Source organism: Neltuma alba, unplaced genomic scaffold, assembly GCF_004799145.2.
Source record: "Neltuma alba isolate B1F8T4 unplaced genomic scaffold, ASM479914v2 tig00010382_pilon, whole genome shotgun sequence".
Lineage (NCBI taxonomy): Eukaryota > Viridiplantae > Streptophyta > Magnoliopsida > Fabales > Fabaceae > Neltuma > Neltuma alba.
Window position 1 is genome coordinate 62,490 of NW_021635286.1, and position 72,089 is coordinate 134,578.

A 72,089-nucleotide genomic window follows, 5' to 3' on the forward strand; every position below is an offset into this window, starting at 1 on the left:
TGGAGTTCTCTTCCTGACAATACCAAATGCCTATCAACCATTTAGTGAGGCATTCTCAATCGCAATCCAAATCAACACAGCCATGCCCAATCCTCTTTAACTTCACATTAACTTCTAGCTTTTGAGCTTTGGTTTCTGATCTTTAAATTTAATTCCACATACTATTTCCACATAATTTTGCGTGTAGAATCTATTTACAAGCTCAAAATAATTAGAATCAAAATCCTCCCTACTCAGATTGGTTTGGTTGAAACATAGGGTCTTAGGGTTCAAAATTTCTATTTTCAATTCCAATGCTTCCAAACATGTTTTCTCATCTTTATCCCACACAAAATTTCATTTCTCAACACATCGAAAGCAACAAAATCATCAAAATCCAATCCTAAGGCAGAAACTGTAGCTTGGCTAAATATTATAAGAATTGGAAGGAGTTGATTTCAATCAATTTCCACCATAAAATCACTTAATTATTTCTCTATTCTAGCCTTTAATCCTTATTCTAGCATCAAATTCATCTTGTTCTTATCTAATCAATTTTGCGCAGCATCATACCTTATGGTTTCAAACTTTCAAAATTTATCAAAACGCATTACCAAGCTCAACAATAACAAAGGCAATGGAAACTACATCAAAAACCATGAACATACCTTGTTTTGGAGCTTGATCTTACATATCTTTCCTTCCTCTTTCTCTTTTCCCTTTTTCTTTCTCCAATTAGGCCTCTCCCCTCTTTTTTCATTATTGGCTGAAGGTGTTAATCTAATGGGAGGGGAAGAGTATTTATAAACATTTGCTTAAATCGTAACCCTTGATCTTGTATGTGTGGCTTGATCTTGGCCATTTATTTAATCTCTTTGGCCATGTCTCCCTTACCTTCTTGGTTCCTGCCACCTAACCCTCTTAGATGTCTCTTTCATTCAATATAAGTGCCACCTCATGGGATATATCACATGCCACCTATCACACATGTGAAGAAAGCATGATATTTTATTACATAATTTCATTCTTCCAAACTTAACCCTTAACAAAATATATTATTCTATTTATGTCTTGTCACTAAATTTACATTAAAATAGGGAGAAATTCGTGCTCCCTCATATCCTTGACTATTCATCCATCTATTTTATGATTTTACGCCATATCAGATACTTTCTCGGGTCTTGACTTACCCGATAATCTTGAGACATATTCTAGCACCCTTTTTCCATCACAATTAACCTCATATGGCATTATATAACATGCTTAAAGAGGAAGTGATGCTCTTCCCTTATTCTTCCATTAAAACATTTAATAATATTTATTTCAGAGTAAACTCGACCAAATTCTTTCTCCTGGTCCATGACTGAGAATCTGTCTCTAGATACCAATACTACTTTCTCATCATGGGGAATTTCTCTAATTTTTTTCAAGTCAAAAGTTAACCCATAAACAATTTATTTTGACTTTTCCCAGATAGTGTATAAATAGCTTTAAATTCTATTAAACCCAACCTCTTCGCTTTCTTGGAATGAAATTATTTTTAAAACCTATGATAATTCCTCAAGTATTATTCTCCCTTTTTTTCCAATTATCTAAGTCCTCCTCATATTTTAAATAATTTAATTTTTGCTAATATTCATAATTAGCCAAAACCCTGGGAATTTCATCAATTTGCTCTAGGGGTATTTTCATCATTGTTAACCCCTTATAGGCCTCAAAATCTCATTTTTCATTGTTTTTGAAATTTTCTAGAAATGTTTTGGAATTTCCGGGCGTACTTTCCATCATTGCCCTTTTCGGCCTGAAACTTTTTGAATTTACGATTAGGTTCCTACTCGGGTTTACCCTCAAGAAAATTCTCACTAAGGCCCCGAGCATAATCTTTGACCCTTAATCATCTCAAATTCCCATACTTAAGTCCTGAAGACTTCATCAAGGTCTCTAACTTGTCTGTCTCATGATTCTAGAAAATTCTTACTTTGCAATTTGGTCCCTATGAATCTTCTCATCCTTTTAGGGAACTTTTGGAACTCATGCCAAAAGAAATCAAATGGCCTTCCAGTCTTAAACTACTTCTTATACTTTAGACCTCAAAAATTCAGGATGTTACAACCCTTTCTGCCCAAAGAGATATCTGATACAGCCCTATCATTAGGCTCTCAAAACAATAACTAAGCTAACTGCATTATAGGTAAACTAACCTAGGTGTCGATCTCTTTAAGGAGCAGGTTGCCAACTACTAACTAACTAGGTGTTAATTACAAATTAACCAAGGAGAATGACAGAATTGAATTGACTATTCTAAACTAAGAAAGATAACTATTATTTCTGATTTTTGGTTTTATTATGGAATGGATTATGGATGTAGTGAATCTCCTTGATGGTTGACTTTGCTACAGCTTCATTGTTTCAATTGTGTTAACTTCAATTGCATCTCACTAAGCCAACACTCTTAGTACCTTATTAAATTTGAGGAGTCACATGCATCTGCCTCATAATACCCTTCCATTACGTTTGACCAGTTTCGCTCTCCTAAAAATAAGGTTTACTCCATGCTGTAGCTCGGCAGTTTCCCACTATTCTCATTTGAGGATTGATCCTCGTGGGCAATGTATTGCTCAAAGCAATTGGCAGCCTACTATTTTTGTACCACCGATGGAGGCTATATCCCTGTCAACTCCATTCGGCTATTTATCGTAATTTCTGCCGAGGATGGCTCGCTCTCACGAATGTAATATAACCTTTGCAATGGAGGATCACATCCACTTTCAGAGAGGTACTTCATGGTCAAGCTTTTCCTCATATTCAATCCCTGTTAGGGTACACTCCTTACTTCCATATCCCTATTAAAAAGGAGCCTCTCCACTTAAGGTTATACAGTTGATCTCTTGTCGTTCAAAGGTCAAATTTAATACTCTAGATTAGGTAGGAGATGAGTCAACTAGAGGTCAGTCTCAAGGAGCCTTAATGTCTTCTGGAATTAAACTAGCTAGAAGTTACAAATTAAATTAACAGAGAAGGAGGTAGCTTCTGGAATTGGTTTCTGTCATGAATTGTTGTTTATGAAAACTGATTTTCAAAAGGAATGAGAGAAGAATAAGATACAGAAAAGAGTTTGAAAGAGATATCAATGAAGTGAATTCCCTTGGATCTGTGATTTCACCTTCCTTGCAACCTAAAATCAGATTTCTATTTCTCTTAGGCAATTCATCAAACAGTAGGTCTGCAATCAACTCTAATGATGTAATTAGATAATTTCCAGGATGAAGATTAACCGATTCACCTCAGATTTATCACAACAATTAAGTTCCAGACTTAAAACCAAATCAGAAACTGAATTGAAGCTACTCAGAAAAAGGAAATTATAACCTCTAAACACATCACAACTCAGAAGTAGCAGAACCTAATGAAATCCAATATGAGTTATATATCTGAATTTCAAACAAAGATTTATAACAAGATCCAAATCTGAAACACAAATACAAACTCAAGAAAAACGGAATCTCCTCCTTGACAATCAGTGCTCTGGATCCATCACAGCTCCTCAAGAATCAATGGCTTAGTTGCTCATGTTGATGGAGGAAATCTGGCCAAATCTCCTCTGAATCTCCATGGCAAAACGCAAGAGAAGAGAAGAAGATGAAGAAGATGAATCTGGAAGTTGAGAGAATCTGGAGAAGTGAAGAAAAGAAGAGAATGAATGAGAATGCTGGAATTCAGTATCAGATCCGTTTTTTCTGAAGCTTCTGGACGTCCAGTTCTGTTTTTAAATTTTCCCCCGCCTTCTCACCTCATTCTCCACCATTTGAAGGCTTGTAATGTTGTATTTTGACATGTGAAACTTCCCTGCCTTCAGCTGTGCATTTTACTAAAGCCCAGGACACGTGTCACTCTCTTGAAACTTACTAGCCATGGAGCTATGCGTTTTACTTAGAGTTTTTCCTCACAAAATGCTACACTAGACCACACATGATTCCAGCTCTTAACCAAATTCAAAACACTGCGTTTTAACTCCTAATTCAAGATTTTTGGCTATATCTTTCCAGATTTTGTCCATTCTTCACCAATACTTCCAGAATTAGAGAAAATCCCTTTCAATCCTGCAATGATACATCAAATTCTCACAGCATCATTTCTTATCAAATATTAGAAATCTAAAGTTAATTCCACATGAAAGCATTTAAATTCAATGGGAAATCACATTATTTAGTTGATCAAAATGTGGTTCATCAACAGTTCTATAGGTACTGGCATTCCTTATTGGGAATTTTGTTTCTCAGATTTCATATTGGCCTAGATGCCTAGGTTATATACTGATAATTGCCTTAGGGACATCAAGGAGTACTACTTGGCCCTTAACCTTATCAAATACATAAGCATCCTTAGGCTTTAGGCACCATCAAGAACTTATTCATCCCTCATAACATATCCGTTCCTAATACACCTATTAACTATCACATGCTTATCTATTTCCATTCAGTTGTATCCTCAAGAGGGATCCTGCCTGACTTTACCCTTTTTGATTTGCCTTACTTTTTGACTAATTATTCCTGTGGTCAAATATCGATCACTATACCTTGATCACATCACACACCGGATATTAATCATCATGTTGTGTTGTGTTTAAGTCAAGCACCTAACTCAACATTAGTTCTTCATTCAATATCATCTAGTCTCTATCCCTCTTGGTATACTATGCCTTGGAAATTTTTCTACCACTATTTAAGGATTTAATAAACCTCAAACATTTTGTCCTAATACCTTGCCTCTTTCGAGGTTACATCGATTACTTGAGGGTTTAGTTGTCATCTTGCTTCCCTACTAGGGTATAGGCTCCTACCCTTATTGGGCCTACTACATTCTCAGCTGTTTCACTGGGGCTTATACGATAGGGAGCCTGTAATTCAAACCCATCTTGGCATCATTCAATTGCCGTTCTATTTCCTTTTTACACTTTTGCTTTCATAGAGAGGAATACCATATGTCCTTGGCAACCCTGTCTTAGATATTTACCCGCCTGTGCTTCCATAATCAAGTTTAGTTTCATTCCATGCGAGGGCTTGATTTTTAGGCAGGAAGGATCAATGTTTTATTTTTATCGTCAAGGAGTATACCATGTGATGATAGCCAATTCATGCATATAAGGTCCAACGTAGTGCAACAGTGGGTATACTGAAGAATGCAATTTAAGCAAACATAATAAGCTAAAACTTTAGCACCAGTGGGAGTATAAACATAGAAATCATATAGCACATGTCAATAGTGAGGCCTATGCGCCTAGCGCAATCATACAATATAGACAAGTAGCTGGCACTCGGGTCAATCATTGCATGCACAGAAAAATCATTTATCATAACTGTACCTTGGATCATTTCAGGCGACTTACTGGCCTCATCCTTGCTAAGGGTGAACACCCTGCCTTAAGCTTGTGGCCTCAAACCATCCGTATTTTGTGGGCACTCCCTGGTAAAATGTCCTGGCTTTCCATATTTAAAGCATATGTTCTGACCCAGTAAGCATGGCTTATCTCCATGGTTCTTACCACATATCTCGCATTCCCTTCCTCGGCCAGTATTGTTAGTCCCTCCTCGCCTTGCTCCTCCTCCTCGTCTAGATCTTCCAGAGAAGTCAGGCCTCTTTCTTTTCCTATTGTTAATGTAGGATGTTCCTTCCTGACCCGACCTCACCGCGGGTCTCTCAGCCTTTTGGGTTACCTTAGCCAAATCTTGATGGTTTTGGCTGCTTTCTATGATGCGGCAAACCTCCACCGCCTTATTAAACACTTCAAGCTGTCGCGGTGCTACCTTCTCTCTCAACTCAGGTCTTAGCTCCCTTACCATCTTTTCTATAAACCATCTTTCATCATTTAAGTGCTGGAGGTATGTTGAGTATCGAGACTGTAACATCCTTGTTTTTATCTAGTATTTAATTAAATTTATAAATAAATATATTTTAGTATTAAGTTAAAAAAAAAAAAGAAGTTAGATATAGGCAAATTATTATTATTATTATTTTAATAATGTTTTTGTATGTGATTGTGTGTATGTGTGGATGATATTCTAGAAAATTAAACCATGGTATAGAAGTCCCACATCGACTAATTTTTAGAGTGAAGGAGTTTGAGGAGCCTATATATAGGAGCTAGTGAGTGGAGCTTGGAGTAAGTAAATAATTTTCACACATATCTGAGGTAGTATCAGAAAAGTGCTAGTTTTGATTTTATTAACCGTTGGATCAGACTGAAATTTGGTCAGTCCATTTGGGACATCCAAATCGTTAATTTCAATGGTTGGATCACCCTTTTGATCTCCGAGTTACCAGTTATTAGGTACGTTTTTAACTTATATCTTTTGGATTTAGCAGATAGAGTCCTGAATAGTAAATTAGCATTTTAAAGTTTATTCACCGTTAGATTGAGCTATAATTTGGAGGACAGTATCATGATGGATAGGAAATTAAATTCAACGGTTAGATTATAGGTTTAACTTCTGTAGTGAGAATAACTTGGTTCGTACTAAGTCTATTTGTCTAAGTCTTTCGAAGATGGAATATAAGTTATAAATTTATAGTTTGTCTATTTCCATTATGAATTTGATGATTCTAATAAAATAATCTAATAATTAAAGGATATTTAAGTAAGGAAATTTAGGAATCGAGTCTAAATCACATATATATATATATGTTCTCATTCCAAACCTTAGAGAAATGTCTTTTAGGCTAGAGTTCTGAGTAAAATTAAAGCTTTTAGAGAAGGAGTTAGAGGCTAAAATTTTGTGAGTAGCCTACTCTAATACTATAGAGATAATATTTTAATTTTGTTTGTAGATATAAACTCTATTGTGGCATTTTTGAGGTTGGACTCTGGTTGTAATTGACTGATAGCTAGGAGACCAGGTAACTAAATTTCTATCTGTTGCATGTTCTAGTATGAAGTTGGTGAGCGGCTTTACAACTAATTCTATAAAAGTATATTACGTTTTGTATGAACTTTCTTGTAGGATGCTATTTTAAAAAGGATTGACATAGTTTGTATTGCAAGAAATTGGTGATCATGATTATGATGTGTTATTATGAAATTTTGTTGATTATGCATATAAATGTGTCATTTTGAACCCTGTGCATCTATTTTGGGTGGGGAAAGGAGATAATTGGAGTTGTTGAGATTCATATACTTGCCACGTGGTATTAGCCTCCATACGGAGCTCTATGGTTGGCTGCTATTATTGTCCCACTAGTTCTTCGAGGGACTGCGACACCCCACTAGTCCTTCGAGGGGGGACCCATGGTCCACCGAGTGCTCTGTGGTCTTTGGCCGGTCCAGATCATTCGTGTGGTGAGCTTGTCAGAGTTGCCAGTCAAATGGAAAGAACTTAGCCCATGGGTCCAGTCGGCGGAAATAAGGAGGATATAAGGATGGATTTGGGTTCAGGAATTGCATATGACATGAGATATTCATTGATATTTATATCTTTTAAATAAATGACAAGTATGTTATCTCTTTTGAAATGTATCCATTGCATGAGACTGGTGGAAATATTTGTCTTGTATGATTATTGTGAGTTTAAATGCTAAATAAATGTTTATCAACTATTATTAACTCTGTGTACCCCACCTGACACCTCGCTAGCCCATGCTAGGGTGTGGGGTAGGTAGGGATTTAGTTACTGAGACATTGTCTCACTCCTGTTGCTTTACCATTTTCAGGAAACAATACGTTAGCGGGACCTTCGGGGAAGACTCCTGAGGCTCAATAACTGTAGCTGACAGTGTAGAGTTTCTAGACCTTATTTTATGTAATCTTTTCGTATATTGCCACGCATCAGGACTGCATTCATTTGGAACTTATTTTACCTCCTTATATTTTCATGTCGTTTGACTTAGTGGATGTATTATACTTTCTATCTTTGGTTTATTTTGTCTGGACATTGGACTAGAGTGCTGGTAGTAGGCCTAAGGCCCTTAGATTGCATGTGATTGAATTACTGTGGATCCACGATGTGATAATGGCAATTTTGGCAAGTTTAGTTGTTGCTAGTGTTGACTAAGATAGTCAAGTCTAAACTGCTATTATAATTTATCATTCAAAGGCGTATTGTTTTATAACCATGTTTGCCATAATTACAAATATAGGTTATTCTTTTTCTAACCATGATAAGACAATTAAGGTCAAATGTTTTTCTATCATGGTTAGCCCTTTAATGATGTGATTGCTCTTAAATAACCATGATAGGGTATGTTTACTAGTTTTAATCTTTTCTATCATGGTTAGTTTTGGTTAGTAAGTGGTGATGTTACATCGAGACAACTTGATATATCTGGCTAAGTACTCATCAAAGGATTCATTGGCCTCCAGCTTAATGGTGAGGAACTCAGCCTCTTTTTCGTCCCTCAATGATCGGGGGAAATATTTTTGAAAGAATTGCTCCTTAAATACTTCCTAGTTAACATGGGTTTCGTTGGCCTGGAGGACCAGCTTTGTATTCTTCCACCATCTATCTACCTCTCCCTCCAGTTTATATATAGCCATCTGGGCCTTCCTTTCTGAAGAGCACTCAAGAATCATGAAAAATTTCTCAAGTCGGGTTATCCAATCCTTGGATACTTATACGTCAGGGGTTCCCTCAAAAGATGGGGGGTTATGCTTACTAAAACATACTATCCATTACTGCAGGCTATTAGGCTCCGCAACAGCTTGTGCTTGTTCAACAATCCCCGCTTGAGGTTGTTGGAATTGCTAGACTGGTTGAGGTTGGACTTGTTGGGTTACTCCAGCAGTTCCTTGGCCGGGTTGTTGTAGTTGTGTTATTGCCACTGCCGCTGCCCTAGCTATAGTAGCATCCTGATCCTGTTCTTGGCAGGTTTGTGCAGCTTGCAGTTCCTGCATAGTCCGCTGCTGTTCCTCCAGTCTATCCATTATAGTTTGGATAGGATCAATTGGGGGTCTAGGGGAGGTTTCTCTTGCCCGACGTCTTCCACGTCTAATTCTTACCATTTTTCTTTATCTTCTTTAACTACAGGAGAAGCGGGGACATTATGGATATGCCAAAGTACTTTACCTATTACTTGATAGTTTGGCATAGTAAGTTTCACAGTCAACTGGTCACAACCATAAGCGTATATATATAGTCATCCAATCAAGATATATATAAGGAAAAGAGAGAGTAAAAGCAATACCAATATCTAGGTTGTATCTTAGACCACCACACCTGAGTCCTGGGTGGTGAATTTATCCATATACCTGCCCAACTTTATAAGCTCTTGAAAGACGTCATCGTAGTTTTTGAACTCTTCTTTTGTTAATAGGGGTCTTTTCTTGTCTGGTAAGTTTTTAATTCTAACCTTACCCGAACCCACAACAGTTATTGGTACAGCCCTGATTCCACTACGACTTACCTTATCAAAGTTGGGTTTCACTGAACCCTATGCATCATCGTGTAGCTCTCCTTATCTGATCCAATTGGAAGCTACACTGGACAATACCCCATCCTTGAGTATGTCATGATATCCTAGGGGAATTACGGGATCTTCCTTCGCTATCCTTTAGTTAATGACAATCCTGAAATCACTATTCTCACAACAGGCTATTTTCTTTTCCTGCACTTAACTCAATCTATAACATTCAACTCAATTAGGGCAGTCCAGTTTGCAAACCATGAATAACAATCAATCATAATTCACAACAACAATCAACAACCAATATGAACATTTTATCACATTTCATAACATATAACAGCCAATACAGTGCAACTACATAGGGCCAGAACCTTTGCTCTGATACCAAAAAGTGTCACACCTTATTTATTATCATATTACACATCAATTGGAACCATTATAATACATTTCCCATAGCTCAAGAATGAAAATTTTCAAGTTCAAAATTTTCCATTTTTGTACTGTCCGTACACTGTTCACAGAATTTTAGGCCAACTTTGAAAATTCATAACTAAATGTAAAAAAATCAAAACTGAGTGGTTCTAATTTCTATTTGAAGCTTGTTATGCCTCCTATAAGGAAAAAATACTCATTGGCTTTGTATCCATCTGAAACAGAGCCAGAAAAATTCGACAAGTTGCACTGTTCATTTGGTAAAATTTCAAATTTTCAGTATTTTAGCCCAATTTTGGAAGGGCATATCTCATAGCACAAAACTCCAAATTTAGTGATCTACCACTTCTTTTAAAGCTAAAAATGTATAAGACTTTCAAATTTCAGATCCAAATTCATCCATTTGCTCATTATTTTATGTGACACAAGTTTGCCCCTAATTTAGGCATTTTTATCCCCTAACCATACCTTTCTTGAATTTTATTTTCTTTTTCTATGTGCCATTCCATTTGAGCATTCCATGAACCATATTCTCAGCATTAAAGCACATTATATAAACATAGATATAACATAATATCATCCATAATCCTTTACAATCTCATCACATAGTTTGTCAAAATATTACATAACATTATAAAACATTACATAATACACATTACTTCTTCAACTCAATACCAACTCCTTGCCTTTGTCCATGGATGAGCCACTCCCTATTTGAGACGTAATTTAACATAGGAGTAATGAGATTTCATAGAAATCTCAGTAGCAATGAATTATAATTCTCATGTTCATCAAGCAAGGAATAATGTGCCATGCAATAGCACTTCAAGACATCCTCAAATTATGTAATTTCATATTATGAATTTAATCAAGAAAGGAATCAAACACACTTTCACATTAACATGTAATCATGCATTTGGCCAAAGCACATTAAGTATCACTAAATCAATCATTCCATCACATAGATTCCTTAATGCAAGGCAATTAACATAGCACATTAAACAAGCAAGATAAATAATCAAATTAATAATTCAATGCTACCTTTCACACTCGATAGGTTTCGGCCTCCTTGAGATAATTAGTTTCCCCTTGTATTCTCTTCACAAAACCTATCAATTCAAGTATAATTGCAACCCATATTAACAATTATACAACTTACATAATTCTCTCTTTTTCTTTGATTTTTAACAATATTATTGCTCCTTTACATTCCATAATCTCTTGGCTCAATCCTACACAATCTTTCATGAGGAGTTCAAGTATCCAATCAGATTTTTAAGAATCAAACTCCTTCCCTTTCAATTTGCCATGGCCAAATAGGGGTCTATAACTTTTAAAAATTTTATTTTTAATTCCAATGATTTTAGACACTTCCCTTTAATATATTCCTACACAAAAACACATTTTAAACCCATTGAAATCATCAAATCATAGCAAAACAAGCTACTGCATCAAGTTCCCCCTTTGGCCGAATTGAAGCACATAAACCCTAGGTTGGTTTTCTTCCAAAAATCAATCCATACACCACTTAAACATGCTTATTCCACTTGATATTTAAGGTTTCCATCCTTCCCTAATGGTTACACATTCAGACCGAAATGGACAGTATCTCCCTTTAATTTTTAATGCAAAAAATCTAATCAAACTAGCTTGAATCTTAATTATAACAAGGTTTGAACATACCTTGATGTTTTCTTGACCAAAGCTAGATGATTTCTTGTCCAAAATCCTCAAGAATTTTGGTTGTTCAGGTCTAGAATCAAAGTGACAGAACCTTCCCTCTATTTTCCAATTTTCTACTTTTTTTGTATTTTAGGGGGTATTTATAGGCAAAATAAATTACCATTTTTCTCTGAATTTTGGATGACCAAATGCCACCTAAGGGGGGTGATTTGGCAGCCATCAAGTGTAAGAAGCCTTCAGATCTATCCATGTGTACATTTACTAGAATTTTCCAATATTATCACATGAAAAATAGGATTTATCTCCATTAAATTGAAGGATCCAGAATAGTCACAAAATTGGGCTTCATTCCAGGCCCAATATGGGTCCCACACATGGTTTAGGATGGCCCAAAAAGATGGCCCACAAACCAAGTCACAATCCCAAACCATTTTGAAACTTTATCGGTTACTATTCACTAGTAACATTCTATAATTTTTTTAGACCTCCAAAAATTCATTTATGTCCATAAAAAACCCTTTTTCATATAAGGATATGATATGAAAATTTTCAAAATTTTTCTCCACCTCTAACATTTATTTTGAATTTTTCCTGATTAGGCCTTTAGCGGTGTAACTACGGGAAAATAAATCCCCTAGAATTAATTCCTAAGCTTCCAAGGCCTAAATTTTTTTTTATAAATTCAAATAAATATTTAGATAATTTTTTCATATTTTTTCCAGAATTATTGAGGCCTCTGACTAATTAAAATAATTATTTTTCTCTGATTTTCTAATATTTTCCCAAAAACCTTTTTTTACGGGAAATTCCATAATAATTTATTTTCGTAATAATTCTACCTCTCGGGCCTCAACTGAGATTCCAAAATCTCTAATTTATATTTTTTCCATTTTTCAGAAATTTTCTAGAATTTTTCTCAATTTTTTCCGTTTTGCCCTTCCTAGACCGATAATTACGGAAATGCCAGCCCGGACCTTATCGGGGTTTCATATAGAAAGTTGCTTCGTCTCCCCATCTAGTATCTACATTGGCCCTCATCCTAATTTTTAACTTCCTATGTCTAAATGAAATTTTCTCGGGATGTGACAGAAAGTTTGTCGCGGCGAATTTTATAGTTAGTCACGACGAAGTGAGGCAGAATGGTCCTTGAATATTGATAAAGCTACCTGCAATGCACGCCAACCAAGGGATCAAAAGCGCACACATACAAAATCATACAAAACATACAAAAACACGTATAAAAACCTCACAATTCCATTCATAAACTCTTATGCATAATGAAGACCAATTATACCCAAAATATGCAATTATGAATGACAAAAGCATAAGTTTAGGACCACTAAGGCCCCTAGCACAACCTTTTCCCTTAATCATCTCAAATTCCCATACTTAAGTCCTAAAGACTTCATCAAGATCTCTAACTTGTCTGTCTCATGATTCTAGAAAATTCTTACTTTGCAATTTGGTTCCTATGAATCTTCTCATCCTTCTAGAGAACTTTTGGAACTCATGCCAAAAGAAGTCAAATGGCCTTCTAGTCTTAAACTACTTCTTATACTTCAGACATCAAAAATTCAGGATGTTACAACCCTCTCTCCCCAAAGAGATATCTCAATGGCTCAGTAATTTCCTAAGGCTTGATTTACCATGACTTTAGGAGCCATTATGCTCTACTGCAAGTCTTATTGGGAGCTACTACACTCTACCGCAAGCCTTCTCAAGATCTACTATGACCCTAGAATTTTCCTCTGCTTAAGTCATATTCCAATCCCTAGGAGACTCTAGACCATCAGATTGAGTCAAAGAATAAACCGCCTCACTTATCTATCAACTGCATTGATAATTTCCCCAAGACTAACTATAAATCCCCTTTTACTGTCTTATGGACCTTCCTCAATCTATCTGTCAACTACAGAATCATTCACCTTCCTGCATTTTCTTTGCTCTTAGCTCTCAGCTTTCTCAGGCTCTTTTTCTTTTTATTATGCCTCTTTAATTCTCTAGGCCACTGGTTAATCTCTATGGCCTTTTAGCTTGCCATCATATCTATGCCAATCTGTCATACTTTAGGAATTCTCTTATTATCTTACTACTGCCGCTATCTCTTATTGAATCCGAACGGTACAAGGAAAGGACTTATAAAATCTCCTTTGTTATCTTCTATGATATTTCACCCATACAAAATCTCTTAGGTAGTTTCACTCTCGTTGGGGTAAGATCGACTCCATGTGCCTTGTCTCAACTGCTATTACTCTTTCTTATGGGAGGACGTACTACTCGTATCATAGCAATATCAACTCAACCACTTCCCTACTTAATGGAAGACATATCGTTTTTGCTAGTACGGCGTCAACTCCACTATTCTTGGAGGACGTGCTATTTTCTTTGTAGCATTGCCAACTCCATCATGGTCGTTTCTCTTTCTTCCCTTTAGAGGACAACTTGCTCTTAGTAGAGCAATGTCAACTCTACGTTAGAGGACTACCTCCCAATTTTTCAAAAGATACTCTATAGCCAAGATCTTTCACTTACTTGATCTCTATCCGAGCATGTTTTTTACATATCGCATTCCTATTAAGAGGAGCCTCTCAACCTAACTCATTCAATTAATGGGCAATGACATTCATCTATAGAGATCCCATCTCTTAAATTTCTTACTGGCCTGAGTGTAATAGTCACACTCCTTATGGATACCTTAGGGACATAAAGGGATACTCACCGGTCTCAAACATTACTGTACATCGAGGCATCATTGGGAACATACTCATCTGTATATATTAGTTCCCGGTGCAATCATCATTCATAACATCATCATCTATTTCTCCCTATCTTTGTTCTTAGGGGATACTATCTGACTCTTACTCTTTCTGACTTTTCTTATCTATTGACCATTTATTCCTATGGTCATACACTAGTCATCATAAACTGAACATATTACATAGTAAGTACAGATCATTTAAATACCTCTGCTGTGTGGTATTGTAGTCAACCACCTAACATCAATCACTTGAGGCTCAGGTTGTTACCTTACTTCCTTATTAGGGTATAGACTCATACCCCTACTTGACTAAAGACCCAATAATATGCTTCGAGTGCAAGAAGCCAGGACACATAAAGGCGGATTGTCCTCAACTATCTAAGTCGAAGGACAAAGATAAAAGGAAAGAAAAATCCAAAAAGAAGAAGGCTTTTGTCACTTCAATCTGGGGAGATAGCTCATCTGAAGAGGATGATAGTGACAAAGAAGAGACAGCCAACATCTGTCTCGTGGCATAAGAAGACGAAGATTCAGAGACTGATGAGGTAATCATTTGCGAACCCTCCTATGATGAATTAAAATCTGAATACAATGCTTTATACTTCGAATTAGTTAGAATAGCTAAGGAGTTGGTAAGCTCCAAAAAGTAAATCAAAAGTTTGGAAGAACAAGTCAAGCAGAAAGAAATTAGTCCACCAACTTGTATAGAGTGTGAGCAGAACAAGAATAAAACTGAGGAGCTTACAAAAACTCTAGAGAAGTTAACAAAGGGCAGTGAAATGCTCAAGTGATACTAGGAGCTCAACAGTGTATAATGGACAAATCTGAAATAGGATATGATCCTACTTAGGATAAAAGAAAAGGAAAGAAGAAAAGTGGTGAACGATCATATCTAACCTTCTTTAGAAATTCAGTTCATTCTTCTAATCCATTTGCACTTTGTTCTTACTGTAACAGTAAAGGTTATACAACCTCTTCTTGTCATCACAAGAAGAAAGGAACCTACGGAACATTAAAATGGGTGCCCAAAGGTATATATATACCACAGACATACCAAACTAACCTGAAAGGACCCAAGAAGGTATGGGTACCTAAAACATGATTTCTCTAATGTAGGTATGTCTTAAAGCATCCAGAATAAAGAAATGGTACATCGACAGTGGATGCTCCAGACACATAACGGGTGATACTGACAAATTCTCAACACTCAAACCTAAAGAAGGTGGAAAAGTGAGCTTTGGAGGAAATCAATTTGGAAGAATAGTCAAAATCGGAGAAGTAGGAAGTGACAAAGGAATGAAAGTTGAAGACGTGTACTATGTTGAAGGTTCATGTCACAACCTGCTTAGTGTCGGTCAGAGTACTGACAAGAATAATTGAGTAATCTTCGATTCAGAAGAATGTTTGATCATTAATGTAACATCCTGACTTTTGGGCCTAGATGTGCCAAAATTAGCCTAAATTGGATAGGTTACCAGACCTAAAAAAATGAGAAAGGAAGTCAAAGCAGTTCAGGAACTAAACTGCATAGTAAAAAAGTTGTTAGGGGCAAACGTGTAAGTAACATTAAGATTTCAGGAGAGTCTCAGGGGCCTAGAAAGAGAAAAGAGGGTAGACACATACTAAATGTTAAGTTAGAAGCCTCAAAGAGATGTTTTATGAGATAAAGTCCAAGTAAGGACTAAATCGTAATTTCAGAAAGTTACGACCAGTAGGGGTAAAAGTCGAAAGTGTACAAAAAATTCAGAAAAATCCCAGAAAATGGGAAATAATATTCTAAGACACTTTTGTGAAGAGAAATGATGAAAATATCCCTGAGGTAACTTAAATGGAATTTATAAGGTTATGGCTGGTAAAAAGTACATCGCTTGAGGTAATTATTTGAAATAGCAAGAGACCTCAAAAATGTATGCAAAAATGAAGTTAAATAATTAAAAGGTTCTACTGATTTATAAGATAGTCCCACTCCCAGAAGGCCAGTGGAATGGCTTTAATAAAATATAAAGTCGATTATGCTGATAAAAAGGGCATTTTAAAGAATGATTTTTAAGTGGGGCCTATAGGATGAGTCATGGCTTGAGAAAATTCATAGATTTTCTCTAAAGATAAAAGAAATTTTTGGAATAGAAAGAATAATTTTCAGAGCTCCAAAAAGTCAGGAAGAAATTCCGATAAACTAGAGCCAAGTAAATAGAGGAAAATATCTAAAGGAAAGACAAAAGTAATGATGGCTCATTAATGCACCATGTGAAGTAATTATGAATGGAAGGGATTGAGATGCCACTTGTCAAACTCCCTATGAAGAGGATTTTGACTTTTGATCTTCTTGTATTTTAATTGAGTTTAGATTAATTTTAAGTTTGGATATTAGCCAAGATTGCACAAGTTGACACCTCACACTTCTATTTATTAGGGTTGTTGGGATATTTTGGCTATAAATAGAACCCTCCCCCTTCACATTTTTAGCCAAGATGAGAACAAGAGGGGAAACTCTTGCCATTTTATTTCTTGAAGCTTAATCAAGAGGAAACCACCTACCTTGATCAACCAAGCTTGGATCCAAAGTTAGTAGGTTGTTCTACTTTGTATTATGCTTTGTTTTCTTGAGATTGGTGGTTGAAAAAGGTTGATTCCCCTAAGGAGAGATGCTGGCTGAAATTTATAAGAGATAGGGGAGGATGATTTTGATTTTTAACTTAGTTAAAACATAATGATTAGAGGTTGTTTCAAGTAGATTTGTGTTGATGTGTGAAAGATTTCATGATTTGATGACCATTTCAGTTTGGCTAAGCTAAGATCTATACCCTAGGATTTTTTTTCATAGTTTTGATGCTTTCATTGTGTTTAAAATGGAAAATGGTCTAGAGTAAACCTAAAGAACAAGCATTAGAAGCATTGAAATTAAAGTTGGAATTTTTGGATTTCATAAACCCCTATTCGGCCAACACTGATTCTTGGGGAAGGATTTTCTTTTCATAAATCCAAGCTCATATTTGGATTCTTTAGACAAAATTGTATAGGATTGGCCTAAGAGAACAATTTTTACAAAACTAGAACTTTAATCCAAAAATTAAGAGAGAAGGTTAAGTTCAAGAAAGCTAGTCTTAAACTTTATATAATCTCTTGGTCCTAATGAATTGTATGATCATTATGGTTATGTTTAGGACCTTGGAACATCCAAGAGGATATTTGATGATGTTGACTGAAAGCTCTCATTGTTGGGAAGTCAAGGGAGTCAAAGGAAAAGCAAGAGGAAAGCTTGAAGTACAAGGTAATGAACTTACCTATTGTCATTGGTTGATGTTGTATGCTTGTGTATTGCTATGTACATGATGTTTGATTGTTGTTGTGACATGTTTTGGCTACTGTAATTTCTATTTATGATGAGTAGATTATGTCTCCATGGTCATGCATCAAGAAGGTAGCTTTAAGCATGCAAATATGTCACTAATTAACAAGAGAATAAGCAAGTTGCATGTAATGCATTAGCATCCATCTAGCATGATTAATGTGGTATTGTTTGCTACTGAGATTCTCCCGAATCTTACCCCTCCCTAACCAACCATTTAGGTCAATCAATGATGGGCACTAATGGCATGAGAAGCAAGGAGAAGGAAGAGGAGAATTATTTATGTTAATAAATGAGACTAGTATTCAATGTATAATTCTCTATTATATAAATTATGTTTATGGATGCCAATGATGCAATGTAATTGATTAGAATGTCTATGTCATGAATGAAAATGTATGGGAAAGAGTAAGCCCAAGTTATGCATGCCAAAGTAATAAAAAGAATTAAAGCAAGAATTGTTTAAGGGATAAAACGTAGGTCCGGGAGTAGTCAACTTCTAGCTCCAGTTTGACCTATCAAATGAATGAATTAAGCCACAAAATTTGGCAGGCATATAGTTCACATCCCAAGCTTTAAACCAAGAGGTAGATCACCTCAATTAGATGTGTATACAAAGAGATACGAATTTTCAAAGTTGAGGTAAGAAATCTAGAAGTTCCAGAATTTACCAAATAAACAGTAAAGTTTAATGAATAAACTGTACGAATTGGCAAGAGATAAGTCCAATTTGATATCTTTTCCTTAAAGAGAATTGAAAGAGCTTCGAGTAGAATTTTGGAACACCTCCATAAGATTTTTTTTAAAATTAGTTATGATTTTTCAAAATTGGACCTGTAATCTAGAAATTGCACAGTGAATAGTGTTTCCGTAAATTAACATCCTAGTCATGTTTTTATGAGCTTAAGGCCATCCAAAGTAGTCTAAAATAGTTATAAATGGACTCTAAGGTACTATATAAGTAAGGTGTAACAATTAGCAAAGATGACCTACCACTCAAAAAGGAAGAATTGAATGTGAAGCTGGGAGCACCAAGGGACGGTAACTGTTATGCGATTCAAATTGACTCTAAACTTTCTGAAAACTGCTTTGTTAGTAAAAATGAAGAAAGTTGGCTTTGGCATAAACGTTTTGCTCATGTAAACATGAATCAACTTTCAAAATTAACTAAAAAAGATTTGGTTATTGGTTTACCTAAAATTCAATTTAAACATGATATTTTCTGTGATGCTTGTCAAAAGGGTAAACAAAGTCCTCCTTTAAATCAAAGAAGACAGTCCCAATTGAGAGACCACTCCAAATGCTTCATATAGATTTGGTTGGTCTATATAGAGTCAAAAGTTTTAGAGGAAACTTGTATACTTTTGTGATAGTTGATGACTATTCAAGATTTACCTGAACTTTGTTTCTTTCCTCTAAAGATGAGACTTTTAGTACATTCATTGTTTTTGCTAAAAAGGTCCAAAATTGGAAAGGTATATCTATTGTGTTAATGAGGACTGACCACGAAGGAGAATTCAAGAACAATGAATTTGCTGATTATTGTGATGAACCATGATTGACCACAACTTCTCAGCACTAAGAACACCTTAACAAAATGGAGTCGTGGAAAGAAAGAATAGAGTGCTTACGGAGATGGCTAGAGCAGTGCTAAAAGAAAAGGAAATTTCACAAGTATTTTGGGTAAAAGCCATGAGTACGGTATGCTATATCTCCAATAGAGCATACATCAGAACGCTACTCAGGAAAATACCGTACAAGCTATACAAAGAAAGAAAACCGAATCTGGCTCATCTGAAAGTCTTCAGAAGCAAATGCTACAACCACAACAACAACAAAGAAAATCTTGGTAAATTCGATCTTAAAGCTGATAAAGGTTTATTTCTGGGTTATTCTAATCGTAGTAAAGCCTATAGGATCTTTAATAAAAGAAATTTTACTATTGAAGAATCAATTCACGTTGTGTTTGCTGAAACTGAGTTGATTTCAAAACCTCTAGATGATGATGCTGAGATTGTTCAAGGTTTTGAAAAATTGAGTCTAAACAAGTCTTCCAACAAAATGCCTTTTGTAGAAAATGAAGAAAATAAAGATGATTCAATTGAAACGTTTTCTTAAGATAACTTAGATCAACCTAAGGCTTGGAGACGTAACAAAGACCACCCGATAGACCAAGTCATTGGTGAGGTCAATGAAAGGGTTCAATGAAGTGCGTTTCTCTACATTTATCTCAAACATTGAACCAACCAATATTAACAAAGCTCTATCTGATGAATTCTGGATAGCAGCCATGCAGGAAGAGCTGAACCAATTTGAGAGGAATTAAGTTTGGGACTTGGTACCCTGACCTAATGACCATCCAGTCATAGGCACCAAATGGGTATTCAAGAATAAGCTAGATGAATCTGCACAAATCATTAGGAACAAAGCCAGACTAGGGGAAAAAGGCTATAATCAGGAAGAAGGTATTGATTATGAGGAAACATATGCTCTAGTAGCTAGATTGAAAGCCATACAAGTACTCTTAGCCTTTGCCTGTATAAAAGATTTCAAATTGTATCAAATGGATGATAAAAGTTCCTTTTTGAATGGTTATATTATGAAAGAAGTTTTCATTGAATAACCTCTTGGATTTGAAGATCCAAATCTTCCGAATCATGTTTACAAATCGAAAAAGGCTTTATATAGATTGAAATAGGCACCTAGAGCTTGGTTTGAACGTCTTAGCAATTTCCTGATAGAAAAAGGTTTTGAAAAAGGCAAGGTCAATGCAACACTCTTTATCAAAAGAAATAAGAAGAAACTCTTAATAGTTTACATTTATGTTGATGATGTTATATTCGATGCTACGAATGAAAATCTTTGCCAAGAATTTGCTAAGTTAATACAGTGAGAGTTCGAAATGTCTATGATAGGAGAATTAAATTTCTTCCTCATATTACGAATCAAACAAAGAAAGAATGGGATATTCATATCTCAAATGAAGTATCTCAGAGAACTTCTAAAAAAATATCATTTGGAGCAGGCAAAGAGTGCAAATACTACAATGAGCTCGACCATATCCTTAGATGCGGATAAGAAGGGCAAGGACGTGAATTTGACTAAGTATAGAGGAATGATTGGATCACTGCTCTACCTCACAACAAGCAGACCAGATATTCAGTTCAGTGTAGGAATGTGTGCCAAATATCAATCAGCTCCCAAGGAATCAGATAAACAAGTCGTCAAGAGAATCCTTAGATATCTTATCAGAACACCTAATCTGGGAATATGGTATCCAAAGAAAGGAGCAAAATATCTAACGGGATACTCAGATGCTGACCATGGAGGTTACAAAATAGACAGGAAAAGCACTAGTGGATAATGCCAATTCCTCGAAGGCTGTCTGGTTTCATGGTCAAGCAAGAAACAAAACACTGTGGCCATATCTTCTACAGAATCAGAATATGTTACACTGCAAGCTGTTGTGCTCAAATACTATGGTTAAAACAGCAATTACAAGATTTGAGAATCAAGTTGAAGGAGATCCCAATTCTATGGGACAACACGAGTACCATCAGCTTATCAAAGAATCCTGTTCATCATGTCCAAACTAAGCACATTGATGTTCAACTTCACTTCATTCGGGATCACTTTCAAAAGAAAGACGTGAAGGTAGAATTCATTCCTACTGAATATCAAGTCACAGACATCTTCACGAAGCCCCTCAACCAACAGAAGTTCAATTACTTCCGACAAGAATTGAAAATGGTAAATCCCAATGAGTTGTAAGAAATTCCACATTATCTCTTTATTTTGAGTATTTAAATTTAATGTTTTGATGATTAGAAACCTAACTTAAGCATCAGAGTGGATAGAAGTTTGTTTTGCAGGATACTCTATTTTGATATTAAAAAACAAAGATAAACAGAGGAGAAGATTTTTGATGAAGACATCGATAATTATCCTTCAAGAACTGCTATATTTATCGATCACCTGATCGATAATAGTATTTATGGATCAAACTATCAATCACTGAAGCATAAGGAGAATAACAATTAGCAAATTATGGATAACGTGTTCGATAATCCAAATTATCGAACACATGATTGATCATCTAAGACAAAAGCTCGTGGATGGAGGAAAGTAGCTTAAAAGTTAAGGTTGATCGATCACGTGATCGAACATTGATTTATCAATCAACTTATCGATCAACATGCGCAGGCATGGTTTCTGGCTGCAAATTATCCATAATGTGTTTGATTAATGCTTGTTCGATAACATGTTCCATAACTATTCATATTATTCTTATTGTTCTTCAATATTATCAATTAGCTGATCAATCATGACTAAATCGATAACTCAATCGATAATTCTTAGTGTTTTAAGTGTAGAAATTTGAAATTCTCTCGTCAGTTACAAAACCCTAACTCGATAACCGCTCTCCCTGTTTTTACCAACGGTCAAAATCACTCCTATTCCTTTTAAATTTCTCTTAAAACTCCCTCTGAAATCACTTTTCTGACACCTTCGATCACTCTAAATCCCTCTTTGATAAAAAATCACCAAACATTTCTCTACAAATCCATTCTACATCGAAAATGGCTAGAGTAAAGCAACCAAGTTCTAACCGAGAAGAGAGCTCTGAAAAACAAGTCCAAACCAAGGAGACTACACCTTCAAGTGTCAAGACAAAGTATAGACTGAAGGTTAGACAAGAAAAGCCATAGAGGACTAGCACACTAAAGATCAGAGAGAGCCAAACTCAAAGCTCTTAACAACTAACACCAAGCAAAAGGCAAACTCGGTCTAAATCCAAACTACTTACAGTCTCTGAAGGATCAGAAACTAAGTCTGATGAGCAAATTTCAGTTTAGAAAGTTGTGGACACGACTCTAAGAATTTAGGTACCTAAGCAACCGAGAAAGAAGAAGCAGAGAGCCAGTGAACAGGTATCACATCAAGCCCCTGCTCAAGGTAATCGTCCTCAATCCTCTGCTGAATTTTTAGTCAGGAAACTAGATGAGGAAGTTAATATGGGCAAGTATAAAACTGATTTTGCAACAAGAAAGTTATGCCTAGTAGTGTCTATAGACTTAGAAAGCTTGAAAACCAATGAAAAACAAGATTGGACTTATTTGACCTAATGGAATACTACACCAAATAGTTAAGTATTAGAGAAGATTATTGTCCTGAGGTAGTTAAGAGATTCTATTGCAATATGGAGACAATAGAAGAATATGATGAAGAGGGCAATATGGTAAGGAATTGCATAACTATTAAGCTCAGAGGTCGAGCTATCACTCTGGATCCAGCTAAGATAAATGAGCTCCTGAGAACACAAGATCATGTAAGAGGGCCTAATATGAATGTTGTAAAGGCCTATAAGATACTGATGTAGAGTGATGCCTACCTTGGAGAACTTAGCTTTCCTCCAAGTTAAATGTGTGATTATTATAGGATAATCCACTATATTTACTGCAAGAGTATGGTGAATAAATCTGGAAGCTTTTCACATCTGACTCAAGATGACTACATACTGTTGGCCAAAATCATAAGTCGGGAGAAGATCAATATTGGTGGGTTAATTTATAGTGAGATGAAGAACTTTACATTGTTCAAATCCAAGTCTACTCCTATTCCTTATCCCCTACTGGCTTCATATTTTCTCCAAGTGCATAACATTGCACATATGGAACCTGGAGAAACTAAGGAGAAAATTCCTTTATTTGGAATCACTCAGTTAAACAGGATGAGGATTCCAATGCCCTTCTGCCCAACACAAAAGAAGGCAGATAAAGGGAAAGGGAAACAACTAGCCACTAGTGTCTCCCGGGGACAGGATGAAGCTCAGTCCTCTGTAGACCCCACTCAAACATCTGCACCTTTATTTTATGGAAACTCTTTTCAAGGGTTGTTCCACAGTGAGTTTCAAGATTTTAAGAAGAGACTGTACGCCATTGCCAAGGAATATGGAGAAATTTATGATAAGAAATTTGAAGGGCTTTACACCATTCTGGATCTTCACAGACAAGCCATGGCAGTTTTGGAAAAAGAAGTCTCACAAAGGTTTGTTGTTGTGGACAAGGAGCTTTAAGAGCTTAAAAAGATGGTTGCCTCACTCTCTGCCAATTTCTCTGCACTTGGCACCTCCTTCTTCTATGAGGAGTTATTCACTCATCCCATTACCCCATCCACTGAACTTGAACCTACTTCAGTCCCTTCTCCCTCTCCAATCACCACTGTTTCCACTTTTTCTTCTGACTCACCCACCATTCCTCCCTCTACATCACTTGCTATCATTTCTATTTCTCAATCTCAACCTCAACCTCTCCCACCTATCTTTCAAGCTCTCTCTTCAATTTCACAACTTCCTTCTCTTTCTATTCCTTTCACCTTATCCTCTCTTCCCATTCCAACCACTTCTTCTACCTCTAATGCTAACAAAAAGGGGGAGAAGAATGTAGCTTTAGATTAATTTTTGTGTTATGTTTCTATTTTTAGCTTTGTTTCTACTTTAGCTTCTATTCTGTTGTTTAATTCTATGTTGTATTCTGCTGACTCTTAATATCAGTTTATCAGTTCATCTGTTACCAAATTATTAGTTTTAACTTTGATAGTTATTTTGTGAATTTATTCTGACAAACTATTTAAATTCCTGTGCTTTAAATGTCTTCTATGTCTTGTGTTTTGTCATCATCAAAAAGGGGAAGAATGTTAGATTTAAGGTTTTGATGATAACAAAATGAGTAATTAAGTTTCTCTGCATACTTGTTATGTTAATTGACCATGTGATCGATCATTAGTTGATCAAGTATGTGCTAAAAAATTGACCACGTGTTATGAGTTCAAATACTGTTAAGATTTATCGATCACATGTTAGATAATCACTGTGCTAGAAAACTTGCTATATAAATAGGTTGATTGATCACTTGTTCGATCATTTGAAAAACTGTTTCAATATAAGGACTTTCAGGAAATTATCAATCACTTGATGGATAATTCAATAATCGATAAACTGTCAGGTAAGAGAGGTTAACTTCCTCACTTTTGACAAAGGGTTAATTGATCACCTTATCGGTTAAACAGTTATCGATCACATGACAGATAATTGGTAAGTCTCTTAAACTCTCATATTGTTTGGAATGCTTTATGAATTATCAATCATCTTATCAATAACTTGTTCTAAAATAGTTTGACAAAACTCCTTGATTGTTTGATCAGTTATTCAATCAAGTCTCTTTCTGAAAATCAAGTTTTCACTGACAATGATCAATCACTTAATCGATAATTTAATTATCGATCACTTAATCGATCAACATCATGGTTTTCTGTAATTTCAGTATAAGTTGTTCAAAACTGCTTTTGGGATAACTTGTTCAATCAAAGTTTTATCGATAACTTTTCAAATTAAGGAGTTCAAGGTATTTTTACACAGTTAATTATATTATCAATAATCTATTTGATTAAGTGTTTATCAAACATCTGTTCCATAAATTATAAACACATTTCTATCTTATCTTCAAGCTTTTTTTAGCCTTCATTATTCATTCAAGACTATTTGAAACCATAGGAAAACTCTTGCAAAATGAATTCTAGAGAGAGAAAGAAGGGAAGAGAAAGACCAAGTGATCCCATACAAGATCAAGCTCTAAAACAAGGTATGTTTACGGTTTTTGATGTAGTTTTCACTACCCTTGTTGTTGTTGAGCTTGGTTATGGATTTTAATGATTTTGGGAGCTTGAAACCCTTAGGGGGTATGCTGCACGAAATTTTGAAGAGTAGGAGAAGATGAAATTGATGTTAGGATAATGTTTAAAAGCTTGAAGGAACAAGAATCAAGTGGTTTTATGTTAAAACTGGTTAAATTTCATGATTGTATAACTTGGGGAAACATTTCTGCTAGAGCTGGTTCTTGGGAGCTAGGATTGGATTTTGATGATTTTGATAGTTCTAATGTGTTTAAAATGAAAAATTGTGCGGGGTAAAGGTTAGAAAACAAGTTTGGAAGCATTAGAATTGAAAATAAAAATTTTAGACCCCAAGTGCATACTATTTGGTCAAGGCTAGTTCATATGGAAGGAGTTTGATTTTGATTATTTTGAGCTTGGAAATAGATTCTACATGTAAAATTGTGTGGGAATAATATGTGGAATTAATTTTAGAAAAGTTGAAAATCAAGCTCAAAAGTTCGAAGTTAATATAGTTAAAAAAAAACAAAGTGTTGATGTTATTGATTACCATAGCTCTAATGAATGAATGGAAATAATGCGTTAATGCATTTAGGGCCATGGGACATCAAGGAAAAGGAATGGCAAAGGTTGAGCAAGCAACCTTAATGGTTGGAAGTAAAAAGGAGCAAGAAGAAAGTTTAAGGATACGAGGTAGTGAGCTTACCTTTAATTTCTTGTGTGCTTGATGTGCATGTTTGTGTATTGATGTGCATTATGTGATTTGATGATGTTATGAGATATTAATGCTAGTATGATACTCTATTTCATTGATGTTTTCCATGGCCATGCATGTTTATGTGAAACATTGAGCATGAGAAAATGTTATAAGTAAGCATGAACTAGATTAAGTAAGCATGTTAGACACTTGCATCCATCTTGCATGCATAAATGGTAATGTTTGCTACTGAGATTCTCCCAAATCTTACTCTCCCTTAATCAGCCATAATAGGTGATAATGATCAAGCAAAGGATGCATGAAGTGGAAGCAAGGAAAGAGGAAAACAATTGAAGAAATTTATTATCTTATATTGTATTCTTTGTATGCCAATATATGTTATAAACATGCCACTACTCTTATGTGATTTTAAATAATGATGATGGCATGTATAATTGGCTATGATGCTGTATGGGAATGGCTAATGCATGGATGGAATGGTATTATGCAAGGAAGGAATTAATCATGAATTATTAATGCAAGTAAGGGGAATGAGTTATCCCTAAGTGAATCACAAAATAGTGACAAAATGGAAGTAAGGTAAATAATTGATTTTGCTTTTGAAATTTAGCATGGTTAAAGTACACATCCTGAGCTTTAAAGCAAGTGGTAGATCACTTAAAATGGATGTATGTGCTAAGAGTTATGCTTGATCAAAGTGGGGATAGAAAAACTAGAAAGTACAGTTTTTACCAAATGAACAGTAAACTTCAACAAATAAACTATACGAATTGGCAAAGGTTGAGTCCAATTTTATATTTTTCTCTTGTAGAGAACTCAAAGAGCTTCAAATAGAATTTGAACCACCTCAATTCAATTTTTCTATAATTAGTTATGATTTTTCAAAGGTGGACCCAAAATCTGAAATTTAACTAGTGAATAGGAACCTGAGAACCAATTGCAAAATTAATCTATGGGCTTGTTTCGTGAATCGCTTAAACTGTAACACTTTTAAATACGTACTTTAAGGGGTAAAAGGAAGGATGTTTCATTAAGTATTTGTGTTGAAGATTGAATGGTTGTTAATGTAGCTTGTAGTTATACTTGAATTGATAGGTTTTGTAGAGAAGAATCGAGGAGAACATTAACCCCTGAGAAGGCCGAATTACACCAAGCATAAGAGGTAGCATTGAATCTATAATTTGATTGTTTTTCTTGCTTGCTTAATGTGTTTATGTTGCTTGCTTTATGTTAGTTGAATTATGTGATGGTCATGGTTGATTGTGTGATGCTTGATATGATTTGGCCAAATGCATAATGATATGTTAATATGATTATGGGCATGTTTTCTTTTATGGCATAATGCATGACATGATAATTTGAGGATGTCTTGAAGTATTGTCACATAATACATTATGCAAAGCTTGATTAACACAATAATTATGATTCATTACTACTGAGATTTCTATGAAATCTCATTCCTTCCTTTGTTGAATTATGTACCAATTGGGAAATGGCTCAAGCAAGGACAAGGGCAAGGAGATAATTTTGGGATGATGAAATTACATGGACTTTATAACAATTTATTGTTGTATTGTATATTGATGAACTTTGATATAATTTTGTAATGGATTATAAATGAGGTAAACTTGAGATCATGTAATTATAATGTAGTATTTATGCTTATGAATGTTGGTTTTGGTATGGCTGCTTTGGTATGGAATGAAAAAGAGGAAAGAAAATTCAAAAAAGTAAGGATTACGGGATAAAAAGGGCTAAAAATAGACGTTTTTGTGACACATAAAATGATAAGCAAATGAATGAGTTTGGACCTGATATTTTGTAAATTTATAGATCTCATTTTTAGCTTTAAATCAAGGGGTAGATCATTAAATTTGGAGTTTTGTACTAAGAGTTATGCCCTTCCAAACTTAGGCCAAAATTCTGGAAAATTAAAAAATGACCAAATGAACAGTGCAACTTTGCGAATTTCCTGACTCTATTTCATAATGATATGATACCAATGAGTTTTTTTTTCTTTAAAGAATGTACTGCAAGCTTCAAATAGAGCCTAGAACTATCCCATTTTGATTTTTTCTACAATTAGTTATGAATTTTCAAAGTTTGCAAAAATTCCAGTGAATAGTAACTCGGGACAAAATTTTAAAATATTAACTTTTCTCGCTTTTAAGTCTTGGGAAATGGTTCTAGATGGTTCTATTTATAATATAATGTGGTATTAAAGGATATGTGACACCTAGCATAAAGAGGGATATAACAGATTTTGTGTCAAAGTGTCTTACTTGCCAAAGCAGAACATCAAAAGCTGTCAGGACCCTTACAGCCTTTAAGTATTCCAGAGTGGAAATGGGATAGCATTTCTATGGACTTTATAATGGATTACCCTGCATATTGTCAGGTTTTGATGCGATTTAGGTGATTGTGGATCGCCTAACGAAATCAGCTCACTTCTTGGCAATAAAGAAAGAGTACCAACCAGAGAAGCTAGTACGGATATACATCAAAGAAGTTGTAAGGTTACATGGAGTGCCTAAAACGATCATTTTTGACAGAGACCCTATATTTCTTTCTAGATTCTGGAGGGCATTACAGGCAGTTATGGGTACTAAGCTAAGCTTCAGTACAGCTTATCATCCATAGACTGATAGACAGATAGAACGTATCATCCAGACACTGGAGGATATGTTAAAAGCTTGTGCCCTAGATTTTAAAGGAAACTGGAGTGAGTATTTACCATTAGTTGAGTTCGCTTACAACAACAATTATCATTCTAGTATACAAATAGCTCCTTATGAAGCATTATATTGGCGAAAGTGTAGATCCCCGTTATGTTGGACCAAATTTAGAGAGAGAAAGATGTTTGGCCTCAATTTGGTAGAACAAACCTCACAATAGATTAAGGTGATACGACAGAGGCTACTTACAGCACAGAGTAGATAGAAAAGTTACGCCAATATATAGCAAAAGCCTCTGGAATTCAATGCTGGGGATCATGTTTTCTTGAAAGTATCTCCAACTCCAACTACGAGTGTAGAAAGATCAATGAAAGCCCGAAAATTGACACCTAAATTCATTGGACCCTTTCAAATCCTTTCAAAAGTTAGCCTAGTAGCGTATAAGTTGGCCCTACCTCCCAATCTTAGCCAAATTCATAACGTCTTCCATATCTCTCAATTGAAAAAGTACAAACCAAATCCCTCTTACATCCTGGAATATGAAAATATAGAGCTACAAGATAACCTCACTTTTAAGGTAAAACCAATGAAGATTGTGGATCAACAAACTAAGCAGCTACAAAATAAGACTATTATAATGGTCAAGGTGATCTAGGGAGGTCTAACTCAGGAAGAGGCTACCTGGGAAAAGAAAGACGACATGAAGGCTAAACACCCAGACCTACTGTATAAGGTATGTTTTAAAAATTAAGGATGAAATTTATTTAAGGGGGAAGAAATGTCACATCCTAAAAAATTTATTGAAACGTCCTTACTTTTACCTCTCGGAGTACACATTCAGAAGCGAGCTGGATATGCGGAAGTTTTATTTAAGCCCAAAAATTAAAATTTTCCTTTAAGTCCTCGGGTACTGTTCACTGTGCATTTTTCTAAATTATAGGTCCAACTTTGAAAAATCATAACTAATTCTAAAAAAATTATATAGAGGTGCTCTTAATTTTTTATTTAAAGCTCTTTTAACTAACTTCAAGGAAAAAAAATAAAAATGGACTTATCTCTGGCCAATTCGTACAGTTTATTATTCAAATTTTACTGTTCATTTGGTCTAATCTAGAACTTCCAGATTCTACACCTCAATTTTGAAAAATCATATCTCCTTATCTACACATCCAATTGAAGTGATCTACCTCTCATTTTAAAGCTTGGGATGTGTACTATATGCATGCCAAAATTTGTGGCTTAATTCATTCATTTGGTAGGTCAAACTAGAGATAGAAATTGACTGCTCTAGGACCTACGTTTTATCCCTTATACAATTCTTACTTTAATTCTTTTAAGAATCCAAGCATGCATAATTCAATCTCATGCATTCTCATTACATCCCATACTCATTCTTATATGCCACCAATGTCATATACAACTAAATGACATAAATTGGTATGTTCCATAATTATTACATAACTAGAGAATTTAAGCATCACATAGTAATAGTAACAATTCTCTACTTCTTTACATCAATCTCTTGGCTTCTCTTCATGCAACCATTGCCCATCATGCTGGACCTAAATGGTTGGTTAAGGAGGGGTGAGATTTGAAAGAATCTTAGTAGCAAACATTACCATATACATGTACAAGATGGATGCTAATGTATGGTATGTAATTATGCTTGGTATAAAAATGCATGGCCATGAAAACATATTAAGAATAGTATTTCTAGCAACAATCATCATGTCGCAACATCATATAGTCAACATATACAAACCAACACATAAGCATATCACATCAAGCACATAAAAGGATAAGTTCACGACCTTGCATCATAAGTTTTCTCTTGTTCTTCAACTTGCTTCCTAAGCTTCTCAACCATCTAGCTTTCAGTCAACCACATCCAAACCTTCTCTTGGATGTCTCAAGGTCCTAATCATAGCCAGAAGGGTCACATTACTCATTAGGACCAAGAAATACATAATGTGGAAGACTTATGTCCTTAAACTTAATCTTTTTTCCTTAATTTATAATTTAGTGTTCTAGCTTTGTAAAAATTATTCCCTTAGGCCAATCCTACACAGTTTTGCCTAAGGAATCTAAATATGAGTTTAGATTGACCAAAATCCAACTCCTTTCCTTTGTTCTAGGCCAAAACCAAAATCTACTACATAAATTCCAGTTTTCATTCCAATGCTTCCAACTTCATTCTTTCATCTTATTCCTACACAATTTTTCATTCTAAATCCATTGGAGGCCTTAGAATCAACAAAATCACATCCTAGGCACAAGAACCAGTCAGGCCATGACATCCTCTTTGGTTCCAAAGTCATGGAATTCAATTAATACAAAGCTAGAACCACTTGAATCCTACTCCATGCTAACCCTTGAACATAGATCTAACATCAAAATCATCTCTCCTTAATTTTAATCAATTTTGGCCAGCACCTCTCTTCAACTACCAAACTCAATAATACAAAGCAAAATACAAGGTAGAACATAAAACTAACCTTGCATTCAAGCTTATGTACCAAAGTAGTGTGCTTCTTCTTGATTGATCTTCAAGAAAATAAATGGCAAGAGTTTCCCCCTTCTTGGCTGAAAATGAGAGAATGTGAGGGAGGGAGGGTTCTATTTATAGTGAAACTTATGCCTTAAATGGACTATTATGCCCTTGAAAGTTAATAGAAATTGTAAGGGTAAACTTAAAATTTCAAGTGCACTTTTACATCATCAATACATCATCTTCTTACATCATCCTTCTAAAAGAGAGCTAGGTGGCACAAATATAATAGAAAGGAAAGTAAGAATAGATCTTGGCCCTTGGATCAAACTTGGTTTCCAAGTTTCCTTCCAATTTACTTGGCTCACATTTATTCAGCTTTCTTAATAGCCTTCTGGGACTCAAAAAATTCTTCTCTCTACTGCATAAATTTCCCTTAATTTTAGAGAAGATCTATGAATTTTTTTAACCCATAACACTTTCTTTAAGCCTCGCATAAAAATCATTTACTAAAAAGCCCTTAACCAGCATAATTAAGCCTTCTATTTTATTCCAACCATTCTGCTAATCTTCTGGAAGCGAGACTAATTTTATAAATAAACATAGCCTTTAAGCTTCCTAACCTCATTTTTACGTACATTTTTGAGGTCTCTTGTTATCTCAAATAATTACCTTAATCAGTGTACTTTTTATCGGGCCATAATCTTATAAATTTCCTTTAAGTTGTCTCAGGGGTAGTTTCATCATTTCTCTTCACAAAAGAGTCTTAGAATATTATTTCTCATTTTCTAGGATTTTCCATTTTTATCCCTATTGGCCCTAACTTTCTGAAATTACGATTTAGTCCATACTTGGACTTAACTTCATAAAGCATCTCTTTGAGGCTTCTGCCTTAACCTTTGGCCTGTATCTTGCCTTTTTTTCTCTTTCTGGGCCCTTGAGACTTTCCTAGAACCTCAACATTACTTACATGTTTGACTTCTAGTAACTTTCTTACTTTTCAGTTTAGTCCTTGAAACTGTTTTGACTTTCTTTATCATTTTTAGGACTTCTACTCTGAAGGGCTTAGGGGGTGTTTGGATATTTCTTCAAACCATGGTTTTGAAGAGAAAACCATGGTTTTGAGAAAATTATCCAAACACCACTTTTTTTTTTTCCTTAAAATCACTTTTAAATTTGAAACCATAGTTGGAATAAGAAGAACCAAACACCTTAATTTTTCGCAAAATCACTTTTGATTTGAAAACCATAGTTTTGGGTATAAAACCATGGTTTTCCATGAAGTGAATTTTTTTTTTTTGCTTTTGAAGGTATAAAACCATGGTTTGCGATATAAAAATATATACACATATCAATCACTACCTTCGATTCTTAATATAAGAGCTAGACAACTAATTTGTCAATATTAAAAAAATTAGTTAAATTATTTATTTATAATAAATAGATGTTGCATTCTCTCAAATACTTGTCAATGATATACATTAGGACTACCATTTAATGGAACCTTTAACATGTGCAAATTAACATGAGGACTACTTTAAAAAATGAATAAATGTATGGACAAAGCATATTAGTATCTTATATTCAAAATCAAATTGAATATCCAATTAGCTCTCATACTGAGGACTGGAGGTAATATTATTTAACTATATTTTTCATATATCATTTATTATTTACAAATTTATTATTTCAAAAAACAATATAAATTAAAATATATTTTAATCTAATTATCATATTAACTTATGCCATTTTTATTAATTTGCACATGAAAAAAAGAGAGATTATGATAACAACCATCCAAACATCCTTACTTTATCAAAATTACTTTTTTCAAAATCTATTCTCAACATTTATTCTTTTAAAATCTATTCCCAAAATCTATTATCTAGAAGGTATTCTTCAAACCATGGTTTGGTTCTATCCAAACACCCTCTTAGTCGCCTACCTATTTTAGGCTACTCCCAGGACTCCTAGGTCTAAAAATTGAGATATGACATTTATCCTAATATTGTGAGTTAAAAAATCTTTTTATGGGCCAACATAGAAAGTAGATAGAAGGAAGAAACAACTTTTGATATGAAACCCCGATAGCGTCCGGGCTAATATTTTTAGAATTATCAGTCTAGAAAGGACAAAATAAAAAAATTCTAAAACATTTCCCAGAAAATCGTAAAAAGGTAAGTTAGAGGTTTTGGAACCTTAATGGAAACCCTAAAGGTGAAAATGGTGTGAAAATGGCTTATTATAGAATTTCCTGAAAACGGAGGTTTTTCGGGAAAAATAGTAGAAATTGAGTGAAAATAATTATTATAACTATTAAAAGGCCTCAATAATTCCAGAAAAAATGTGGAATAGTTATCTAAATATTTTATTGAATTTATAAAATTGATTTTAGTCCTTAGAAGTACAGGAATTAATTTTAGGGAATTTATTTCCAAAAGTCTTACTAATAAAGCCCTATTCGGAGAAAATTCAAAATAAATAGTTAGAGGTGGAAAAAAATTCTAAAATTTTTTAGAATGCATTCTTATATTAAAATAGGATTTTTCGTGGAGAAAAATATGATTTTGGAGGCCTAGAATAATTATGAAAAGTTACAAGTGAATGGTAACCGATAAACTTTAATATTACCTGGAATTAATATTTTATTGTTAGGCCATCTTATTGGGACTTTCTAGATGAGATTGGGCTTTTATTTGGGCAAAGAAGAGCCTAAAAAATTCATGCAAAACATGGCCCAAATATTTAAATGCATTTAAGCCCAATTAACCCTAAATATCCATAGAATTTTCTTGAATATTTACACTTGGCATGATCAGAAATTATGGTGCATTTGATGGCATCCATTTATCCCCTTATGTGGCAGCTTATCACGCTATTTATCAAGGGGGAAGGGGTCAAAAATTTGTCTATAAATACCCCCTAATTACACTAAAATAGTCAAAACTTTTGGGCCTAGAAGCATCAAAAGTAGCCTGAATAGGATAGGCTACTAGATCCCTTTTGAGCAGAAGTCCCAAAGACAAGAAAGGAAGTTAAAGCAGTTTCAGGGACTAAACTGCAAAGTAAAAGTTTTCAGGGGCTCGAGTATAATTAAGGTTAGAGGCTCCAATAAAGTCTCGAAGGCCCAAAAAGAGAAAAGAGGCTAGATACAGGCCAATGGGTAAGTTAGAAACCTCAAAGAGATGGTTCTATGAGGTTAGGCTTAAGCAGGGGTAAAACCGTAAATTTAAAAAGTTATGACCAGTAAGGGCAAAAATGGAAGAGTGTACAGAAAATTCCAAGAAAATCCCAGAAAATGGGAAATAATGTTCTAAGACTCTTCTATGAAGAGAAAAGATGAAAATACCCCTGAGGCAGCTTCAACGGAATTTATGAGGTTATTACCGGTAAAAAGTATACCATTTGAGGTAATTATTCAAAATAGCAAGAGACCTCAAAAATGTATACAAAAATGAGGTTAAATGGTTGAAAGGTTGTACTAATTTATAAAATTAGTCTCGCAACCAAAAGGCCAGTGGAGTGGCTTTAATAAATTAAAGAGCCGGTTTTGCCAATAAAAGGGCATTTTGGTAAATGAATTTTTATGCAAGGTTTAAAGGAAGTGTTATGGCCTGAGAAAATTCATAGATATTCTCTAGAATTAAAAGAAATTTATAAAGCAGACAGAACAATTTTCTGAGCTCCGAAAGGCCATAAAGAAAGCCGGAGAAACGTGGGCCAAGTAAATTCGGAGGAAGCTTATGAAACAAGTTTGATCCAATGGCTAGGATTTGATCTCCCTTTTCCTCCACCACTTTCATGACACTTGGCATCTTCTAGAAGGTTGAGGTAAGCATGATGTAATAAGATGATGCATTGCAATGATGATGCAAAAGTCCACTTGAACTTCCAAATTTGCCCTTACCCTTTCTATTAGCCATCAAGGGCATTTTGGTCCATTCAAGCCAACTTTTTTGGCTATAAATAGAGCCTCTTCCCCTTCATATTTTCAGCTAACATGAGTTTAAGAGGGGAAACTCTGCCAAAATTTAGAGAGAAAAACGTAGGGGTGAAGGCCAAGAAGAAGGAACAAAGTTCAAGCTTCAAGATCAAGGTATGTGGTGGCTGTAGCATCTGATTTGATACCTATTTCGAATTAGTTACTGTACGTATCTGATTCTGAAATTTTGCATGCTTAAAGTACACTCTGTGAGCTTTAAATCCATGGGTAGAACACTCCATTTGGATATGTGTACGATTTATGGTGATTTTTCAAAGTTAGGGTTTGATATCTGGAAACAGTGTTGAACTTTTGGGAGATTATCAAGTTCCGTACAATTCTGGTACTGTTCGGCATAGAATTAGTTCCTGAAATTATTTTTCCTTTAAATTTAACTTAATTAGCTTTCAGTGAGACTTGGAATAACTCAATTTGGATTTTTCTAGATTTAATTATGAATTTTCAAAGTTGAGCAAAAAATTCTGGAGATTTTGCGTGAACAGTACCCGCGAACCAAAATTTCCAGATTTGATATTCTTGAATCTAAAGCCATCTAAAGTGGTCCTAATTGACAAGAAATGGATCATAAGGATGGGAAATGATGAGATTTATATTAGAAAAGTTAGAAAGAAAACCCTAAGACTAAGAGAAAGGGGTTGAGGTTCAAGAAAGCTAGTCTTGAACTTTATGTAATCTAATGGTCCTAATGGATTGTGTCATCATTATGGTTATGTTTAGGACCTTTGGAACATCCAAGAGGATGTTTAGTGATGTTGACCGAATGCCCACATGGTTGGAAAGTCAAGGGAGTCAAAGGAAAAGTAAGAGGAAAGCTTGAGGTGCAAGGTAGTGAACTTACCTATTGTCATTGCTTGATGTTGTATGCTTGTGTGTTGCCGTGTACATGTTATTGAATGTTGTTGTGACATGTTTTAGCTGCTATAATTGCTATTCATGATGAGTAGATTATGTCTCCATGGCCATGCATCAAGAAGTTAGCTTTGAGCATGCTAGTATGTCACTAATTAACAAGAGAATAAACAAGTTGCGTGTAGTGCATGAGCATCCATCTAGCATGATTAATATGGTATTGTTTGCTACTGAGATTCCCCCAAATCTCACCCCCTCCCTAACCAACCATTTAGGTCAATCAATGATGGGCACTAATGGCATGAGAAGCAAGGAGAAGAAGTGGAGAATTATTAATGCAAATGATTGATATGAATATTCAATGTATAATTCTCCTATGCTGTAAATTATGTTATGAATGCCATTACTTCAATGTATATGCTTAGGATGTTTATGGCATGAATGAAAGTATATGAGTATGAATGAGATAAGCTACGGAATTTGGTACACTTATAATGCATATCCCAAGCTTTAAAATGAGTGGTAAATCACATCATTTGGATGTGTATACAATGAGATATGAATTTTCGAAGTTAAGGCGCAGAATCTGGAAAGTCCAGATTTTACCAAACAAATAGTAATATTAACCCAATAAACTGTACGAATTGGGAAAGAATAAGTCCAATTGAGTATTTTTCCCTTAAAGAGCATTGAAAGAGCTTTCCGTAGAATTTTGGAACACCTCCATACGATTTTTCTAGAATTAGTTATGATTTTTCAAAGTTGGACCTGTAATCTGAAAACTGGATAGTGAACAGTAATTTTCCGAAAATTAACATCCAAATTGAAATTTTTAAGCTTAAAACCATCTAAAGTGGTCTGGAATGGTTCTAAATGAATGCTAAGATATTATATAAGTAAGGTGTGACAGATGTGGCACTCCCCAGGATTAAACAAACCCTTCCTACAGCAAACAGGGTGACAGAACAGTATAAATAGAAAATAAAACCCAGCAGGAGAGGAATGTAGAGGAGAAGACGGATGCTCGAAAGCTCAAGAGTGGTGCACCGAACACATTGTCCTGAACCCCTTTATATAGGCCACAAAGGATCTGAACGTTGGGCATTGCACTAATGACCATAAACAATTAAACCGTCGGTTTCATATATTACCACAATAAACTGTATTTACACCTTCAATTATGAACGTTAGATGCATTTAAAAATTGAATCTCAGACGTTACCAGACATTAATCCGTGGAAAAACTATGTAAGGATTAATGAAGGATAATCATGGTTTAATGAGGAATAAAATTTCTCTAATGTTCAGTAACCTCCAGCTAATTCAAAAAATAAACAGATAAAATAAGGATTTTTTGATAAACTCTCTTAACACAATTTTATAATTTATTTTTGCAAAAGTATTTTGTAAAAGGTGCCCAGTGCTGTCTTAACTCGCGCGTAGGGGGGAATCGCTAGTTTTCAATTGTTTCCCTTCGATGGGCCATTGTCATGCACGCGAGATCCTCCTTCTCTAGGCCTATTAACTAGCCCAATAATATATGATAGCATATATACACTTGAGCTCCCTCTCTCTTGAACAATGTGGGACTTCACTTTTGACACACCAACTCATATTCACAATAGAATTTGCACATTATTTGGGTTGGAAAGGTCTCCTTTAGGGTCTGTTTGGTTGGAGGGGAGGATGGGGGAGGGAAGGAAAAATGAGCCCCTCCCCTCATTTGGTTAAAAATTTTGGAGGGGAGGGAAGCCAAAATATTCCCTTCCCTCCCTCCCTCTCCTACCCCCATTTTAGCTCCCCCAAAATTGAAGGTTTTTGGAGGGGAACTAAATTTTTGGACCATCATACCCTTATGGTTTTTTTGATATTCTACTACTACCCATAAAATATATTATTATAATATTTATTTCAAATAAAAAATATATTATCCTAAGTAAAAAATAAAAAATATAAATTATTATAATTAAAAAATATATTATAATAAAAATTAATATAAATTATTATAAAATAAAAAAATTATTTAAATTAAAAATTATAATATTATAAAATTAATTGTTTTTTATAGATATATTATTTATTTATTTTTTGATGAAACATCAGGGTATCCATCGACGGACCTGGTGACTAATCCCTTCGCTGGCTTGTAGGCACTTCAATGAGTAGGATAGTTGGCCCAGGATTTTAAAGCTTTTCCATGCCTAAGGCGAGGATCGAACCCTCGACACTTGGTTAAGGGAGGATGAGCCCCCACCGCTCAACCGCACCCCCCGAGTTTAAATATATTATTTATTAAATATATTTTAAAGCTGAAAAAAAGTATAGCCTAAAGAGAATAAAATTTCAATTTTTTTAGAGCATATAAAATTTGTTAATTTGATTATTTCAAATATATTATTATATTAATTAGAATTAAAAAAAAATATTGCACCAATTTTTTAATGCACATATTAACATGATAAAATTGAATTTTCATTAAATTATATAATTTAAATTATGATGTAAATTAATTTATATAATATATCAATAAAAAATATAAATTAAAATGCAAGGATAAAATGGCAAATTGATTATTACTATCTTTTTTCCCTCTTGAACCAAACAAGAGATCATTAAATATCATTCCCTCTCTTTTTTTCTAATCAAACCAAACAAGATGAGGATAAAACCTCCCCACCCCACCCCACCCCCAAACCAAACGGGCCCTTAATATTATAGCTGCTCATCAAACTAAACCTTCATCAATTATATGGCAGGAAATTCCGTGTCTTCTTGATAATTTTAACAATTTTTCTTTTAAGCAAATTTCTCTTGATGTATTTCTTGTTTTCTAAAACATAGTTTAAGCTCCTTTTCTTTAGTACTTTGTAAACTTTAAAGCTTTATATACATATATATATATGTATATATCGTTTTGTCTTTATTAAAAAAAACCAAACAAAAGAAGTTATCAACATTGAAAAAATTGGCTGAATTTCTAACTATATGAACGAGATTCAGTGCCTCTAGAGAGAGGATTTTTCCATCATCTGGAGAAGAGTTCGTCCTTGGTTTTCTCCTTGATCTTGTATGAAGTTCATCCTAAGTGCGCCTTAGTCTTATCTTATGATCAATCCTTCATTCTACTTCAATAATTTACTCCTCTAGTGTTCATTGATTGGACTTCTAGTTTCCTCCCTCTATTGTTTTCATTCATTCCTATAATGGACCAATGGAGATTTTCTTGACATTGACTATTGAAAAGAAGTCAAAGGTTATCATTTTTTACAGGGAAAAAAAAGTTTTTATCTGAATTGAATGTGTTCGCACTTGAGGCTCTATACGTTCAGCTATAGTTTGATGTAGAGCCGATAATATGGGTTGAGTCCGCGGGCTTAACCCACCAACCCGCCAACAAGTGGGGGTTAGGTTGATAAAAATTAGGACCGTTTTAAAATGGAAGTTTCGAGCCTATAACCGCCAAGCCCAAACCCACGGCGGGCTAACCCGCAGGGTTGGCGGGCCAACCCGTTTAACCATATATTTTTTCTTTTTTGCAAATTTTTCCCTTTACCTCTCAGTCTCTACACTCTTGGCCCAGTCCACAATGCAACAGTGAGCAGTCCATGTCCAATAGTCTAACACGGCAACACTAACACGGTCCCATTTTCACATTTTGCTTGCGTGTCGCACTCCTCCCAGACCCAATCTCCCAGTCACCCTCGGCCAGTCCTAGCTCCCAAGTCCCAAGCCCCAAGCTCTTTGCTCTCTGTCTTTGCTTTGCGCCTTTGCCCTAGCTCATGAGTGATGATTGAGCACTTGATAGTGATTTGTGTAGTTACATTGTGTTTGTGACTTTGTGGTAGTGTTAATTTGGATTTATGTTTTAATTTGAAATGTTTGTTAAATTATTAAGGACATATCATGTTCATTTAATCATATGTTTAATATTTTGATATATTTGAAACTTGAAACTTGGAACTTTCGATGGGTTCCATGTTTTATTTATGATAATTTCTATTTGCATGTTTTATTTTAGGTATTTAGGAATTTGGGACTTTGAGTAGGTTTTATTAAAAAAAAAAGTTAAAACAAAAAACAAAATTTGGCGGGTTGGCGGGTTAGCACCCTCACGGGCTGGGTTGAAAAAATTCCAGCCCATCAGAAAGCGGTCCTAAAAAGCCCAACCCGTCAAGTTTCAGGCCTGCCACGGGCCAACCCATAATCGACGGGTTGGCCTATATTACCGGCTCTACTTTGTTGGATGTTGATGCTCTATCAGCATTTGATGCGTGCTAAATAGTCTAATGATGTGGCGCACCATGAGCCATTTGATTATCTCAAAGGACAGGATTTTGCTGGTAAAAAAAAAAAAAAAGGGACAGGATTTTACGCTTGGAGGGATCCTGAGAAGAGGGCTGCTGAGAGGATGTGCTCCCATCATACCCGCACTCAGTTATCCATGCTAACTCGCCAAAATCCCGATCTTCCCCTTCTGACTGAAAATTCCTTTTTCTCCTCCTCGTTCTCTTCAGCCGCTCGGCTCCCGTCGGTTTGCCATTTTTGCTTCGCATCTCCTCCTGCAGAGGCCGCTGCCGACACCTGCTCCTCCAACCGCCGCAGCTGACACCTCTCCTCTAGCCGCCGCTTCCGCCTTCTCTCAGGTAAGTGTCTGTTCTTCATTCTTGTTCTTCATCTTATGGCTTCATTCGGTCCTTCCTGTGAGTGTTGAGAAATTATATAATCTGATTTAAAAACTTATATATGCAAAGTAGTAATTTTTGGTGTGATGAAATTATTAAATGAGGTTTGGGAGAAGCTCTTCGCAGGCAAAGTAGCCATTTTCCATCCCCCAATTTGGCTTTTGATAAATTATACGAAATTTTCGAACTGGCTGGGCAATTCTTCTCCTTAAATCCAAAAAGCAACGAAAATCACTTTGCTATGGTATCATTTGTCTCAATGGTAGTCCTTTACAAAAATTCTGCTGTATAAGAAAGAATGTTTCCCACTTTCCCCCACTTTTTTCCTTCCCTCTTGCGTTCGAGTATCTGTGGCGTGGATCACTTCTTCTGCACTTCATAAATCACAACATGAGATTGGGATTTACTGCTCTAAGGCTTTGTTTTTATCCTACTCTATCTCTAAATCTGTTCCATCTGATATTATATGGGAGGATATCTTACATGACCTTTCTATGTTTAGGAAAGTAGGTGTTTACTTTATTCCTTCTAGGTTCTTTTGGTTTCTCATTTTGGAACGTCTATGTAAACGTTTTATCTTTTATTAACGCATTTTATCTTTTCATGAAAGAAAAAAAAAATCTCCCGGTATAAGGCGTGTTGTTGTATGGAAAAAAAAAACTATTATTGTTTATATTCTGTTAGTAATTTGCTATATACTTCATATGTGATACAAAGATTGTTTTCATGATTTCATATGCCAAGAGTTTTATTCTTTTAGGTTGGTAGCTCAGTGACAAGTAAGTCGTCTTGACAATTGAGGACTCGTTAATGGTAGTTCATTTTCTGGTTTAACTTGAGTAATCCTGTTATGCCAACGCTGAAACTTGCTCTGTGGTTGCTTGCAGGAATTGCTACATAGGAAGGTCATTTCGATGACACGAATGGAATTGTAGGTGGAGATAAAGCAACGAAGCAGGTTAATTGTGAATTTTGCAGATTCCTATATCATTTTCATGTTTTTTCTCTGGTTGTTCTCTTATGTCAAGAATATTATTTTGAATGCCCATGATTGCTTTATGATAACTGATGTATTATTATAATTATTTTTAAATATTAGGAGAAGCAATGGTCGCTAATAGTTAAGAGAGGTATTTAAGTAGTAATTAGTTCTATAATTAGGCCTATAAATAGACATGACCAGGGTATCCCATTGTACAGTTTTGATTTCTAGGAATATACAGTGCACTATTCAGATATGACTGGTGTCTCCTCTCTGTCTTCTCTCTCGCTCATCTCTTCTCTCCTCTAACTCTCTTCTCCTAATCTCTATCTTCCTATCTTTCTTCTTCCCTAAACTCTCTTCTATCTTCTCTTTTCTTATTCTATCCTATCAGTGGTATTCAGAGCTGGCCTTTCCTCAGCATTATTCATGAATTCTTACTTGGTGCATGGTACTTACTCGTGGCCAAACAAGAATTATGAAAGAACGCTTGAACCAGATCGAACAATGCCTGGGCATGGTCGATGAACTCTAAGAAACAGTCTTGTGATTCAATATGCAGCCACATAATCTTGTTTGGGATTTTTGTGAGGGTATTAAAGTAGCCCAGAATCACGACCACAAGCAACGCAGGGGAAACCGGAATGGGTATTAACGGCCGACCCAGCTGACAAAAATGGAGTTCCCAAGATTCAAAGGTACCGACGTTCTTGCATGGATTGCGCGATGCGAGCGATTTTTCGAATTTGACTAAACTCCAGAGGCATCGAAAGTGAAGGTCGTGTCACTGTATTTGGACGATAAGACCTTCAAGTAGCATCTTGCAGTAGAAAAATGGCATAGGAGACGATTGATGGGATGAGAGGAGTATGTCGACCTACTCAGAGACACTTTCGGCCCCTTGCTTGACACCCTCATGGCTGAGTTCACTCATTTGCATCAAACAGGCTCCCTGGCAAAATTCAACGCTGAGTTTGACTCAATCACAGCGAAGCTTGACCTTTCAGAAGAGTATCTTGTGGAAGCTTATGTCTCGGCCCTCAAACCAAAAATTGAGGTCTCTGTTCAGATGTTCAACCCCAGGTTGTTGCAGGAGGCTCGACGCTTAGCAAGAATTCAAGAAATAGCTTTGGCAAAGCAGAATATAAAAACCGTGTCTTTTAAATTGACATCGCACGTGTCTGTTGCAACTCAGGTGGCACCCTCTGCTTCTCACACCGTGACTCACCCCAAGAATACTCCTATGAGTAGTGGGTCCCACTAGAGAGATAAGTCTTCCCTTCCTTTAATAAAAAACTCTTCTTCTTTCTTAAAGAAGCCGTTGAAGCCTTTATCTGCAGACGAGGAAGCTGAACAGAGGGCCAAGAATCTCTATTTTTTCTGCCACGAGAAATTTTCCAGAGATCACAAATGCCCACAACCCTAGAAAATGCAATTCTATTTTGTTCTTTTGGAAGAAGAAGACAATGTTGTAGATGAAGATTGGGAGACTGAGGAAGTGGATGAAGCTGAGACCACTCTCCATATCTCTTTACATGCGATTGAAGGGACAAACAATGCAGATGCCATGAGGGTCCAAGGAACTATTAAAAAGCGTGCCATTCAAATCCTTATTGACAGTGGTAGCACGCATGATTTCATGGACCTTGGGCTTGCCATGAAGTTGGGATGGGAAACTGATACAAAAGAAGTATCCTTTGTATCAGTCGTAGGTGGCAAGAAACTCAAAGTTCATGGACTTTGGGAAGGACTTTGTTGGAAAATGTAGGGCCTAGAGTTTGTCTTTGATTTTAGAATTTTAGATCTTAAAACCTATGATTTAGTTCTTGGTCTAAAATGGCTTAAAAGTATTAAAAATGCTTTTTGGGATTATGAAACTCTCACTATGTTTTTCTGGTATGAAGGGAAGTTGCAGAAGTTGCAAGCCAACATTCCAGACACCTGCCAAATGGTGCAACCAACAAGGATTGAAACTGCCCATTTGAAGGAAGAACAGCTCTTCCTACTCTAGTTGGTCACCAAAAAAGGAGCAAGAGGTCATGCTTTGCTGTTTCAAATGTGGACAGCAGTATTCCTGCTGAAATTCAAGGGGTCCTGGACGATTTCCAAGAAGTTTTTGGGATCCTAAGGGATTACCTCCCTTGAGAGAAGGCCATAATCATTTTATTGTTCTAAAAAAGGGGACAAATCCTATTAGTTTGAAACCTTATAGATACCCAGCAGTCCAAAAAGATGTTATTGAAGAGATTGTAAATGAACTATTGGAGAATGGGGTAATTCAAGATAGTTGTTCACCCTTTTCAGCCTCTATAGTTTTAGTGAAGAAAAAAGATGGGACATGGAGGATGTGTGTGGACTAAAGAGAGCTCAATAAGTACACTGTCAAAAATCAGTACCCCATTCCTTTAGTAGAAGATCTTTTTGATGAATTAAGTAAAGCTAGGTGGTTTACTAAGCTAGATCTTAGGGTTGGATACCATCAAATTCGTATGGAACCAGAGGATACCCATAAAACAGCCTTCAAAACCCATTCTGGGCACTATGAGTGGTTGGTCATGCCTTTTGGCTTGACTAATGCACCAACCACTTTTCAGGGAGCTATGAATGACATTTTTAGACCTTTTCTTAGAAAATTTTAGTTTTCTTTGATGACATATTGATTTATAGTTCTTCTCTTGCAGACCATCAAAGACATTTACAGATTGCATTCCAAATCTTGCAAGAGAATTGCTACTTTGCCAAGAGGAGCAAATGTACCTTCGCTGCAGCTGTTGTGGAATACTTAGGACACATTATCAAGTATGGCACAGTTTCTACAGATCCACAAAAGATAGAAGCCGGGGTCAATTGGCCTACCCCTAGCAACATTAAACAATTAAGAGGATTTTTGGGGTTAGCTAGATATTACAGGAGGTTTATCAAGGGGTATGGTGACTTGGCTAGACCTCTAATCCTATTATTACGAAAGAATGCCTTCCAGTGGTCAGATTCAGCAACTCCAAACACTCAAAAGTGCTCTTACTTCAGCCCTTATTCCTAGACTTTTAGATTTCTCTAAGGAATTTATAGTGGAAACAGATGCATGTGGTACTGGAATTGGGGCTGTATTAATGCAAGAAGGGCAGCCCATAGCTTTTTTCAGCAAAGGATTAGCTCCAAGACACCAACAACTTTCAGTTTATGAAAAAGAACTTATAGCAGTGGCGCTGGCTGTGTTGCATTGGCGTCAATATCTAGAGAGGCAGAAGTTTCTCATTAAAACAGACCAGCAAAGTATAAAATACCTTTTGGGGCAGAACCTAAACACTTCTTTTCAATGGTTTTGGGTGACAAAACTAGCTGGGTTTGACTATGAGATTCAGTATAAAAAAGGGAAAGAAAATTCTGTAGCTGATTCTCTGTCCAGAATGCCTGGACAACAACTTATGCAGATGGCTTTTGATACATCCTCTCTTGAGTTATTGCAAAAAATAAAAACAAGTTGGGAGGACAATGATTTTGCTGCCACTCTCCTCAATAAGGTGCAGCAGCATGATGGAACTTGGGGGCATTTCACTTGGGATGGTGAATTACTAAGCAGAAAGGGGAAGCTAGTCATTGGCAAGGATTAGTCCCTTGGGACACATTCTACAGTGGCTCCACTCTAGTCCTCAAGGAGGCCATTTAGGAATACAAGCTACCTACAAACACATTAAAGCTTTGTTTTGGTGGAAAAAGTTGATTAATGATGTGACAGAATTTGTCAAAGCTTGTGACACATGTGCAAGATGCAAATATGAAGCTATTGCACCTCCTGGACTACTACAACCTTTACCTATTCCAAGTAGAGTTTGGGAGAGTGTGACTATGGATTTCATAGAGGGACTTCCTAAATCATTTGGCAAGGACACCCTTTGGGTTGTTATAGATTGCTTGAGCAAATATGCTCATTTTATTCCTCTTTCTCACCCATTTTTTGCTGCCACATTAGCTCATGTTTTTATGGATCAAATTTATAAATTACATGGAGCACCTATTGAAATCATAAGTGATCATGACCCTTTGTTTGTGAGCAATTTATGGAAGGAGCTTTTAAGGGTATTGGGGGTTGATCAAAAGCTTTCTTCTGCCTATCATCCCCAAACAGACAGTTAATCAGAGTTTATTGAATCAGTGTTTGGAAACATATCTAAGGTGCATGTGTTGGGAAAGGCCCAAGGATTGGAGCAAATGGATTGCACAAGTTGAATGGTGGTACAACACTTCCTTTCATTCAGTTGCAAAGTCTACACCTTATGAATTGCTTTATGGGCAGAAACCTCCAATCCATTCTCCCTATTTACCTCATAATTCAGTTTTAGATGCTGTGGACAGGAGTTTTACAGCAAGAGAGGAAATAATGGGACTTTTAAAAGTTAAAACATCATCTCCATAGGGCAGCAAATATAATGAAGCAAAGGACTGATCATCACAGAACTGATCAAGAATTTGCTATTGGGCAATGGGTTTTCTTAAAACTGCAGCCCTACAGACAGATCTCTGCTGCTTCTAGGAGTTCTCAGAAATTGGCTTCTAGGTACTTTGGACCCTACAAGGTGATTAGGAAGGTAGGGGCTGTTGCTTACAGATTAGATCTACCTCCTGACTCAAGAATTCACCCTACTTTTCATGTCTCTTTATTAAAATTGTGCCCAGATCCTTTTGTCAAACCTAGACATCCACCTCCTGATTTTCCTGAAGTCCCACCAGCACTAGTTCTATAGAAGCTTTTGGGGAAAAGGAATGCTAGAAAAAGAAGGAAGTTAATCACTGAAATACACTTTCAGTGGCAAGGATTAGCGAATGAAGAAACCTCTTGGATGCCCCTCTATAGCTTTTAGCAGCAATTTCCAGATTTTGTTATTCCAGATCCTTGAGGGCAAGGATCTTTTGGGGAGGGGGTAATTGATGTATTATTATAATTATTTTTAAATATTAGGAGAAGCAACGGTCACTAACCGTTAGGAGAGGTATTTAAGTAGTAATTGGTTCTGTAATGAGGCCTATAAATAGACATGACTAGGGTACCCCATTGTACAGATTTGATTTCTAGGAATATACAGTGCACTATTCAGATATGACTGGTGTCTCCTCTCTGTTTTCTCTCTCGCTCATCTCTTTTCTCTAACTCTCTTCTCCTAATCTCTATCTTCCTATCTTTCTTCTTCCCTAAACTCTCTTCTATCTTCTCTTTTCTTATTCTATCCTATCAACAACATTACCAAATATTAATATTATTTTGTTAAACATTGAGATTGCCTAGAATTATAAACATTGAGGATGTTAGGATGTTTGTATCTGATGAAGAGGAATAATAGGTTTAGATATCTCAAGATAAAGCTGAGACTCAAAACTTGGTTTAACATTGATGGCTCTGATTATCTAAGTACTTGTTATGATTCATAGCTGATACTATGTTGTTATTTTTTTGTTATCTTTTTAATGTGAGCTTGGTTTTCAATGCATTGTATTTATACTAAACTGTGTGTTTATTTTTTCCTGAGTAATCTGGCACAACACTATGCACTATACGCTACAGCATTTGGGAGGCTTTGTGCTACAAGTGTTCTGCCTATATCAACGACTTGGACCATGCTTATAAATAAGTACCTACTATCCTTTGTAACTCAGTTTTGCAGAGGTTACTCGGTTTCTCTTGGTCTTCTATTCTTCTCTAATTATCCTCTGTTTCTTTTACTCTTTTCCCTTCTCTTTCCTCTTTCTCTCTCTTATTTCTTTACTTTCCAGAACAGACTAATATTACCCGAAGACCAAATTTATTGGAATTTTATATCTTTGAATCTTTAGCTTTAGTTACTCTATAATTTTTGTCTGAACTTCCAAGTTTTGTACCAAACATGCAAGTCTTATATACCATGATACTCTAGATATGAAAGACTGTAAGATAATTATATGTGAATGGCTCCTTAACGTGTGTTTATCAAATTTATAATTTACTATATTTTTCTTTTTGCCTCTCATTTTCCTCTATAATCCCTTTGTTGATATTTAGAATTGGAATGCTATTCATTCCACAGATTTGAATGATTTAGTTGATTTTCTTGATTGAGGGTCAGCCAACTTTTATTATATTGTTGAGGGTCTGAAATATGTAGAAATAAAACTTTTTTAAACATCTGCTGTGAAAAAACACACTTTTAAATAAATACTTAATGATTGTTTTTAATTTTGCTTGATATAAGCAAATTTAGTAGAATGTGCGAAGGTGGAAGAAAAGTTTGCACTACTTGAGCAAAGGATGGAACAACTAGTGAAGAAGAGAAAACAAGCTCAGCAATTGACTATGTTGATGCAACAAGGGCAATGAGCGCACCTACATTTACAGCTAGTCTTGTTCTTGGTGTCTCACATGCTAGTCCATCAACATAGTTTCCTTATCTAATTATGACATGTATTTATTTTTCAGTTGGACAATTTTTTCCTTTCTTTAAAGTGATTGAAATATTTTGATTGTTTTAAACAATATTGTGAATATTATTACTTGATATATTTTTAGTTCTCAATTAATTTAATTTTTAATGCTTTATTTTGATACTTATCATGAATACATATTTTAATTTAAAATATTTTAAGAATAAAAAAAATTTTAATTTTTGACGGCAATTTTTGTTGACATTGATTAGGTTTTCAGTGGCAACAACTTGTCGCCATTGAAGCTGCTTTTCAGTAGACTTTCTTGGTTACCACTGATTGTTATTTTCTGTGGTAACAATTGTCGTGCCAATACCCTCCCTATTTTCAACAACGACTTGCCTTTTAAAGGCTTTGGTTTTATTTTCAGCAGCGACAGAATGTTGTTTTTGTCTCTGCTGATTGTCTACTTTTGGCAGCGACTTGAAATGTCACCGCTGATACTTTTCAGCCCCGGCCGCTGCAGCAATGACTTAGTGACGATAAAAGGTCCTCGCTGAAAGTTTTCAGTGGTGACATTTAGATTTTGTCGCCACTTAAAGTCAAATTTTTTTTAGTGTTATCTATTACCTCTTTTATTCTCTTAATAGCTGTCCCTTCTTTTTTTTTTTTTCCTGTTTTGTAAATGTTATAAACTATGTTATTTGCTGATGTCATTTTGGTCGTATTAAAAATAAAAATTGCCCAAAGAGTATCCCTTAACAAATGGTGCCATATGATTGAACCATTTAAACGACAATTTGTTATTGGCAACTCACGTTGTGTGCTTTTGGGAAACTGTAGGATTATTGCAGGAGAATGAAAAGGGATACAAGGGGGGCAGACTCAAAGCTCAAAGAACAAAGTGACAAATCAATGATGGAAGATTTTGAGAAGATTGCAATAAAGGATGTGATGGAAGTGGAAGAAACAGAGCCCGAATCAACAGGAATCATTCTTTTACTTCGCAAATTTCTTGAAATTCAACAGCGTAGAGCAGAAGCATATTCCAAGCTGAAAAAGTATAATGAATCATGGCTGGCCTAGTTTAGATTCCTGGAAAATAAACGAAAAATGAATTTGATCTTTTTCATTTTTGGGATATATTTGTTCTTGTGGCACATTTTATAAGTGTTTATTCCCTATTGGAAATATATGGCCGTATAAATGATAGTCATTTTTGTGTGTACGTTTTCTGTGGCTGCCAGTCTTATATTATGTTTGTTTCTTAAGGGGAAAAGTAACTAATCGAATTGAAAATATGGGAAAGTTTCCCTAGGTGCCATCGGATTGCTCCAGGAATGGGCAACACACAATCAATTTGCACTTATGGGAAAATGTTGTGTTAGTCATTGAAAATTTAGAATTGAAGTCCAAAAATATGCAGTGTTCTAAATTTCCAGAGTTGATCTATTCGGATCTATATCTGAGTATTGCGTGGCTATTTCCTGTTTGATGAACTATTATTTGCCAACTGTGTTGTTATGAATGGGACAAGAATATATTTTATTCAACATTAAAATTAATAAAGATAGCATAAAATTTATGTCATTACGCTTCAGTTTTACAAGTAAAAACAATTCTCAAGTATTTATCTCGAAGTGAGATTGGACTCTAATTGACACCTTATCCGATATCTGATATCGTAGGGGTTTTTCTGAGTACATGATATCTGGAGGAGAACTAGCTTACCAACAACTCTGCAGTGAGATCACAATAGAGTTCAATGATTGCTCAAAAGAGGTGATAAATGATTTGAATTTTGCTTTTGTTTCTTTGAACGATTTGTCACATTTGTGCATTTTTCTTTAAGTTTTTATTCTACTATTATAGGTCATTGAGTTGGAGACACTATTCAGAAGTTCTGACTATTGTCGAGTTGATCTGGCACAATTGCTTAGAGCTGTTCAAGATCAGGAAAAGCAAAAACTACATATGGTACGTCTCTATCTTAGTTAAAGATTATCATATAATTGCTTGCATTGCTAGGGTTTCAATGTTGATTCATGGAATTAAGCTTTTGAAAACTGCGCTTTTCTTTCTATGTATGTTATCTATGACGTTTATGATTAAACTAAGCGTACCTCCCTATATTTGACATGTTAGATAATCTAAATATAAATATAACTGTAGATGGTAGAATACTATATAGTGTCTTGGTTTTGATGACCACGTCTCGTGTTGTCAGTTCTTCATGCAATTTTTGGAGAACTTTTCTGTCCATAACAACATGTCTACTCTATTATTTTGATTTTATTCAATGTCAACATGTTTTCCACAAAGGCCAAACAGTACTAAACTCCTTTTTAATTGACTATTTACTTCATCTGCTGATCAGGCTACAGTTATTAAGGTTTCATGGCCCTGTGTCTATTTTCTTCTGCATTTAACTTGTCTAGTGTTTCAATAAAGGGTCATTAGCTTAAACGGTCTAGTTAAACCATTCACCAAAATTCAAAACAGCCCCAGTGAAAAGAGTTGAGTACTTGTAACACTCTTGGGTTTTGCTTCTTCCTCCCGCTTCAAGATTTTGTCCAAGCTTGCTCTAGAAGACAAAACCCTCGTGTTGTAGTCGAGGTGGCAATCAACATGTTTTTACATCTATGGTTTGCCCCAGAAGAACATTGGTTACGACTAGACATCTTTTGTTTTATGATAAAAAGGAATCATACTTATCAAAATGCTCATATTCCAGTTCCATCTTGTAAGCATTTCTATGCAGGACTGAGCATGCATCAACCCTTTCTTATTTTACCTATTTTCCTATCCCATTTTGCATGTGATAAAATATCACCGTATTTTTTTGTTTTATATTTTGCCCAAAATTTAGCTTGTTTAAGCGATTTCTAGATATGTTGAGTTTTTGGACTCTGCCATCTTGAATACCGCCTTTTTCTTTGTTAAGTCATACTGTTCTTTCACTTGCAACTCGTGTTTATGCCAATCCTATTTTCTTTTTGTTTTTGTTTTTGGTTGGCGTACTTTATAGACAGCTACCATTCAGCTGTTAAAGAGGGCTGGTCGCCCATCTGAACGACTGATCAGTCATGAGAATTGTACGTTTACAAAGCCACAAGAGCATGAATGTGTTCATGTTCACGAGATAACTGAAGCTGCTGGGACTGAAGAAGCTGAGGCAGATGCTGAGTATGATAATGCTCTCAAGGAAGCAATTAAAGGTGTCCAGGATGCTGTTACCACCATTAATGAACATCTAGAAGAAGTCAGGTATGAAATTGCTACCCTTGAAGCTGAGTGATTTCTGGCTTTGAGTCTCATTTAAGTTGCTGGCTGAGATCCACCTTCAAGCATGTTATTATTTGTTGCGAGTGTGAGATCGTCTGAGTGGATTAACACTAACGTTCATGCTCACAAACTTTGGCAGTTTTGTGCCATATGACTTTATGTTTGTGCAACGCTATGTCCATCAAAATGTAAATTGAGTTATAGATGTTATAAAGTGGATTGATAACTCATGGATGTTGCCCGATCAATCATTAATCTATTTGTTTTGAAGACCTTGGGTACTGAGCAGAAATGAGTTATGGAAGGAATTGGTTTACTTGCCCTTATGTGCGTGATGGTGCACCTTTTGTGTGTGTGTGTGTGTATGTGCGCTATCTATATCTAATAATGTTTTTTCAATCTTTCAAACACCCCAAACCCCAAAATAAACTGCAAGACTGTGGACCCCATGCTTTGTATAAAGTTTGAGGTAAATTACCGTTCATGACATGTAAATTATGCATTTTCCTATAAACGTATTTCATATGTTGTTAACATTGATATTAATACAGATTTAGCTCTCTTTAACAATATTAATATACAATTTAAAGTTTATTGTAAATTGCTCAGTTAATAAATGAACAGTATAGCTTATTTCTCAAACCGATACATGGAGAAACTTATATTATTTATTTCTTAGTTAACCGACTTGAAGTATTTCAACAAGCAAGTGGACTGATAAAGTTCACAACATTTTGCAATTTTTGAGTAGCTACTGAAATATGAATTGCCAATATAGAAGTGGATTGGTGATGGATGTTCCAAATATCAATCATTCATATTGAAGAACGTTGTGAATTACTTGCGTTCAGTTGAATGGTTATTCGGACTCGAGTCTTTGTAGTGTTATTTGAGTTTGTTGATCGGCTCTTAAAAATTAGAAATGCATGATACAACAAAAAACATATACTCTTCCGGTCCTAATTATAAGATCCAATTGACTTATTTGAGGAGATTAAGGAAGTAAGTTAAGTTGGTTATTTATAATAAATAAGTGTTGTCATTCCTAAAATATTCTTGCTAATTAAGTATATTGGCTAAAACTATCATTATTAGAAGGATTATCTTGGAAAAAATACATAAATATAAGAGACAAAATGGATTGGGGTTTTATAATTAGGACCAAATAAAAAGTCAAATGGGGTCTTATAATAAGGACTGGAGGAGTAATATATTGATGACCCATACATACATTCCTTTTTTTTTTTTTTTTTTTCATTTTGGGGGATAAATCGCACGACCGCTCTCATTCATAGGGCCTTTTTAGTCAAAGGCTCTTTTAAGAGTATATAATTGGAAGTTGAGTGGTCTTTACAATTATCAAACTTGGATGGTTGTGGCTCCATGGTGATCAATGAGCTGGAACAAATTTGTGAGGTCAACATGCAAGTTGATTCTTTAAGTTAGACTCCGTTTGGTGAGCCGCATGAGCCAAACAAAACTAGATCATGTACTACCCTCAATCATTAATATAAGTTAAACAATTGATTAGGAAGATTAAGAAAATTAGTTGAGTTGATTAATATAAGAAATACATGTTGATTTTTCTAAATTATCTTATTTAATCATACGCATTGGATGTGAGAACTCTTTATATTCAATAAGGATATTTTCTAGAGAATATAAATTTGAGAGATAAAGTAAATTGATATCTTATATTTAAAATTAAATTCAATCTTCAACTAATTTTTATATTAAGAAGCTCAGATAGTATGAGACCATATGTGTTAGCTTATATACCTCATCCTATTTTTAATATAAGAGCTAATTGACTAATTTAAATAGATTAAAGAAATTAGTTACGGTAATAAATAATTGTTGTCTTTCTTAAAATATTTTTGTTATCAAGTATATTGGCTAAAACTATTATTATTAAAAAGACTACCTTAAAAAAAAACAGATAAACATGAGAGACAAAATGGATTGGAGTTTTATATTTAGAACCAAAATAAAAGTCAAACTGACTATTATATTAAGGAGCTCTTATATTAAGGACTAGAGATAGTAGTTAGCATATTTTGAGTTCTCTTTGTACAGAACAAGTTTTAAGATTGAATAATCAATATTTTTTAAAAGAATTATTTCAAATCTATAAACTTTGTGCTAAGTTTGGTGGCCGAAACGAATTTATTTCATGATACAAAATTGAGATATGTAATATTTACTGTAATCATGTTATTTCTACTTTATTTAGTTGATGAAATTATTTTCTTATTATATTTTTTCTTTAATCTATTTTGTTTTGCATATCAAACCGGTCCTAAGCTTTCCAATTATATTCTTTATGCTTGTTCATCTAACAACTATTTTCTATGCAATATTTTTAATTAATTTAGACATGAATTAAGTTACATTTTAAATTTTAAATGGCAGATAGATTTTTAAACATATTTTATTTTTAAAATATATTATTCATAAGTTCTAATTCCATGAAACATAGAATCTACCCTAATTTTTTTTATTATATGAATATTTAAAAGTGAGACAATGGACTGCCTCATAATATATGAAAGACAAGAAGCTACTACATAAGAGAAAAGAGTTATTATTACTCTCTCCCTTTTTCTTGCTTTGGGTTCCTTCTTGGTAAGTCCGGATATAACAGCACTTACCTTAACCCGATTTCTTACACAAATCATCTATTTTCAAACACTATTATGATAGAAAAGAGAAAAGGTTGCATAAAGATTACCATAATAGAAAAAGTTTCAACTCAATTTCAAATGCCAACCAAGGTAGAAAAGAGTTCAGTTAACCATTTGAAAACACTACAAGCATTATAAAAAGAGCCTTTATTAACTCAACAAGATAACCATGATAGAAAAGGATAAAAGTTAACTTTAAAGTGCCTAACAAATCCTTCAATTCATTAACTTATCCATGATAGAAAAGAAAGAAACTAATATTCAAAAGCCATCATAGGTAATTAAATCATTCTATAGTTAACCCCTTTTGGCAGGAGTTCCAGAAATTCCTTGGAGAGGATTTCTAGAGACTAAATCACAAAGTAAGAGTTTTTAAGAACTGAGAAACGACAAAGATAGAGACTCCAATGAAATTTCGGGAGCCTAGTATGATAAATAAGGATGAATATGTGCCAAAGGATTATATTGAGAACATGTGTTTGCAAAGATTAAAATTGAAAATAGAATTTTTGAGTTTCAAGGGGAACCTCTCAGCCGAATCAAAAACTAGGAAGGAATTGATTTTGATAAATCTAAATTCAAATATGGATTCTACATAAAAAATCATATAGGAAAAGCATGTGAAAGTTCGATTAAGAAAGATGGAACAAAAACCCTAAAATAAAGATAAGAAGTAGGACTTATGTTAGGTTAAGGCATTAATGTTGTTTGAGTTGAGATTTATAATGCCTATGTTGTATGATGGATAGGCATTATTCTAAAGCTAAGAAGACTTCAAGATCAAAGGAAGGAAGGCATAAGACAAGACTTGGATCAAGTTAGCATGAACTTACAATTTTAATGTTAACTTGTATTAATTGTTTGCTATGTGTTTTTATGCCATGATGTGGTTGAACTAGCTATGTGATGAAATGTTTAACTCCTTGCATTGTATAGTGGCTTTTGCATGATTGAGTTATTGAATGGAATGATTATGAGCTCTCTTTCCATGGCACAATAATGGCATGAATGAAAATATAAGAATGATGTTGCATATAGCATGACATACTTTGCATGTTTAACATTATTGTTGTTTGTTCTATGCTACTGGGATTTCTTTGAAATCTCATTCTTTCATATAATGACAACCCTAGGTGCTAGACCATCAATGGAGAAAGGGAAAGATGAGGTGATGTAACACCTCAAACATATAATCTATATAATTAATAAATGTACTTCATAATTAGTCAATAAGCATTTCTAGTGTCCAAACCAACCAAAAAGAGTATTGAGCATCCCTAAACAACAAAGCATGTCATAATTTCAAAATAAATCCATAAAGTATCTTAACAAAACAAAATAATAAAGTCTTAGTTTCATGGCAAATAAAAATAACATAACATGTGCTCAAAGAGCACAAAAAAGCCTTCATGGCTCACTCTACTGGTGCCTTTCCTTGCTTCCTAGATCTATCATGTGAAAATGTTAATGGAAGGGATGAGATTTAATGTCTCAGGAACAACTAAAATTCTTAACATATACAGTCAAAACATTTATATAATATCAAAACTAAATTTGTAAATATATATTCATATAAATATTACGCACTTAAGTTGTAGAAATATGTTCATCATTAAGTCAATATCATAATCAATCCGTATTTATTTAAAACATGCAATTTCACAACAATAAATACATTATGCAACCTCCCTTATATCATTATCCATCCTTATTCTGCTGACTAGAGTCATAAACTAACACATAGTCCAACCGAAACTAATTCATTTAATTGGATTTGTCTCAAGCTTACCAGTACTTGAATTATACCCAGCTAAAGGTATAGAGCTCAAGCTTGGACTATGGCTCCCCTCCTTAAAAAAAAAAAAAAAACTAAGGAGATGTCACATGTTCCATAACTCCAATGCAATCCTGACCAAAGGAAAACATGAAAAAAGGGGCCCTGAGAAGTGCCATCCACTGTGCACTGAGTGATGGCATACCATGGGTAATTAAATAAGATATTCATCCCTATCTGACCTCTGCCCATCACAGAATGCATATGCTGTGACAGATAATGGTATAACAGAATATTTCAACCAACATACTATTTTCCCACAACAGAAAAGAATCAAAATCCAATACAAATAATTAACAGTACAATTCTTTATATTTCAAACACCATAATTATCAAGATATTTAATTATTACCAATACTATTTAATAGCATAAGAAATTGAAATGTATATAAATAATAAAACTCTATTTATTTGGAAACTCAATATTGTAGACATGTATATACATGTACATGCATTCAATACTAATATAATTAATTTGCATGATGTCTAACAACAACAACCCACAAACAATTAATATGCATATAGAAGAAATTTCAGAGTTACCTTTTACTCCTTAGCTTAACAGATAATCACACAAAATTACTCCAAAGCTCTCAAAGAGAATCTACAAAATCACATAAATATCTATTAATGTATAACTCAAAACTATTCTAAAGCTACTCTAAAATCCTAATACTACCCTCTAACCAAAATTATATAAACATATACTGGCTCTCATGGATCTACTTATTGTTGTGCTGAGATTAAATTTATTTGGAATTTTTTTTTCCATACAATACAATTGCCTTGAAATATATATAAGGCCTACAGTTTGATAAGCAAAACAAAGGAAATTCTGGGATGAATAGTTACTTGTTCATACAAACATTATATATATATATATATATATATATGTCATTGTTGAAAGGACGCATGGGTTTCTAGAAGTGAGGGAATCGTGTGTTTCTTGGGAGTACCTGACTTTCAACATTATTCAAATAATATATAAATATATATTTTTCAAAATGAAAGAAAGGACACTGTTGAATGATAGAAGAGTCATTATGATGAATTAGATATAAAACTCTTATACACACACTTATAAGAAGTGGGGTCATAAAAATAAATTAAATACACTTATTAATATACTTACAGTAACACAAGTGGGAGCCAAAGTAATAAACAAAAAAAATATTTGCCCAATTAAAGAGCTAAGATAGGAGGCATAAATGGAGTAGGGTCAAGACAAGAATTAAATATGTATATATAGATACAATCCACAGCTACAGTAAATAATGAAGGAGAAAGGTGGATAATGAAGCAATAAAATATATGCACACACACCATTTGAGACGCAAGAGGGAGTAGGTGAGGGTAAAATAAATAGATTAGTACACTTTCACAGTTGACAAGACCCATATAGTAAAAATAGTTGAAGGATTGTAGAAGAAAAGTAGAATAAATTCAAATATGAAAGGATATGTATCATAACAAAAGAGGCATAAAGGAGCGAACAAGAGAAGTGAGGGAGAGAAGGACAAAAATGAACCTGGTTGGGAGTGTGGAGCGAGGCGGCCTCTTTCACATAATTTTTTTTTTATGTGCTGAAGATAGGCACCGCGGCAGATTGGCAAAGGTGCCATGGCGGATTTTACAAAACAATCAACAGCAACGGCAAAAATTCAGAAAAAGTTTCAGATTATATGCTAACTTGAATTTTTCAAGCAACCAAAGTTCCAAACCAATCCAAACAGGTTCCAACATGTTAAATACACTTGAATACGAACACTTTCATGCAAAAAAACCCTTAGAAACAAAATTGAAAGTATTGAACCAAAATTTTTCTCTATACACTCCAAAACTTTAAGCTATCAAGATCAATTTTGAGCAAATGAGTTCAAAACCAATTTCTTAATGTGAAAACCTTCAAAACCAATTATAAGTGACTTGGAGAGGTGGTGTCTACATCTAAATGGGTTTAAAACCAAAATTGCACATTCACAAGATATCAAACCATAAGTTAAAGCAACCCAGCCAACTATTCAACAGCAACCAAGCCAAGAAACTAATTGGTGCAAGAAAAACCAGCAATACGCCAATGGAGAGTAAATGCAAAATGTCACACCTTCATTTTAAAGCCCATTATATGTCATTTGGAACCATTTGGAATCGTTACACCATACTTAAAGTAGGTAAAAACCAAGATTGAAAAATTTTGATTTCGGTTACTATTCATGTAACCTTAAAAATTAGGTCAACTTTGAAAAATCATAACTAAATGTAGACAAATTGAAATGGAGTGGTTCCAAGTCCCACGTGAAGCTTATGAAAATTTCTACATAGGAAAAATAATCATGGATATCATTTTCTCATGGCTCAGTGCCCGCTTCCACGAAAATATATATTGTCCATTTGGTAAATTCTAAAATTTCCAGTATTTTTGCCCAACTTTGGAAGGGCATAGCTCTTTGCACAAAATTCTAAATTTAATGATCTACCACTTGATTTAAAGCTAAAAATGTGATCTATAAGTATTCCAAATTTCAAGTCTAGATTCAAACATTTTCTATTTATTTCATATGTCCCAAGTTTGGTCATTTCTAGGGAAAGTTTACCCTGAGCTACACTTGTTTTGGTTCTTTCTTAACCCTTTACCCATCTTTAATCATTTGAGACTTAACACATGCTTGAACATACATTCTACTATACTTTCACTTTTTAAACATAGGCATACATGCTTGGCTCCCATCAGGAGCTATTATCCAACAAACATTTCCAAAGTCATAATATTACATAACAAGTTCCAAAATTTACACTAGGGTACATTAATTGTTCAATAGGCCTCCGGGACAATTTCTTTGCCTTTGGCCTTGCTTGAACTCCCTCCTAGGTGGTGTTAAATATAAGAGTGAGATTTCAAAGAAATCCCAGTAGTAAGGAATCACAATTATCATGCATTCATACAAACACTACGTGTAATGCTTTTGTGCATTTATCTTGCTTATGTGTTCATGCTTTTATGCCATGGAAAGTAAGCTATCATACACATATTCAGTGGACATAATGCCAAGGCAACATAATTCAAACATTGCAATCAACATTTGCAATAAAGCTTAGTCACATCATGACACACATTGCACACATACACATTAACACATTAATGTAAGCAAGAAAGCAATCAAAATGTAATTCAATGCTACCTTTTGGTGCTTGGTCCTTGATTTCCTTTAAGTTCAAGATGTTTTCTTGAGGATTTGGAAAGGTACCTATCAAACCAACACCAATGCCAATCATTCAACAATTATTCAAACACATTACACATTACACATTTCTTTGGATTTTTGGCCTAAATGTTTTCCCTTTGATTCAAGAAACCTCCTTAGCCATTCCTACATGATTTTTCATGTAGAATTCAAATATCAAATTAGATTTTACAAAATCTAATCCCTTCCTTAATTTATGGTCAAAACAGAAACAAATTGTACAAGGAAAGATGTCAAAATTTCCAACTTTGATTTTTAATGCTTCCAAATTCAATTCCTCCACATATCTCTACACAAAAACACCCAAGGAATTCAATGGGAGCATCAAAACCATAAAAATCCAATCAAAATGGCCGAACACATCCCCTTAGGTTCCTAAATTTCCACATTTGATTCCAATGAATTAAAACATACTTTCATGGCACAAACCTACACAAAATCACATTTTAAATTCATTGGAACCATTAAAACACATGGAATCAAATCCCATCCTTGAGTTCTTAGTTTGGCCAAAACAATGTTCTTGCACCCTAAGAGGTTTCCTTTCCATAATCCATTCCAAAACAGCACCAAACACAACAACACAAGCTCATAACTCAAGTTACTATCCTCTCCTAGAACTTCCAGCAAAACAGAAATGAAACAGCACTTCCCCCTCAATTTTAGTAACGATTTGGCCATTGAAAAAGCATCAAATTAAAGCCTAAACATACTTTAAGCAGTCTTGGATTAAAGCTTGATGATTAGCCTTGGATTGGAAGTGGTTTGAAGGGTATTTGGAGGCCAAGAAAATAGTTGTGCAGAACCTCCCCTCTTTGTCAATTTTTGTCCGAATTTTGAGTGAATTATGGGGGTATTTATAGACCTCATTTGCTGTCCAAAAACCTGCCCTTGGTTAGATATTTCTGCCCCAAAATTAAGTGCATAAATCGGCCAAAATGAGGGGGCAATCCTAGCCACACATGCTTTGACTTAATTTCAAGAGAGTTGATCCAATGGTTGAGATTTTTCCACCTAATTGCTCCAGGTGTTTCTTGGGCTGGGGAGCACGGTTTTGGGCTTAGTTAGAAGGGAAATAAATGGGAAAAATTGGTTAGGAAGTAATGGAATTGGTTAGGATAATTTAAAAATTCATTTGGTCACATAATACCCAATTTCTTGCCCCCTAGTAGGAAAAATAGCTAAGGGCTTCAAAAATTCCATTTATTTTCATGATAAATACCTATTTATTCCAAAAGTGTGATCTGGAATTTTTGGGAGCTTTTCAAGACCTCTAGGTATTTATTTCACATTTTCTTCGAAATCGGGTCTTTACCGATAAGAATTCGGAAGTAAATTCTCCATAAATTATTTCTTATATTTTCAATGCTTGGAAATAATTTTATAAATTCATATATATTCCTAGGGAGTGTATCCATATTTTTCCTTGAATTTTTGGGGCCCTTAGGTAATTAAAATAATTGTATCACTTTTATTCCCCTTTGTTTTTCTCTATTTTCCCAAAGATAATTATTTTTTTGGGAATTTTCACCAAAATTTATTTTGGCCCATTCTTACTCCCAAAACATCATAGGTGACTCAAAAACCCCTAATTCCACCTTTTTCTATTTTTAGGGAATTTTTGAGAACTTTTCTCAAAATTACAGTTTTGGCCCTAGGGACCCGATAAAGTCGGTTTCGTCCCAATTTGGGTTTTCATGTTTTACTCACAACTTATGCTTACCAATCATATCTCATTCCTCACATTCCCATTACTAGGGTTCCAAATTTTGGGATGTTACACAAAATGCAATGTATAAACCTATATGCAAGAGTGCAAGTATGAAAAGCAAGAAAATCATGATCTTTGTTTGTATTTCTCAAAATTTTGATGCTAGCTAGAATGAAAAACCTATGTCATGAACAAATATGCAACTAAACTACCTAAATGCAACCTAAAAAGGCTCTTAACCGTAGTCAATAATGAGTTGACACAAGTTAACCTAGGGAACCATTTTCTTGGCTCTCTGGTAATAGCGCCACTTGAAATAAGACCTTTTTTTTACCTATACCTTGGAGTCAAATTCAAAATTAAAACCAAAGATTGTACTATAGGCATAACCTTGTTCATTTCACTTGTTAGAGCCTTAATTATTGATCCTAAGTTAACTAAATGCTATGAAAATGTAAATTGACTAGGAAAAAGTTGGGGGTTTTCATTAAAACTATTAATTGAGATGAAATGCAATGTAAATATATTTTTGGATTTTTGGAAAATTAGGATGGAATGGATGGAAAAAGAAAGTTGAAAACAATTGATGAAACCCCTTGAAAATGGATATTTGGAGATCATAGTTCAAAATGATCTTGGGAGTGGAAATCACTAAATTTTCTAAATGAAAAACCTTAAAGTACCTTTTAAGTCTAGGATCTTAATCAATGGCCATCTATCTCATAAAATCCAATTAAGCTCACTTAGTATGTGTATTAGGATTGATTAATATACTTTGTTCAATGCAAATCCAGATTAACTCAACAATCAAACAACACCATGCAAGAAAGACAGTACTAAGAGAGTTGCATAGAAATATATATAACCACATATATTTAAGCTCAAATTCAATATCAACTAATCTCATACACAAGATAATCATCAAAAATTGATTACAACCATAATCATAAATAGTTTAGTTTAGCCATAATTTACAAACCCTAAGACCTAGGAATTCATAAATAAACAACTAGAACTATGGATGAACCTAACTCTCCTTTGAAGCTCTTGGAACTCATGCCAATCAACCTATCTTCAAGAGAACAGAGGCTTAGCCTTGCATTGGAGTAGAAAGCACCACAATTAGCAATAATTTTGAGCTACCCATAGTAAAAAATGAAGGAGAAATTGAAGATGGAGATTAGGAGAGGTTGTGAATGAGTGGATGTGGCTAGGTTTTCAAAAATGTATCGGTCTTAGGGTGTTTTGGCCTGGTCAAGGTCAGATTTTGAGTGGATAAATTGTTTAGAATCAGATCTTACAAGTAAAATATGCAGCTTCATAAATGTGTTAGGCACCATGGTGGATGTGTCCATCCGCCGCAACAGATTTTACAAAACCACTCTTCCTCCATTTTATGTTGTGTTGTTCTTTGGTCTTTGATCTTGGCTCCAATTTGCTTGTATCCAGCAATCAAAATCAGTCTAAATGAAGTACCAATTGTCACACCTCTGGGAGCAATTGGAACCATTTTTCAAGTCCTTAAGTTAGAAAATTTTGAACTTTCAAAGCTTTCTTCTCGAGATACTATTCATGAAAATCCTTAATTTCTCCAAATTTTGAAAAATCATAACCAATTCTAGAAAACCCGAAATGATATGTTTCCAAGTCCTACTTGAAGCTTGTAATGAGCTCTTTAACGAAAAAATATAATCAGGATATGAATCCAGCTCATGTGTGCCCAGTTTTCACGTCAAGATATACTGTTCATTTAGTCATTTTCTCAATTCTCTAGAATTTATGCCCAACTTTGGAAAGGCATAACTCTTTGTACAAAACTCTAAATTTTATAAAATACCACTCATTTTAAAGCTAAAAATGTGATCTATTGGACTATTAAGTTTCAGTATGGTTAAATTTTGCCCTTAGAAAGTCAACTTTTATCCTCTTTCAAGCAAAACTTGTTCAAACAAAGCCATGGCCATTCCGACATGATTTAGTTGCATTTTATAGCATATAATAAGTTCTTTAACATAATTTACAATCCAGTTTAATCATCCATACACATATCTATAAATATTACAAAACTTGTGCATAAAGTTCAGCATAATTCCATCTAACTTTCGCAATATTCTTCTTTAAGATGGCATCACTTCCTTGCCTTTATCCATACCACTTGCTTATCCTATTGATGTTATTTGAATATAGAGAGCAATGAGATTTCATAGAAATCTCAGTAATAAAGAAATTTCATAGTACATTATGCCAAAGCATACCATACAAACAAATCAACAACATTATCATCAAATAATTCCAAATACCATGTGGCATATATTCAAAGGATAATACCATGTAATAATCAAGCAAGTCAATCAAGCAAGTCAACATTAAAAATTGTAAGCTCCATGCTACCTCTTTTAATCCAAAGTTTTGGCTTCCTTGATCCCTTAATGTTCCTCGTTGTTCTCTTGCTCAATTCCTATCCATTCATGCATAAATACATGTCAAATTATCAACCATAACTCATAAAATACCATTAGGTATCAATATAACTCTATAACCCTATTTTTCTTTGACTTTTTGACTTTAATTTCTATCTTTGTTTTGACTAATCTCTTGGGCCATTCCTACATAATTTTTCATTTAGAATTTAAAAGTCAAATCAGATTTAACAAGATCAAACTCCTCCCTATCCATATGAGCTTGGCTGAATTGACACCTTAGGGTTCAAAATTTTATTTTCAATTTTAATGCTTCCAAACTCATGTTCTCCTTATATCCCTACACAAAATCACGTTCTAAATCTATTAGAAGCATCAAAGCAACAAAAATCAAACCCTAGGGTATCATTTCTCATTTGGCTGAATTATATGTTTTAGGGTTAGGATTTTTATTTTTGATTCCAATGTTTTCAAACACTTATCCTTGACATAATCCCACACAAAAACACATTCTAAACTCATTGAAATCATCAAATTAAACTGAAACAATCTCTAACCCCATGAAGTATGATTGGCTGAATTGTTACAGAAATTAGGGAACTTGAAGTTTCTTCCAAAACTCAATGCAAACATCAACCAAGCAAGCTATTCCAAGCTTTAAATCATGGTTTCTATCCTTCCCTAACCATTCCTCATTATTTTGAAATTTGGACAGCAACACGCCTTGGAATTTTGCCACTAAACTCTACTTGAAACAAGCTAGAAACATAGTCAAATTAAAGTTTAAACATACCTTAATTGATCCTTGATTCTTGCTTGATAAGTTTTGCTCAAAATCTGTGTGAAATTGGCTTCTAAAGTCAGCTTTTTCTGTAGCAAGACCTCCCCCCAAGAGGTGTAAGAGGGGGTATTTATAGACTTCAACTTGGTCTCCTCTTCCTTCTAAGTGTCCTTTAAAAATTTGAGATATTATGGCCATATGTGTTAGTGGCAGTCTCACCCAAGAGGGGTGAATTAGGTGAGTTATAAAAATTTTACGAATTAAAAACAATAAGCTAAACAGAAATAGAGAGCGTAAGTTAGAGCGATTTCACCATAGAGAGTAGACACAAAATTTATACTGGTTCGGTCTCAACCACTTGACCTACATCCAGTCCTCAGAACACCTCTGAGTATTTCACCAAGTTCCAAGATTAATCGGGCTCTTGGTGCCACAGTACACCGATTAATTCGCTCAATCACTCCCCCTTACTACCCGTAAGGTTATAAACCCACTCAAGAGTCCACACTCTTGAGTTTCACTTAGAAAGTGATTAAAGATGATATGTAAAGCTCTCTTACAGGGTAAATGGATGAGAAACATTGAAGCCCAGTACAAACAAGAACAGAGTATTGAATGCAACAGTAAGTTATTTTCAGAAGGTAGCTCGCGTATTCAATTCTCTGCATTCAATGCTTCTTCGCGCCTTTTATAGTTGAGGAAGTCTAATAACCGTTAGACGGAAGAGCTTATAGCCGTTGAGAGCTCGGCTGCATGTTTTTCCAGTTGCAACAGTTTTCGCCATTAATGCTTCTGACATGGTAGGTTACAGGCTACTAAATAACCGTTGGATAACTGTTGAGTTCTTCTTCATAATGTGTAATAATACTTCAATCTAATAAGTTTTTCTTACAGAGTAAAGCTTAGGAGCATAACTGATCAAATGATAATAATGAACATTCATAGTTCAAAAGTGGAATCAATCAGTTGCTAAATGTATTGAACAAGAACTGGACATCCTTGATCGAAGTAATGATCGATGACTGGTTGATCGATCAAATTATCGATTAATCAAATAGAAAGAATTTGAAACAGGCAAGTTTATTTATCGATCAAGTTATGGATTAATAATTTGTCGATCAAGTAATCAATAAATGAAAATAGTGACTTCAGAAAAACATATAGAGAAAAGGCTCAAGGTCACTTTTGATTTTGAATCTCTTAAATAAAGAATTAAGATAAACATGAAGGTTGAGAAAAGCTTGAAGAGAAATAATCAACATATTTTGAGAATCACGGTAACTTGTTGATGTTTAACTGGAATGAGTCAATGATCGATCAAGTGATCGAAAACTGCTTGATCGATCAAGCTATCGATAAAGCAAAGTGAGATAGAAATAGATTTTCAAGGAACAATGATCAAGTACTTTATCGATAAATGAGTGATGGAAAATTTGATCGATAAAAGAGATTTAACAAAGATTTTTTTTTCAAAGGGCACAAAACAAATGATGATCGATTAAGTGATCGATTAATGTTTGATCGAGTAAGTGATTGATAAAATATAACAAAGAGACTTAGTTCTGAAATGCCAGGAAAATGTTTGATTGATCACATTAAGTGAAAACAAGACATTCAGAAATATGGGTGATTGATCATTTCATCGATAACTAGATTATCGATCAGGTGATCGAAAAACATAACTAAAAAAAGTAGAGACAGTGAGATAGCGATGATCGATCATTTGATCGATAAATCACTAATCGATCAAATGATCGATTAATCAACGAGATAACCACCTTGAACAGAGACATATCGAGTGGTTATTAACCAATGTTCGATCAGGTTATAGAAAAATCCTTGATCGATAAAGTTATCGATCAATTTACTAAAACATATATTCCTTAATTTGTTATCATCAAAACCTTAAATCTAACATTCTCCCCCTTTTTGATGATAACAAAACACAGGTGTAAAATTAATCAAATATCATTAGTTAACAGTATAACTCTAATCACAAAATCAAGAAAATTTACGACAGATAAGAAAACTGACAGAAATACATTACTGATAATAGATAACAGGTAAATACCAGAATTCATATAAGAAGTACATGAATCATAATATAGCAGAAAGCATAAAGACATGAGGCACAAATAATAACTAAACAGATTTCTTCTCCCCTTTTTGTCAGCATAAGAAGGTGGGGAAGGCAAGGTGATTGAGATGGGAAGAGGAGGAAGCTGAGTAAATGGAGAGACAGTTTAAGGAATAGATGAAAGTAGCATAGAGGGAGTAGACTGAGGGACCATGATAAGAGTTATGGTAGCAGGAGGAGGAGTGGGAGAGATAGAAGGTGCAGATGGTGAAGGAGAAATAGGAGAAGTAGATATAGGTGATGTAGGTGGTTCTGGTTGAGGTTGAGAAGGAGGAGGAGATGATGGGTGTGAAAGCAGGTCTTCAAAACTGAAGGAAGTGCTTGGTGCAGAAAAATTGTTGCAGAGAGAGGCCACCATCCCTTTTAGATCTCTGATTTCTCTTTCAACATGATCAAACCTCTGTGAGACTTCCTTTTCCAAAACTATCATAGCTTGGCGATAAAGCTCCAAAATTTTAGAAAGACCATCAAATTTCTTGTCAGATATTTCCTCATAGTCCTTGGCCATGGCATATAATCTTTTCTCAAACTCTTGTAGCTCAGTTTGGAAAATATTTTGAATGGAGCTGCCATAAAATGAGGGACCTGAGGTTTGAGAGGGCTCTGTAGAGGATTCAGCTTCATCTTGGCCCTTTGAAGCTTGTCATTGGCTGTTTTCCTTTCTCCTTTCTTGCCAATTTCTGGGAAGATCGAAAGGGCACAGGAATCTCCATCTTGTTGAGCTGGTTAATTCCAAATGCAGGCACTTTTACTTTAACTTCCCCAGGCTCAAATGGTGCAATGTTGTGTGCTTGGAGGAAATATGTTACCAGTTGAGGATAGGGGATGGGAGTGGATTTGGATTTGTTGAGGGTAAAATCCTTCATCTCACTGTAAATCAAGGCTCCAATATTGATCTTCTACCCACTGATTATCCTAACTAATAGTAGGTAGTCATCTTGATTTAGGTGGGAGAAACTGCCAGACTTATTCACCATGCTCCTCGAATAAATGTAGTGGATTATTCTATAATAATCACACCAGGAAGTTTGAACTAGCATGTGTCCAGGGGATTACTCATTTAGAACTTTAATCATACTTTCTCCATTCCTTTTCCATGTCCAAATCTACTGAGACCACAGGACAGAACTTTCTAGTTGCGAAATCAGCTTTGAATTTTAATAAGCTCACATCTTGATCTAAGCTCCCAATCAATAACTCAGATGCTTCAGAATGTATACCTTAGCCAGAAGATTGTTGAGGCACACTCTCATCCGTTCTCTGTTTCTTGTGCCATGGTTGTTTAGGTATAGGAGCTTGTAATGTAGCCTCCACAGCTTTCTGAACTGAAGCTTCATCATCATATTCTATTTTTGAATCTTCAGTCACAACTGTTAGTTTGTACTTTAAGCGTGGAGACCGTCTCTGTGGTGTAGGTTGCCCGGCTCCTTCAGCTTGGCCCTCTCTTATTTTCAGCACCCCTTTTTTCTTCAAAGACTCTTGCCTTTCTTTGGGTCTATATCTTTTCTTCATTCCAGGAGTGGCAATATCTCTGGACTAGGTTTGCTTTTCTGTGTGTTCTTCTCGGTCCCTTTTAGGTTGTTTGGCTCTCACCATTTTTTGTTGTATTGTAGGATTCTGGGGATTTGATCAGTGAAAAGAGTGTTTGAAGGGTGTGGTGGAGAACAAGGATGCTTCAGGAGTCATTTCGAGTAGAAAGGGAACAACAATTTAATAGAATAGTCAGTTTTGGACAGTTGCGTAAGAACAGGGAATGATTTATCGAGTTAAGGCTGCGATAACTGATGGGGTTTTTTAAAAAATGAACGTTATAAACACTAAATTTATCGATCAAGTTATCGATCAATGAGTGATTGATCACGTGTTTGATAAATAATAAGAACATAGAAGAATATTGAAGGAAATTATTGATCAAGTTATCGAGCAATGAATCATCGATCATATTATCGATAAATGTTAAGTAAAAATGCATACCTAGCTTGCTTTATCGATCATTTGATTGATTAACAATTTATCGATCAGTTTTTCGATAATGCTTACCCATTTACTAGACTTGAATGTATTCTACACTGCTGTTGATCGATGTGTTGATCGATAATTGAGTGATCGATCAGCTTATTGATAACATTCCTTCCATCTTCTTTCTTTTGCTTCATATTTCTCATTTATCGATTAGTTGATCGACCAATTAACCCTTCCTTATAGCATGATTATCAATGTCTTCATCGATCATCCCATACTCTGTTTACCTCTGTTTTTCTTCGATGAAACAGAGCTTCCTGCAAAACAAATTTCTATACACTCCAATGCTTAAGTTAGTCTCTTAATCATCAAAACTTTAAATCTAAAGACTTAAATTAGAGAGATAATGAGAAATTTCTTACAGCTCATTGGGATTTACCATTCCCAATTCTCTTTTCAAGTAATTGAACTTCTGTTGGTCAAGGGGCTTCGTAAAAATGTCTGCTATTTGATATTTAGTGGGGTTGAATTCTACTTTTATATCTTTCTTTTGAACATGGTCCCAAATAAAATGATGTCTGACATCAATGTGCTTGGTTCGGGCATGGTGAACTGGATTCTTGGACAGGCTTATTGTGCTCGTGTTGTCACACAGAATCAGAATCTCTTTCAAGTTGATTCCCAAATCTTGTAGTTGTTGTTTTAACCATAGAATCTGAGCATAACAGCTGGAAGTGGCAACGTATTTTGATTCAGTGGAGGATATTGCCATAGTATTCTGCTTTTTACTTGACCACGAGACAAGGCATCCTTCGAGGAATTGACATTGTCCACTGGTACTCTTTCTGTCTGTCTTATAACCTTCATGATCAGTATCTGAGTATCCCATTAGATATTCTGCGCCTTTCTTTGGATACCAGATTCTCAAATTTTATGTACCGACAAGATATCTAAGGATTTGCTTGACGGCTTCGTCATGTGATTCTTTGGGGGCTGATTGATATTTTGCACACATTCGCACACTGAATTGAATATCTAGCCTGCTTGCCGTGAGATAGAGTAATGACCCAATCATTCCTCGATACTTGGTTAGATTCACGTCCTTACCTTCTCATCTACGTCTAGTGAAATGGTTAAGCTCATAGGAGTTCTCACACTTTTAGCGTTTTCTAATCCATATTTCTTGAGTAATTCCTTGAAATACTTCGTCTAGGATATAAATATCCCAATTTTCTTCTGCTTGATTTGCAATCCCAGAAAGAAGTTTAATTCTCCCATCATTGACATCTCAAACTCACGCTGCATTAACTTGGCAAACTCTTGATAGAGATCCTCATTAGTAGCTCCGAATATAATATCATCTACGAAATTTAAAGAATTAAAATTTCTTTCTTATTTCTTTTGATGAAAAGTGTAGCGTCTACTTTGCCTCTTTCAAAACCTTATTCTATTAGGAAATTGCTAAGTCGTTCGTACTAAGCTCTAGGAGCTTGTTTTAAACCATATAAAGCCTTTTTTAGTTTGTAAACATAATCAGGGTAATTGGAATCTTCAAAACTAGGAGGCTGTTCGATAATACTTCTTTCAAAATATAACCATTCAAAAATGCACTTTTAACATCCATTTGATATAATTTAAAATCCTTGATGCAAGCAAAGGCTAAGAGTACTCATATGGCCTCCAACCTAGCTACTGGAGCATATGTTTCCTCATAATCAATACTTTCTTCCTGATTATAGCCTTTAGCTACTAGTCTGGCTTTGTTCTTGACGATTTGCGCAAATTCATCGAGCTTATTCTTGAATACCTATTTGGTGCCTATGACCGGATGGTCATTAGGTCTGGGTACCAATTCCCAAACTTGATTTCTTTCAAATTGGTTATGCTCTTCCTGCATTGCAACTATCCAGAATTCATCGGATAGAGCCTTTTCAACATTGGTTGGTTTAATATGTGAAATGAATACAGAGAAACGCACTTCATTGAACACTTGTCTTCGAGTTTTGACCCCTTTATTAACTTCACCAATAACTTGTTCTAAAGGATGATTCCTATTATGTCTCCAAGCTTTAGGTTGTTCAGAATTTTCTTGTGAAAGAGGTTCATTTGAATCAACCTTGTTTTCTAAAAACTCTTCTAAAAGTTCTTTATTTGAAGATTGGTTCAAATTCAATTTTTCTAAATTCTGAATGATCTCAGCATCATCATCTAGAGGTTTTGAAATCGACTCAGTTTCAGCAAACACAACATGTATTGACTCTTCAATAGTGAACTTACGTTTGTTAAAAACTCTATAAGCTTTGCTATGATTAGAATAACCAAGAAATAAACCTTTATCAGCTTTAGGATCGTTCTCTTTGTTGTTGTTGTGAATGTAGCACTTACTGCCAAAGATCTTCAGATGAGCTAGATTAGGCTTTTTTCCTTTATATAGTTCATACGGAGTTTTTCCTAGCAGTGGTTTGATGTAAGCTCTATTGGAAATGTAGCATGCCGTGCTCATTGCTTCGGCCCAGAACACTTGTGAAATTCCTTTCTCATTTAGCATTGCTCTTGCCATTTTTGTGAGCACTCTATTCTTTCTTTCCACAACTCCATTTTGTTGAGAAGTCCTTGGTGCTGAGAAGTTGTGATCAATCCCATGATCTTCATAATAGTCCGCGAATTCGTTGTTCTCGAATTCTCCCCTATGGTCAGACCTGATTGACACAATAGAAATACCTTTCTCATTTTGGACCTTTTTGGCAAAAATGATAAACGCATTAAATGTTTCATCTTTAAAGGAAAGAAACAGAGTCCAAGTGAATCTCGAATAGTCATCAACTATCACAAGAGTATACAGGTTTCCACTGAAGCTTTTGACTCTTGACGGACCAACCAAATCCATATGAAGCATTTAGAGTGTCCTTTTGGTTGAAACTGTCTTCTTTGATTTAAACGAGGACTTTGTTTGCTTACCCTTTTGACAGGTATCGCAAATAATATCATGTTCATATTGAATTTTAGGTAAACCAATGACCAAGTCCCTTTTTGTTAGTTTTGAAAGCTGATTCATGTTAACATCTGCAAGTTATTTATTCCCAAGCCACCTTTCCTCCTTTTTGCTAATAAAACATTTTTTAGAAGATTTTGAATCAATTTGAGTAGTATAACAATTACTGTCCCTTGGAGCTCTCATCTTTATGTTCAATTCTTCCTTCTTTAGTGGCAAGTCATCTTTGCTCATGATTAAGCATTCCTCTGAATAGAAGATCACCCAGTTGTTTTTGTTAGTACTTTGACTTACACTGAGCAGGTTGTAACATAAGCCTTCTACGCAGTAGACATCTTCAACCTTCATTCTTTTGTTACTTCTTATTTCTCCAATTCCAGCAATTCTCCTGGATTGATTGCCACCGAACCTCACTTTGCCTCCTTCTCTTGGTTTGAGTGATGTGAACTTCTCTGTATCACCTATCATATGTCTGGAGCATCCACTTTCGATGTACCATTTGTTTGTTCTGGATGCTTTGAGACATACTTGCAACAACACAATCATGTTTTAGGTACCCATATCTTCTTGGGTCTTTTTTGGTTAGTATGGATTGTCCTAGGCACATAAGTACCTTTGGGCACCCATTTTAATGTCTCATAGGTCCCTTTCTTCTTGTGATAACAAGAAGAGATTGTATGACCTTTACGGTTGCAATAAGAACATAATGCAAAAGGGTTAGAGGAATGAACAACACTTCTAAAGAACGTAAGATACGACCGACCACCACTTTTCTTCTTTCCTTTCCTCTTATCTTGAACAGGATTATATCCTATTCTAGTTTTATCCATTGAACACCGTTGAGCTCCCAGAATCACCTTGAGCATTTCACTTCCCTTAGTGAATTTTTCCAAGGTTCTTGTGAGGTCCTCGGCCTTTCTTCTATTTTGCTCACATTCGATACATACTGGAGGTGGAATTGTGCTATCTTTCTGCTTCGCTTGCTGTTC

General features: G+C 34.9%; 1 protein-coding gene across 7 annotated transcripts; it reads left to right on the plus strand.

The window, feature by feature from the left end:
* The first annotated feature begins 27,656 nt into the window (after positions 1-27,656).
* On the plus strand, positions 27,657-51,653 carry LOC114756288 (uncharacterized). 7 transcript variants are annotated; one of them, XM_028945212.1, is made up of 7 exons: positions 40,408-40,641; positions 41,441-41,459; positions 41,568-41,638; positions 48,896-49,113; positions 49,741-49,834; positions 49,925-50,029; positions 51,081-51,653. In XM_028945212.1, the coding sequence occupies exons 4-7, from the start codon at positions 48,911-48,913 to the stop codon at positions 51,348-51,350; spliced, it is 672 nt and encodes a 223-aa protein (XP_028801045.1). In that variant the 5' UTR covers positions 40,408-40,641; positions 41,441-41,459; positions 41,568-41,638; positions 48,896-48,910; the 3' UTR covers positions 51,351-51,653. The 7 variants fall into 7 exon arrangements, with proteins under 7 accessions (XP_028801050.1, XP_028801043.1, XP_028801044.1 ...); XM_028945217.1 differs by lacking the exons at positions 40,408-40,641; positions 41,441-41,459; positions 41,568-41,638 and adding exons at positions 27,657-27,663; positions 34,357-34,361; XM_028945211.1 differs by lacking the exon at positions 41,441-41,459 and having other exon boundaries at positions 40,407-40,641.
* The last annotated feature ends 20,436 nt before the right edge of the window (positions 51,654-72,089 follow it).

Bases quoted from the DNA above. Each gene is read 5' to 3' on its own strand.
- LOC114756288 (XM_028945210.1), top strand. The intron at 49,835-49,924 runs GTGATAAATGAT...CTACTATTATAG, and splicing joins TCAATGATTGCTCAAAAGAG to GTCATTGAGTTGGAGACACT. The intron at 50,030-51,080 runs GTACGTCTCTAT...CGTACTTTATAG, and splicing joins AAAAGCAAAAACTACATATG to ACAGCTACCATTCAGCTGTT.